The sequence below is a fragment of the Corythoichthys intestinalis genome, chromosome 13 (genome assembly GCF_030265065.1).
Source record: "Corythoichthys intestinalis isolate RoL2023-P3 chromosome 13, ASM3026506v1, whole genome shotgun sequence".
NCBI classification, from domain to species: Eukaryota; Metazoa; Chordata; class Actinopteri; order Syngnathiformes; family Syngnathidae; genus Corythoichthys; species Corythoichthys intestinalis.
This window is the reverse complement of record NC_080407.1, coordinates 7288783-7360871: the sequence shown is the minus strand read 5'-3', so window position 1 is coordinate 7360871 and position 72089 is coordinate 7288783. Positions and strand designations below refer to the sequence as shown.

Below are 72089 nucleotides of genomic sequence, written 5' to 3'. Positions count from 1 at the left end.
AAAGCCTCCCCGGGTACCTCCGCTTCCTGTTTTTCGGCATGCACGGCTTTGTGAATGAGGTGGTGTTCACCTCCGCGTTCAACTTAGTGGAGAATCAAAGCTTGACGGGTCACACGTCCCTTTGGTCTTTCCTCATATATGGCAGTTGCAGCTTCGTGGTGGAGAAGCTCTACCTGAACCTGCACTTTGAAAGACTCTGGGGGACCTGGCAAAGGCTCCCTATCTACATCTGCTTCATCTACACCTGGGAATTGTGCTGGGGTCTGGCCCTGAGGCAGTTCGACGCCTGCTCCTGGGACTACTCCCACTACCCGCACAACTTCATGGGACTCATCACTCTTATCTACCTGCCGGGCTGGGCCTGTCTGAGTCTCTATCAAGATGTGCTGTCCAACATCCTGTTCTGCATCAGATGCACCGCAGGGACTCGGCAATCGAGCGTGGACGGAGCAGAAGCCAATGGGCAGCCTCGGAAACAAATATTTTAAAATACTTGCTTTCATTGGGTTAGTTTGTTTTTCAGCATGGTTCAAACAGAAGAGTTGTCTCGTAAGAAATAGGATGAGCCCATAATTATTTGCATCCACTTTTCTGATGCTTAATGAAGGAATCACCTTTTAAGAGATGGTGTTCAAAGGTTAAGCCACATTTAATTAATAAGGCACTTTAAAGTTATATTGACCACCAAGGGCGTAGGTTTGGTCTCAACATTTGTAGGGACGATATTACTGTAATGTACATAAATGCAAATAATGATCCAAATAAGGGACGGCTAGCTTGACTTCATTGTCCCTTGTGGAGACTCGCCTGACCGCATTAGTTTTGCAGGTAAGCAAATTTGATGTTATGCTAGCTCTAATGCAGGTTGGACTTTCAGTAGTAAAATTAGTGGTGTTTCCCCCACCTCCACAACATTGACGTCTTTTTACTAGGGCTGTCAAACCATTAAAATTTTTAATCGAGTTAATCACAGCTTAAAAATGAATTAATCATAATTAATCGCAATTCAAACCATCTATAAAATATGCCATACTTTTCTGTAAATTATTGTTGGAATGGAAAGATAAGACACAAGACGAATATATATACATTTAACATACTGTACATAAGTACTGCATTTGTTTATTATAACAATAAATCAACAACATGGCATTAACATTAACATTCTGTTAAAGCGATCCATGGATAGAACGACTTGTAGTTCTTAAAAGATAAGTGTTAGTACAAGTTATAGAAATTTTATATTAAAACCCCTCTTAATGTTTTCGTTTTAATAAAATTTGTAAAATTTTCGCCATTGTTGATGTCAATAATTACACAATGCTCATGGTCCATAAAATCAGTCGCACCAAAGCGCCAGCAGAGGGAGACAAAAAACACAAGTAACAAGTGGACATGACACTGCTGTCTTTTTAATCTGTTTGAGCGGGGCATGTGCGTTAATTGCGTCAAATATTTTAACGTGATTAATTTTTTAAATTAATTACCGCCCGTTAACGCGATAATTTTGACAGCCCTACTTTTTACATGACCTACAGTGGCTGCTGCTGGCCGAAAAATAAAAAATATAAAAACACTCTGAAGGGGCTGTGTGAGTATCTGTGTGTGTCTTGTGGCGTGACGGGGGGCTTCAATTCATCAGCCAACCAAACGTTCGTTTAAGGGGGACATTCTGCATATTCAGCAAGTGAAAAGAGATACATGTAAGTTTGAACATAATGAAAATAATTGATTTAATAATGGTAGGGTCTATTCTATCCTTACAACATATGGGAAGACAATCTAAATGATCTATATAACTGAACTCTTTATTTAATGCAAATAAGGTTGCTTAAAAGTTGTTAGGGACAATTTGAGCATCCTGAAAGGTTAGTGGTGTTATGTCCCTACTATCCCTATGCAAACCTACGCCCTTGTTGACCACTCATCATCTTGTTCCAACTGTGCCGTGTTGCACGTTACAAAAGTAGCCACCAGAAAAATACAATATGCTCACATGAATCTATAGTCATCTTGAGTTGTATATTTAGTCATTCTAGTGAGTACATTTGTAAACCATACAAAAAAAAATAAAAGATACCATGCACTGTGATGATCAAAACAAATTTGATGTAAATCCTCTTTAACTGGTCAGTAAAGGTGTACACCATGAATTTGCCTCACATCTTTTCTCTGCTCACAACAACAAGTCCGAACACGAAAAACTTGTTTTTAAAGAGTTAGACTGGTTTTGGTGTGATAGCATCGAATTGCAGTGTGGCTTTGACTATACTAAAATATTTTTTTCTAGAAAAGGACAATAAAATGTTACATGGATTCCATTGTGTCTGATCTTGTATTTCTCCATTCAAACATTGTGCTCTATTGACAGAAAACACATTTTCACGTTTATTGTATTCAGCTTTTAGGGTAACCACATTTGCATTTAATCTTTAAAGTGTATTTAATTTCAAATACATTATTAGTTAATTAGAATATTCTTGTTTTCTGTATTTAACTGCAATTAAAAAATATATATTTTGTTACTACTGGTTAACTTCAGAAAATTATTTTAGCCAGGATTTTATTTAGAATAAGTACATTCGTAATTTCTTGATGTTAAAGGTTATTCGTTTTAATCAAACTTAGGATAATTATTGATAAAAGTGTGTCGTCCCCCCCCCCCCCCCCCCCAACTCCATTCATTCCATTCTGATCAAATACTGCACTCTTGTGGTCAACTGTGGAAACAAGAGTCATTTGGAATTTCCTGCGTTGGCGTAGTATGTTTCAGTTTTATTTACTAAAGTCTACCTGTATTCAACCTTTTTAAACCAGTTGCCTGTATTTATTATCTGGCATTTCCATTTTTTACACGTGGTTATTCTTATGGAAGACCCATCTTCCCATTGTTAGGCCCACTGGCGTCATTGGGACTATATTAGGGAGGCTTCAGCCCCCCTAAAAATATTGATAATAATAATATAATAATAATATTCATATGAAGAACACCCACATCACTAAATACCCAGTTCGCGTTTTCCCTGTGACTTGCTCGTACCAGCACTGTGTGCGTGTGTACTTCTGACGCCCAGAGTAGAGCGTGAACGTGAATAGATGGATGAAGGATGAACAGACGGATTTAAAGAACGTGAGTACTGTGTATCACAAAAGTGAGTACACCCCTCGCATTTCTGCATTTAAGTATATCTTTTAGGGCTGTCAAAATTATCGCGTTAACGGGTGGTAATTAATTTTTAAAATTAATCACGTTAAAATATTTGACGTATTTAACGCACATGCCCCGCTCAAACAGATTCAAATGACAGCACAGTGTCATGTCCACTTGTTACTTGTTTTTTTGCGTTTTGGCGCCCTCTGCTGGCGCTTAGGTGCGACTGAGTTTATGGGTTTCAGCACCACATGAGCATTGTGTAATTATTGACATCAACAATGGTGAGCTACTAGTTTATTTTTTGATTGAAAATTTTACAAATTTTACTAAAACGAAAACATTAAGAGGGGTTTTAATATAAAATTTATATAACTTGTACTAACATTTATCGTTTAAGAACTACAAGTCTTTCTATCCATGGAGCGCTTTAACAGAATGCTAATAATGTTAATGCCATCTTGTTGATTTATTGTTATAATAAATACAGTACTTATGTACCGTATGTTGAATGTATATACCCGTCTTGTGTCTTATCTTTCCATTCCAACAATAATTTACAGAAAAATATGGCATATTTTATAGATGGTTTGAATTTTGATCAATTACGATTAATTTATTTTTCAAGCTGTAATTAACTCAATTAAAAATTTTAATCGTTTGACAGTCCAAATATCTTCATGGGACAACACTGACAAAATGACACTTTGACACAATGAAAAGTAGTCCGTGTGCAGCTTACATAAGAGAGTTAATTTATTTTACCCTCAAAATACGTCAAAATGTAGCCATTAAGATCTAAACCCCTGGCAACAAAAGTGAGTACGCCCTTGAGAGACTACATCCCTAAATGTCCACATTGAGTACTGCTTGTCATATTCCCTCCAAAATGTCATGTGACTCGTTAGTGTTACTAGGTCCAGGTTTCATAGGGAGCAGGTGTGTTCAAATTTGTAGTGCAGCTCTCACACTCTCTCATACCGGTCACTGAAAGTTTCAACATGGCACCACATGGCAAAGAACTCTCAGAGGATCTTAAAAGACGTATTTTTGCCAACATGAAGATGGCCAAGGCTACAGGACGATTGCCAACACCCTGAAACTGAGCTGCAGCACAGTGGCTAAGATCATCCAGCATTTTAAAAGAGCAGGGTCCACTCAGAACAGGACTCGGGTTGGTCGTCCAAAGAAGCTGAGCGCACGTGCTGACGTCACATCCAAATGCTCAGCATTGCTGCAGAGACCGAAGAGGTGGGGGGGTCAGCCTGTTAGTGCTCAGACCATACGCCGCACTCTACATCAAATTAGTGTGCATGGCTATCACCCCAGGACGAAGCCTCTTCTGAAGACGGTACACAAGAAAGCCCACAAACAGTTTGCTGAAGACATGTCAACAAAGCACATGGATTACTGGAACCATGTCCTATGGTCTGATGAGACGAAGAATAATTTGTTTGGTTCCGATGGTCTCAAGCATGTGTGGCGGCGACCAGGTGAGGAGTACAAAGATAAGTGTGTCATGTCTACAGTCAAGCATGGTGGTAGAAATGTTGTGGTCCGCTGCAGGTGTTGGAGAGTTACATTCCATTGAGCGAAACATGAACTCCAACATGTACTGTGAAATACTGCAGCAGAGCATGATCCCCTCCCTCCAGAAACTGGGTCACAGGGCAGTGTTCCAGCATGACAATGACCCCAAACACACCTCCAAGATGACCACTGCTGTACTGAAGAGGTTGAGGGTAAAGGTGATAGACTGGCCAAGCATGTCCCCAGACTTGAACCCAATAGAACATCTTGGGGGATCCTCAAGCGGAAGGTGGAGGTGCGCAAAGTCTCAAATATCCGGCAGCTCTGCAACGTCGTCATGTAGGAGTTTGGAAGAGCATTCCAGTGGCAACCTGTGAAGCTCTGGTCAACTTCATTATACCCATTCACGACGCTAGATGGCGCCAGATATCACTGAAGCGATGTTCTGTCATGACAGCTACTCTCAAGTTTAACCAGATTGCATTTTATTGCAATGTTTTTCCTTATTCAGATTTGTTTCAAGACTACAGTTACAGTTAGACTTCACTTTGATGGTTAATGCAGTTATTGCAATTTTGTTGTTTTATCACAATAGATTGGTTTCTTTACATTTCAAAAACTAGAAGCCATTCATTTACGAATGTGATTGCACTTTAGTTTAGATATTTAAATGTTCAGATATTAAGATTTGAATGATGCAAAATAACTGGTTGGTGTTCAAAAAGTCTTTTTTTCAAACTTGAGTCTTGAAAAAGAGGGGGTCGTCTTATAATCAGGGCCGTCTTATATTCGGGTCAATACGGTATATAAGCTGCACACAGACTACTTATCATTGTGTCAAAGTGTCATTTTGTCAGTGTTGTCCCATGAAAAGATATGCTTAAATATCTGAAGAAATGCGAGGGGTGTACTCACTTTTGTGATACACTACATATATACATAAATAAAACGCTACGGTGACTTACATCCTGGTCATCTCCTGGAGGCTAAGCCCCCCTAATTCTTAAAAGCTAGTGACGCCCCTGATTAGGCCTACTGGCAAGCTGTATGAATGCCAAATTGATTAAATATGTATGTGAAGAAGGCCTGCAAGGCGCGTCTTCCCCCGCGATCCAAAATATAATATTCATGTTGTCCTCTGCCCTCCTTCTCTTGTTTTGTGGGTCAGGCTAATATTTCATGAGGGTGACCCCCTACGACACAAAAACACAACAGACACGCCTGCCTGTGTTTGTGATATTAGCTGAAGGGGCAGTTTACATGGCGACCCTTCGACACAAAGAGGCGATGACTGAGTAGCGGAATGGTCTCGCGTGCATATGGTGTCGGCGAAGATGAAAAATTCTGAATCCTGCCACCAAAGTGGAAGAATTCGATTGCGGGGGATTGAGGGGGGCTTGCTCCGCATGCATATCAAAGGCTCCCGCGGCGCGAGACCACGCCGATAACGTCAGCACTCGTACACGTTGCATTGGGTGTGCGCAGCAGTGCTACTAAACATTAAAAACAGTAAATATTAGAGGCGTGCGAAATTTCCGATTCTTAGATTATCCGCGATTCGGCCGTGGAAGATTCGAGAACAATTCACAAACATCCAAACTCCGATTATTGAATTATACCAGGTAAAGCGGAAATAAAACACAGTTAGCGCAGTCTTCAGGACGCAATGAGGAACTGACCGAGAGTAAATATTAAAGATGTCGATCGGGTCCGATCACGTCATTTTCAAAGTATCGGAATCGGCAAAAAAACATCGGATATGCCTTTTTTAAATTAAAAAAAATATATATATTTAAATCGTTTTCTAATTGTATTTAACGTTACAGACAAAATATCTTACACTCATCCAGATTAGTTATGGCTTAAAGTAGGGCTATCAAATTTATTGCGTTAACGGCGGTAATTAATTTTTTAATTTATTATGTTAAATAATTAACGCAAGCGCTGCACGACTCACTCACGCATTGTCACGTTCAATCTATAAAGGCACCGTTTTACCTGTATATAGAGCTAAAAGGCAGCATATAATGAGTAGAGAGAATTTTGACATCCTTTGAAGCCTTTATTTATTTGGCTAAAGCCTTACAATCCCTTTCTCAGCAATTAAAAATATCGCGGGAGGCAATGTGGGGAAGAAAGGTAGTAATTGATCATTTTCTTAACACCCTGAATTCCTTCCCAATGCAGAGAAGATATATCAATTGGTGCCCCTACGCACAGTCATGGTTGCACTTCCCATCATGCATTTGGGCAGAACAGTTAAATGGCTGCAGTATCATTTACTGAAAGCTCAACAAATACACTAGACGGCAATATTTAGTCACAATATACAAAGCCACATTTATCCTTTAAGAATTACAAGTCTTTCTAGCCGTGGATCCCTCGCACAGAAAGAATGTTAATAATGTAAATGCCATCTTGAGGATTTATTGTCATAATAAACAAATACAGTACGTATGTTGAATGTATATATTCGTCCGAGTTTTATTCATTTTTTTCTTAATGCATTGCCAAAATGTATATGATCGGGAAAAATTATCGGGAATGATTGGAATTGAATCGGGAGCACAAAAAAAAGCAATCAGATCGGGATATATCGGGATTGGCAGAGACTCACACTAAAACGATCGGGATCGGATCAGGAGCAAAAAAACATGATCGGAACAACCCTAGTAAATATCATGTTCAACTAATGCCGCTAGATTAAAAAAAAAACAATAATACCTGACTGTGACCGTCAGCCGCTACAAACAACGCCCAGTTGCTAGTTGCTACTAACATACGGCAACATACGGCTATTGTAGATATCACATATATCTAGAACTAGATGTGAAATGGCAAATGACGGCCGTGTTAGATCATACACCAAGAACTAGATGCGAATGACACTTTCCCGCGCTAGTAAACAGGCGCCATCTTAAAGCAGTAAGCTCTGTTGTAGCGAACCTAATTACTTTTTATCTCAAAAAAAAAAACCAAATCGGCAAAATCTTAACTTGAATCTATCTTTAAATGATGAAACAGTTTTAAAACTTTCACGTCAAAAGTAGACAGAAGGGAAATTATGGAATAACGAGAGCAATTTTAACAACTTTAACGATTGATTCACAACATTAAATTAATTGAATGTAGTTTAAAGCTGCTGATACAGAATGGGGACTTGAGTATTTTATTTACTGTTTTTAACGGTTAACTTGATACTGAAATAGTATGTTTAGCCTGAGAGGATTTTTGAACAATTTTGGAACTAGTGTACAAAAAATAATCAATTTATAATCGAATCGGAGCCTCTGAATCGTAATCGTAATCGAATCCTTAGGTGCCCAAAGAGTCCCAACCCTAGTAAATATGGCGTAATGTCGGCTTTAATTTACCGTTTTAATAATATTTTTTAAATTAAATATGTTGAATGTTTCCATTTTTGTGCCTTTTTGAACAAAAAAAAATGCCATTGCTTCTAGTGGGCAGGCATATTTTTTTCCCGGTTGAGGAGCTTGGTGGGGTCAAAGTGCATCATTCGCTGTCACCTTGTAAATCTGCACTGCCCCTAGAGCTTGGCATGAATACTACATCGTTTTCATGCGGAATTGTGACATTCTTCGAATGGAGACGAACAATAAATGCAAATGTTTCATTTTTCGTATTCTCGGAGAGTCACCATGTAAACAGCCCCTTGTGTCGTTTTCAATTTTGAATTGTTTTGCATCACACTGGCTACTTTTAATTGTTAATTTACCTCGAAGGTATTTGAAGATGAAAAGAGATGGTTGTTTCAGAACTCACTTCGACATGCCAAAAGGAAGTGAAGCCAATGGGTGTTTGTGTCATCGTGACTATCTAAAAATCAAACCAGGTGGAGCAAAGAAGCGTTTCCAGCATTTTTCCCTCTCCTCTCGTCAGTCAGGTTTTTCAAGCTGGCCGAGCAGTTAGTGCGGTGCAGAGAAAAATATTGTATGACCAAAGATGTCGTGTAAGCACACATTTGTTAAGAAGAATGTAGAAGTGACATTTAAATCAGTCCAACCTGTATAAATAAAACAGATCCACAACAGTTTTTTGTTTTCTTTCATTTTTAGAGTGCAAGTGGGAATACACACCTCGTGTAAAATGGTAGCACAAGTGTGCACACTCGCTACCAAATGGGGATTTGGTTGTGTTCAGAATGAACTGCATTCAAACTTACGGGAATCACGGCCATCTGAATTCAGTTCAGTTGATGTAGTTGGATTTTCCAGACACTTTTGTAGGCCGAAGAGAGCTTCCACCACTCTAGAACTTCATCCTTCAAGGGTCCTGCATGTGTAAGAGAAGACATACGGTCAATATCAAGTGGAAATGGCTCTAAAATTGATGAAAACATCAAATTAATTAGCAAGTGTAAATAGGCCGTAGTTTGTATAGTATACAGCTGAGTCAAAATATGACAAGATAATGAATTCATGCAGCCTGGAGGAGACTGTACTATAGACTTAAAAAAAATCTATTGACCTGACACTTCGTCATTCTTTGCGTCACACCTTATCAGAGGGGGCCGAGCTTCATTTAGTTATAGCCGAAGACGGCACACGCTCATGTCGGATTTAAGCTTGGATTTACTTACGATTGGATTTAACTACAAAAGCTGTACCACATTCAAACAGGAAGGATCATCTCCTGAGTGATTTGTTCGAGGATTCAAGGTAAGTATTACATTTTTTGTACCATGCATTAGTGATTACGGCATTTATTCGCTGGAATTTTCTTCGTTTAGACATGGAGGCGGCTAATTTTCGGAACTGACTAGCTTCATAGTTGGCAATATTTACGCAAAATAAGTGCTACCTGCACGGTTTCTTTTCTTTTAACCAAGAAACGAGACTGTTCTACGTCCATATCTATGAAGAATTCGGGGATTTAAGCGTTTATTCATAATAATTTTGGACAGAAAAGCTCCTTTTACGCGGCCGCTAGCCTCATTCGCTAACATAGTAGCATGGTACTTCTTCAATATACGTAAACACTAACTGTACACTTTCTTTGTTTTTAACCAAGAATCAAAACTGTTTTACGTTCATATCTATGAAGAATTGGGGGATTTAAGCATTTATTCACAAGAATTTTCGCAAGAAAAAGCTGTGTTTATACGCCAGGCGGCCACTAGCCTCATTCACTAACATAGTAGCATGGTACTTCGTCAATATACGTAAAATAAACGTTAACTGTACGGTTTCTTTGCTTTTAACCATGAATCAAAACTGTTTTACGTCCATAACTATGAAGAATTGGGGGATTTAAGCATTATTTCACAAGAAAAGCTCCTTTTTCACCAGGCGGCCTCTAGCCTCATTCGCTAACATCGTAGCATGGTACTTCGTCAATTTTTGTAAAATAAACACTAACTGTACAGTTTCTTTGCTTTTAACCAGGAATCGAGACTGTTTTATGTCCATATCTATGAAGAATTCAGGGATTTAATCATATATTCACAAGAATTTTTGCCAGAAAAGTTCCTTTTATGCCAGGCAGCCGCAAGCCTCATTCGCTAACAGTATATAGTGTATAATGATAAAAAAGGGATATTCTATTCTATAATAAATTGTGATTGTATATAGAACTTATTAATTATCTTTTTACATATTATTTATGATTGATTCTGCATGTTTCTCTCAAGTATTAAGTATCTGATGTTCAATTGAGTGATTTATTAGCTGTTGAAAAAAAAGTTGCTATTTTGGTCAAAAACTTATATGTTAAATATTGCTATTGATCCTGAAAATATAGGTGATTATCTCTGCATTTGGTGATTTTTGTGCATTTAGTGTAAAATCTGAGCCTTTTATCGCCATTTTAAATTGTGTTGTACTGATATAGAAAATAATTAATCTGGATTTTATAAGGGAACGACTTTGAACTTTTTGATGCCGCTGCTCTGAGACTCATATATGGCTAAGGTAGGTGCCTGTTTTGGTTTTAGGTTGGTAGCAGCTTTGGTTTTGTAAATATTTGAAGTTTTTGAAAATAGGCCCCCTACAAATCGGCCCCATTTCCCGTGTCATGTCAATAGGTTATTAAGTCTATGACTGTTCACTAAAATGTCATCAGATATGGAACACAGAACAATCATCAACCGCCTGAGGGTCCATGTTGGACAAGTAACAGAAAGCCACTGGGCTATGCATTTAACAGTACAAAAGCACAAACTTCTTACAAGTGTTATCAATAATGTGATTTTTTTTTTTTTTTTTTAATCACGTATGGATCGTCTTTTCTCCTTCCTTTTTCTCATTTCCACTACGCCGCGATTGTGCATAACCCCTGTTGATGAGCCTGACTGAGCATGTTGCGAAAATATCCTCAGGCATAGTGTTGAAATTAGGATGAGTCATACAAGCAAGGCTATATATTCCTATTTGACTATTGGGAAATATCATTTATGAGGACTGATGTACCTTCTATGAGAGGGGGAGATACAACCCATAGCAAAAAGTATGGAATCACCAGTCTCGGACGAGCACTCACTCAGACATTTAATCATGTAGAAATAACTCAGATGAAAAGGAAAAAATATGGAATCATGAGAAACAAAGAAATAACAATCGAAACACATCTGTAGTATTTAGTTGCACCACCTCTGGCTTTTATGACAGCTTACAGTCTCTGCGGCATGGACTTGATGAGTATTCTTCATTAATTTGGTACCAACTCTCCTTGATTGCAATTGCCAGATTGTCCTTGCAGGTCGGAGCCTTGCCGTGGACCATTTTGTTCAATTTCCCCCACAGGCTATCAATTGGGTTGAGATCTGGGCAATTTGCAGGCCATGACATTTACTGCATGAGTCTTTCTCCAAGGAATGCTTTAACAGTTTTAGCTCTGTGGCACGATGCATTGTCATCTTGAAAATGACATATTTTCAATTTAAGATATAAGAAAGCTGTCTAAAATTTCAATGTAAACTTAAGCATTTATTGAAGATTTAACCACAGCCATCTCCCCAGTGCCTTTGCCTGACATGCAGCCCCATATCATCAAGGACTGAGGAAATGTTGATGTTTTCTTCAGGTAGTCATCTTTGTAAATCTCACTGGAACAGCACCAAACAAAAGTTCCAGCTTCATCACCTTTATCCAGTCATTCCCAGTCCATGATTGCTTCTCCTTAGCCCACTGCAGTCTTGTTCTTTTCTGTTTAAGTGTCAATGATGGTTTCCTTTTAGCTTTCATGTATTAAAATCCTATTTCCTTTAGGTGAGGGGTCCCCAAACTACGGCCTGCGGGCCGGGTACGGCTCGCCTCTACATTTGGTCCGGCCCCATGAACAATGTTTTTTTTTTTTCAATAGTGTTGTTTATTTCCTGGCTTTTTTCTGTGAAGAAACCAGAGAGGGTTGTTTGGTTATTATCTATTTAATTTTTTACATTTACCCACTCCTGCAATCGTCACACCTTTTCTGTTACAAACTGACCCCGGCCCCTGATCAGAGAAGGGAAAAGTTATGTGGCCCTCACAGGAAAAAGTTTGGGGACCTCTGCTTTAGGTGATTATGCACAGTTCTGTCACATACCTTGACTCCAGCTTCCTCCCATTTCTTCTTCATACGTCTTGTTGTACATCTTCTGTTTTCAAGACATATGGCCTTTAGTTGTTTGTCATGACGTTTCGATGTCTTCCTCGGTCTACCAGTATGCTTAACTTTAAAAACCTTGCCATGGTGTTTGTACTTGGTCCAGATTTTTGATACAGCTCACTGTGAACAGCCCACATCTTTGGCAACCGTACGTGTAGCGTATTGATAATCCTCTCCTTGGTCTCAAGTGACATCTTTCTTGTTGGAGCCATGATTGCCTCTGCCTGACATGCAGCCCCATATCATCAAGGACTGAGGGAATTTTGATGTCTTCTTCAGGCAGTCATCTTTGTAAAACTCACTGGAACAGCACCAAACAAAAGTTCCAGCATCATCACCTTCTCCAATGCAGATTCTTGACTCTTGACATCTCTTTTAGTGTTTCTGAATGCTAAAGACTTTTTTATCCGAGTTTGTTCTACATGATAAAATGTCTGAGCGAGTGCTCGTCCGAGACTGGTGATTCCATACTTTTTGCTATGGGTTGTAGTTGTCAGTCGACATCTCACAAATGTTATGGAAATATTTTATCAAGGTTGAGAAGTTACCTAGTGTTGCTTTAAGACCTTTTGTTGTCTTCTTTAGGCAATCATCTTTGTAAATCTCACTGGAACAAACAAAAGTTCCAGCATCATCACCTTGTCAAGAGTCAAGAATCTGCATTGGCATTCATATTTTTTTCCTCAGAATGGAGTGATTCCAAATATATTTCCCTGCACTTGCTCTATAAAATTAACATTTACTGACCACCACAATGTTTTTTAATTCATTTCTTTTAGTGTTTCTGAATGCTAAAGACTTTTGAACTTATTCATTATTTTTTCAAGCTTCTTATCGGAGTTTCTTCTACATGATAAAATGTCTGAGTGAGTGCTCGTCTGAGACTGGTGATTCCATACTTATTGCTAGGGGTTGTAGTAGCATAAATGCAAAGGCGTCGGTTTGGTCTCAATATTGGTAGGGACGATACAACAGCATAACCTGCATGTACACTTCAAGACCAAAAAGATTTGGTGAATGGGGGTCAGGCCTACATTTGTCACGCATATGAACTTAATTAATTTATAGGCTAAATGATCAATGCGAAATAAATCTGTACTGACTTATAAATTTGCAGTCTGAAAGTTAGTATAACATCTTAATCTGGTAATTGTTCTTAAATCTAGTCGAATTATTTTCTCCATCTTGTTTTGAGTGTTCAAGACTAGTTAACAGATTAATGGGTCAGATTATGCCATTTACTTAAAGTAAATGTTACCATTTGTTCTTATTAAGCCCATACATCTAAAAGTTGGTAATTTGCCACCTAAATCAAGAAAAAAAATGATTTTCAAATGTTTTAAACAATAATAATTCTTGAATTAAGAACATTTCTGATTTTTTTTAGATGAAATATACTAACTTTTTGCTAAAATAAATGTGTTAAGATTATTTTCAGCTAGCCATTTTTCTTATTTCAAGAAATCTGAGTAAAATTTACTTGAAGCACTGGCAGATCATTTCAATTATTTCTAGTAGATTTACACTGAAAACAAGGCAATTTAACTAGTTTTAAGGTGGTGTGTTTTTGCAGTGCCTATATATTGATTCGGGTGATACACCTTTGCATTCAAACCTTTGTTTTAAAGAGCTTCCTACTCGAGTTCGAGAAATTCACAAAGATTAATGTTATGCTAACTCTGATGCAGGTCGGACTTTCAGTAGTAAAATTAGTGGTGTGTTCACCACCTCCACAACGTTGACGTCTTTTTACATTCCTTACAATGGCTGCTGCTAGCGGAAAAGAACTTCTAATATTCCTCGTGTTCGAAGGGGGCGGAGGAGGCTGCATGAAGGTTTTCTGTCACGTGTGTGTGCATGGGGGGACAAGTCATCAGCCAATCAAACGTGCGTTTGAGGGAAAAAATTGGACTGGCACATTCAGCAAGGGAAGAGGGGTCAGGGTAAGTCTGAACCTAAGGAATGTAATTCACTTTATAATGGTCGGGTCTAGAGTTGTTCAGATCATGTTTTTTTGCTCCCGATCCGATCCCGATCGTTTTAGTTTGAGTATCTGCCGATCCCGATATTTCCCGATCCGATTGCTTTTTTTTTGCTCCCGATTCAATTCCAATCATTTCCGATCATTTTTCCCGATCATATACATTTTGGCAATGCATTAAGAAAAACATGAATAAAACTCGGACGAATATATACATTCAACATACAGTACGTAAGTACTGTATTTGTTTATTATGACAATAAATCCTCAAGATGGCATTTACATTATTAACATTCTTTCTGTGAGAGGGATCCACGGATAGAAAGACTTGTAATTCTTAAAGGATAAATTTGACTTTGTATATTGTGACTAAATATTGCCATCTAGTGTATTTGTTGAGCTTTCAGTAAATGATACTGTAGCCATGCCCAAATGCATGATGGGAAGTGCAACCATGACTGTGCGTAGTGGTACCAAACGATATATCTTCTCTGCGTTGGGAAATAACATAGGGTGTTAGGAAAAAGATCAATTACTACCTTTCTTCCCATCATATTTCTAATTGTAGGGAGAGGGATTGTAAAGCTTTAGCCAATTAAAAAAAGGCTCCACAGGCTGCCAAAATTCATTCTACTCATTTTACGCTGCCTTATAGCTCTATATATAGGTAAAACGGTGCCATTACAGATTGAACGCGACAATGCGTGAGTGGGTCGTGCAGCGCATGCGTTAATTGCATTAAATATTTTAACGTGATAAATTTGAAAAAAAATTAATTACCGCCGTTAACGGGATAAATTTGATAACCCTAACTTAAGCCTGAACTAAAGACTCTGGATGAGTGTAACATATTATATCTGTAACATTAAATACAATTAGAAAACGATTTAATAAAAAAAAAAATATATATATATATATATATATATATATTTTTTTTTTTTTTTTTTTTTTTTTAAAAGGCACGTCCGATATTTTTTTGCCGATTCCAATACTTTGGAAATGTCGTGATCGGACATCTCTAGTAGGGTCAGTTCTATCCTTACAACATATACAATTTAAATGATTTGTTTAACTGAAGTCATTATACAATGGAAATGCTTAAAAGTTGGTGGGGACAATTTGAGCATCCTGAAAAGTTGGTAGTGTTATGTCCCTACCGTCCCTTGCATGAATTTAATATCTAATGTGTACGCGAGACATGGTACGCTTACCCTTGAGGGTGCTTACAGTAACTGGAGCAGTCTTAATTTTAACTCATTGTATTCTGGACTATATTTAGTGCAATGTGATGAATCATCCTAGCAGCATTAACCATCCAGGAAGCAAAGCAAGTCTAAACCCAGTGAGAATAAATCCCAATAGTGCTCAGATAACTGCAGACTAGCTGAAGTAAGAAGCACAATCTTATCTGATGAAGGGAATGAATATTTTAATTCTTCTCTTTTTAAATATGCTTTTGGATTTGCATTCATTTCAGCTCAAAGTCTCTCAAGTAGATGAGACTATTAGCAACATGCACCTTGTCTCTTACCTCCTCCCATTCTACACTGCTCACATTCCTGTCATAAAAGCCAGGGGCGGACAGGACTGTACCACACAAGAGAGATGTTATTTCATGTAAAATCAAAAAATCCACGCGGATTCAAGGGAGAAAATAGTCATTAACGTTTGTTGTATTGCGACGTTAGAGTGTGTTTATGTGTGTATTATTTCTTAAATCGTGGGATTCAACCGTAGGAAGTCGTGACTCCCCATTCCACAAGAATGGATTCGTCCTGACACTGCCATGTTGGATGGAACAGGCTGCGGGCGCTGAGGCAGCCGGACTTCCTAGGAAAGTTTTTGCCCTTTTCCGCTCTATTTTTGCCCTTATTTCGCACAGAAACCGGATCTGGCGTCTCTCTCCTCAACACTTTTGGCATCACGTCCGTGCAATCGTCGCGTGAAAGTGACTTCAGTCTGACTTAAAGGGAGATCGGACGCAGGAAGGCCACGGATGACCCGGGGATTGTTTATGGATCTTTCCGGACTCAGTTTACCTTCTTAAAGTCCGTATATAGGTTATTGTTTTGTTAAACAAAAATGAGTGGACTTCATAAGCAACAACGGCAAACAAATGTCGGTTCTATACTACTGACGCCTCAAGAGAATGAATACCTTTTCAACCACCTTGGCAGAAAATGCATCGTAAGTTTTCTCCCCTTTCCAGTTGTTTTATTTACGGTTTGCTCTGGATTTCCTGTTTCAAAGTCTTTGCTGCGTTTGAAGTTGGCTTAGTTTACCGTTTCTTTTCCTGTCGGAGCGTGGAAGGTTGGTTTGTTTTGACAGCCGAGACGACAGAGACGTCGAACCAACACCGAGTTCTAACCCAGTTCCCGGGCCTCGGCCCTCATCAAGTTGACGCTTGAGCACCTGAAGAGTGATTCAGGAAATGTTGCTAGCTGTCAAAGCACCGAAGCTACGTCTGACAAGCGGAGAGTCGCGTTAGCACCGAAGTCACTTTGCTGCTAAATCAATCAACGAGTTGATCCTTTAGGTCTTTTTTTTTTGTGTGTGTTTGTCTGTCGGTATTATATAAGGTTAGCCGAACCTGGGTAGTTTTCGGGAAGCGTGTCCACTGAAGGAATGTGCCGACAAGGCTTGGCAGGGGACAGCGCTGACTAGAGAAAACTCTTCGGGGATTTTTTTTCTTCTTCTCCCGCCTTCTTCAGACCCCCAAATTTAAGTCCTGTTCTACTATTCTAACTACAGCGGAAAGTCAACATTATAAATTAAAACAAAAGCAATTACGTTTTGTCTTTTTTGTGTGGGACAAATAACTACTATTCATTTAATTTACCTCTAAAATATAGGGTGTTAATATAGCCAACAAACCCCCCTAAAAAGGGTATTGGTGCGTCCGTAGTTAGTACTGTTTTGCCTATAGGCGCCACAGGACGGCGCTGTAGAACAACCACTCCAGCTACTGGAACTACTAGTAATATACATCGGGGCAAATAAGTATTTAGTCAACCACCAATTGTGCAAGTTCTCCTACTTGAAAAGATTAGAGAGGCCTGTAATTGTCAACATGGATAAATCTCAACCATGAGAGACAGAATGTGGGGGGAAAAAAACTGAAAATCACATTGTTTGATTTTTAAAGAATTTATTTCCAGATTAGAGTGGAAAATAAGTATTTGGTCACCTACAAACAAGCAAGATTTCTGCCTGTCAAAGAGGTCTCACTTCTAATGAGGTCAAAGAGGTCTCACTTCTAATGAGGCTCCACTCGTTACCTGTATTAATGGCACCTGTTTTAACTCATTATCGGTATAAAAGACACATGTCCACAATCTCAGTCAGTCATAGGTCTGGGCGGTATGGCCTTAAGTACTATCACGGTAAATTGAGCAGATTTACCTCGATAACGATAAATGACGATAAATTCGCCCAAGCGGACCGTTATATAATTTGAAAATTTGAATCAATGCATGGAATACAAATTAACCGTTTCTCATTAAATTTATTTACCAGCTTTCAATTTAACAGTTGCACATGCAGTCTAAACATTAAGTATAAAAAAAAAAAAAAATCTTGTAAACAATAAGAAATCTAGTGTGAACATTTATAACAGCTTGTTATAACTTGAAAAATGTACAACATTGTAAAAATCAATATGACGACTGTGCAAACATGTTGTAACACAAATGACTTGCAGCTTTAACAGTACACTTCACCTATTGGTAATGGCTGCTGTGACATAATTATTCAACACAAGTGTTTACGTCAAGGTTTCAGTTTTTTTTTTTTTTCCCAGAACATTTTTTAATACATGCACCCCCCACACAGATACAACCAGATTAAAGCTGTATTGCTCTGATGCCAATGAAACATTTAGGATTTTATGATGGCAGAATAAAGCAAACACATACAGAAAAATAGCTGTGGCCATTAAACTGTCATATTATATACAGTTTAGGCTTCACTGTTGGATTATACTTTATGCTAAGTGCTTTACCATCATGAAAGCTTTCAGAGAAATACACAGAGATGCCAAATAACGCGACATAATGATTGCTGCATGAAGTCCGTGCCCAGTCCACTCATTAATTTCAGCCGTTTCGACAAGGTTAGAGCCGCTATCCGACTCCATCACGTTCATTTGTACCGTTAGCCGCTAGCGTTAACCGCTAGCGATAGCATGTGGCTTGGCTCCCAGAAGAAAACACTGAAAGCATCCTCTCCTAAAATCATGAGAACCAGGGAGGACAGCGGGTGAAAGCCTGTCTGGAACCCGCCAAGAGTTTACTTAAATGTCGGGTGAAAGTTTGGCGAAGCTCCCTTAAGCCCGACTCCATCACGTTTGCTTGTAGCGTTAGCCACTAGCGTTAGCCTACCGGGCTTCTGTTTGTTTGGCTTCCTGAAAACCACGTGACTCCATACGTAAGCACACTGACTGCTTTCTTAAAGGAGAATGAACATAGCTGAACAACACAGAGTCAAAGCGGGATGAAAAGACTATATTTTCTTGTTTTATTAAATTACCGAATTTACCGACATGGTCAAAATTATGTCGGTCATCGTGAAGAATTTCGGTAAGAGAAAATTTTCGGTTTACCGCCCTGCTCTAGTCAGTCACACTCCAAACTCATCTATGGCCAAGACCAAAGAGCTGTCGAAGGACTCCATAGACAAAATTGTAGACCTGCACCAGGCTGGGAAGACTGAATCTGCAATAGGTAAAATGCTTGGTGTTAAAGAAATCAACTGTGGGAGCCATTATTAGAAAATGGAAGATATACAAGACCACTGATAATCTTCCTCGATCTGGGGCTCCATGAAAGATCTCACCCCGTGGTGTCAAAATGATAGCAAGAACGGTGAGCAAAAATCCCAGGACCACACGGGGGGACCTAGTGAATGACCTACAGAGAGCTGGGACCACAGTAACAAAGGCTACTATCAGTAACTTAATGCGCCGCCAGGGACTCAAATCCTGCACAGCCAGACGTGTGCCCCTGCTGAAGAAAGTACACGTCCAGGCCCGTCTGCGGTTCTCTAGAGAGCATTTGGATGATCCAGAAGAGGACTGGGAGAATGTGTTATGGTCAGATGAAACTAGGAGTGGGAACCTATCAGTACCTCACGATACGATACGATTTGCGATACAAAGCTCACGATAACGATGATCTGACGATATGGCGATACGACGATTATCGATGCATTGGTCAGAAAATCATTCTAGGATATTCTGCAAACTAATAAACAGAAAAACAAGCTTTTGCTGTGAATTGGTATGACTTTATCACTAGTAGACGTCCAATCCACTTGAACTGGGAGGGTGGCAGCAAATGAACATTCGTTCATTCGTAATTTGTTTAAAAGTTTAAAATATGCGAGAGAATAATTTTTTTAAGTCTTTTTTTTTTTTAAACAAAATAATTGACAGCAATTAATGATTCAAAGCTAAAAATGACAGACATTTTGAATAATATAATTAATTACCTTGGTTTTATGGCTGGGTTGAAACAAAGCAGTTGCGCGACGTCTGTAAACCGGGGTTTTCAGGGTAAAAGGGACAAATTAAAAAAGTTTGGTGGCTTAATGTGCCATGAATCTGCTATTGCAGCATATAGACATATTGTTCTATCAAACGCAACAGTTGTTTTGGCCTAAAATACAGCAGTTTCTTTTACAGAGGGGTGCAAGAGCAGAAACTGCTTTTTCAGTCTGGTCTGTGTTTCCCGCCATTGTATGTATATATTTTGGGGTTATTTTGCATGGCGCATGCTAACAGTGCTTGCTGGTTTACTGATATAACACTGACAAACCGGGACAATTGTTGGCAATATTCAGGATGTTTCGCTGAAAAAAATATCAAGCTGCTTATCAATGTGATTGGGGTCTAATGTCTTTAAGTGACGTCTTAATTGATTTGGCTTCCCGCTGTCCGCTACAAACATTTTTAGACACTGTGAACAGACTGGTCTTTCCTCGTCTCCTACTGTATAACAACCCCTAGCAAAAAGTATGGAATCACCAGTCTCGGACGAGCACTCACTCAGACATTTTATTATGTAGAACAAACTTTGATAGAAAGCTTGAAAAAATAATGAATTAGTTCAAAAGTGCAACTCTTTAGCATTCAGAAACACTAAAAGAAATCAATAAAAAACATTGTGGTCGTCAGTAAATGTTACTTTTATAGAGCAAGTGCAGGGAAATAAATATAGAATCACTCCATTCAGAGGAAAAATATGTGGAATTATGAGAAACAAACAAAGAAATAACAATCGAAACACATCTCTAGTATTTAGTTGCACCATCTCTGGTTTTTATGACAGCTTGCAGTCTCTGAGGCATGGACTTGATGAGTGACAAACAGTATTCTTCATCAATTTGGTGCCAACTCTCTTTGATTGCAGTTGGGAGCCTTGCAGTGGACCATTTTTTTTAATTTCCACCATAGGTTCTTAATAGGGTTGAGATCTGGGCTGTTTGCAGGCCATGGCATTGACTGGATGAGTCTTTCTCCAAGGAATGCTTTAACAGTTTTAGCTCTGTGGCATGATGCATTGTCATCTTGGAAAATGACATATTTTCAATTGAAGGGATAAGAAAGCTGTCTAAAATTTCATTGTAAACTGCATTTATTGACGATTTAACCACAGCCATCTCCCCAGTGCCTTTGCCTGACATGCAGCCCCATATCATCAAGGACTGAGGGAATTTTGATGTTTTCTTCAGGCAGTCATCTTTGTAAATCTCACTGGAACGGCACCAAACAAAAGTTCCAGCATCATCACCTTGTTCAATGCAGATTCTTGACTCATCACTAAAAATAACCTTTACCCAGTCATTCCCAGTCCATGTTTGCCTTTCCTTAGCCCATTGCAGTCTTGTTCTATTCTGCTTAAGTGTTAATGATGGTTTCCTTTTAGCTTTCCTGTATTAAAATCTCATTTCCTTTAGGCGATTTTGCACAGTTCTGTCACATACCTTGACTTCAGCTTCCTCCCATTTCTTCTTCATTTGTCTTGTTGTACATCTTCTGTTTTCAAGACTTATGGCCTTTAGTTGTTTGTCATGAGGTTTGGACGTCTTCCTCGGTCTACCTTAACTTAACGCTTAACTTTTACAACCTTGCCATGCTGTTTGTACTTGGTCCAGATTTTTGATACAGTTGACTGTGAACAGCCCACATCTTTGGCAACCATAATCTTTTTCTTGGTCTCAAGAAACATCTCTCTTGTTGGAGCCATGACTCTTTTGAATCGACTTTGCCCAGCAACCCTCCAAGGTCTGATAACGGCACTGTTTTTAACTGCTGACTCACGAGCAGATCTAATCTGAGGCAGGGGCCCAATTAAGGAGAGGAAATTGACTGGTTGTGTCTGTATTTTCTATCAAAAATGGAGTGATTCCATATATTTTTCTTCAGAATGGAGTGATTCTATATTTACTTCACTGCACTTGCTCTATAAAAGTACCGTTTACTGACCACCACAATGTTTTTTATCCTACTATCACTACTTTTACTTGAGTAATATTCTTTTGAAGTAACACTACTCTGATTTGGGTAAAATTTTTGGCTGCTCAACCGAGCTCAGTTAGCCACTATTGTTTTATACTTTACCGAGGTTCTTTATGACGGTTTGACGTCAAGTATTGTTACTACCTTTGCTGTATTTCCTGTCTGTTGACAAATGCCCGTGCTCTCTTTGTCTTCTTCTCTTTTGCGTAAACGCACAGGTTTTTTGGGGCGTGCTGTGGGTTGACGTAGGCACGCTCAGAAATGCAGAGACGACATTCCTCAAGCACTCTTTGGCGATTGTGTCACACTGCATGAGATGAGGGAATTGGGAGCCTTCCTCGCATTCGAGTTCTTTGCATGCGGCGAGTGTAGTGTGTCTCTGACATTGTGCATCTCCTCAACTATCTAATTAAAATACCCGTCACTGATTTATCAGTCTTATGTATGCACAGAATGTAGAGCTGAAACGAATACTATAGTAACTCGAAAACTGATCCGAGTAATTTTAATCACCTCGAAGAATCGTTTAATTTTGCCAGCTCTAAGCATCTCGTTTTGCCCGGACTACTTTTAATGCGGGACAACGCGCTGACGTGCGTAGAGGAAGAAGCAATTAAAAAAAAAAAAAAAAAAAACACTTACCGCAGCCAACAGCCGCTACAAACTACGCCAACATTGCTAAAAACTACGCCCGCGTGATGCTAGTTTGGTAGCAGGTAGTGTCCGATGCGTCTCATAGATATCGCATGCATTTAGGACTAGATGCGAAATGACAGACTCGGCCGCGTCTGGGCAGCGTTAGTAAACAGCCACCATCTTTAAGCAGTAGACTTCTCGTCGCTAATAAGTATAACGTTACTGTCACTCGCTCACGTAACGTTAGCCCAGACATGTCCAAAGTCTGGCCCGGGGGCCAAATGCGGCCCTTGGTCAAATTTCATCCGGCCCCCAGCCTCTGTCATAAAATCAATAACGTCTGGCCCGCACACAGACTTAATAAATTGGTCAGCAGTACTGCTACCAGCATATGAAGTAGCTTACACACTAAATGCTGCTCCTCATTTACCCACTAAAAGGCAGCAGCACTCTAAGCAACATTACCCCGTGTGACCCTTTATTCCCAATGTTCTAAAATGGCGACAATCAGCTCAAAAAAGAAAGTTGACTGCGATGGCCGACGCGTCGATAGGTGGAAATTCGACTACTTCTTTACTAAAATACGCAACAACCGTGTCTGCCTCATTTGCAAAGGGACAGTCGCTGTTTTTAAAGAGTTCAATGTGAGGCGATATTACCAAACAAGACACGCTGACATTTACGACAAGGTTACAGAGAAGATACGTAGCGAGAAATTCAAACAACTTGAAGCTAGTTTAATTTTACAGCAGCAGTATTTCACAAGAGCCCGAGAGTCGAAAAAGAACGTCACAAAGGCTAGTTGCGAGATTGTGGAAATTATTAATAAAAAGTAATAATAAAGCAAATGTGACACACGGAATGACTTGCTAAAATTTGCTTAAATATATTGTTCTACATAAAGGACATCAGCCAAGATCGGCCCCCCACATTTTTACAGTACCAAATCGTTAGCCCTTCGAAGGGCTAGGTTTCTATTGATTATGACCACTGTCGATGTGTGGCTAACGTGTCTTACATACAGGCTTTATTTAATCTGTAAAAACACAGAGTTGTAGAGTGATGAGGGTGTAAAATTAAAACATAATAAAGCTAACTCAATTTTAGCTTAGTAGTCATTTCTGAATGAAACACCAAGTAGCACTGGTGCCTAATGTTCTCCAATACAGCAGGTATCATACATTTATTTTGAGCACAGCAAAAGCTCAAAATCCTATCAGGACTTCGACTAACTTAGAACTTAACTAGAAGTTAAAAATAGCTTGACACAAATAGAAATTAAATTGAAACACGTGGGAAAAATACGTAGCTTTCAAGTGATGTGTGTTATCAAGCGTAATTGCATTTTTAGTTAAGAATTTTTTTATTTTTTTTTTAAATAAGATCTAGAAGTTTTTTGAGTGAAAGCAGTGGATTTTTTTTCTAGTCACATCTTAGATGCAATTGTTGGCTGTTTTCAACAATGTACATTGAAAATAAAGACATTGATTGACTGAAAATAGTTCAATATTGGATTAAATGTCTTTTTTTCTTATGTACATATATTTATATTGCTCTTTACCCAAAAAATATATATATATATTTTATCCGATTACTCAATTAATTGATAGAATTTTCAGTCGAGTACTCGATTACTAAAATATTAAAGTGGCGTTGTAATGGTTTGTTTTTGAACGTGTTTGCATTTAGTTTTATTGATTTGGGTGGATACACTGCCCTCTAGTCTTCCACATTTTACATGGCCAAATCCATCTGCTCCCTGTTAAGACCAACATAAGCTAGGTTTTTGTTTGAGCTAATGTTTTTTAATGCATTTGTAATTTAGTTTAAAGGTATATTTAGCCAATTTTTGTGGGAATATGTGTCGGAACTATTTGTTGAGAGCATTGTAAAAAAAAAAAAAAAAAGTTAGTATCCAGTGTTGGGAGTAACGTCGTTATAAATAACCCCGTTACGTAACGCCGTTATTTTTTTCAGTAACGGGGTAATCTAACTAATTGCTTTTTCCGCCGTTACAACGCCGTTACCGTTACTGACGGTCAAAAGCGGTGCGTTACTTACTCTGAATAAATTGAAGAAACTACCAGCCGTGTCGAGTCGACTCTCTGCTCTGTTGATTTGTCAACCAAGACTTGGGGTGCGTTCAGGTTCGAGAATAGCGCACGTACTTCTGACTCCAAGCTGTTTGTCCCTGCTCATTAAATTAGACAATGCTTTATAAAGTTTGGTAACGTTTCTCTGTTTGCTACACCTGATGCTAGCCTCGTTCCAATCCCCCACTGTCAGCCAGCAATAATTCTGCTTCCATCTTGAGGATGGCAGACGCTTTGAAGGTGACGTGAATTGTCGGGAAACGAGCCTACCTAAATGCAGCCCCTCGAGAGATGCGATGGAAGTGATTGTGATTGGCTGAGGGTTAGAGTCATATGGAGTTGTAAGCCAATCAGAGCCGGTGATTTCACAAGCAAACCGGAACAGCGCGTGCGGCAAACACACACACGCAAAACAGATGCACAGGGTCGGGATGGCAGACCATTCAGAAGAAAAATTGTCCTTTAAGAGGTTGAGATATAGACACTATTTCAAGTTTGTCGAAATTAAAGGAAAGAACCTGCATGTAATGTGTAATTTATGTCCCGGGGCAAAGCTTTTGTCGACATCTATGGTAAGCAATTCAAATCTGCTGAAGCACCTAACAAGTTAACTACCTGTCTGTTCTTCTCTATTCCACTGACTCGAATACTGCTAAAAAAATTTCAAATTCTTTGACATACAACATGTTTTTTTTAAAGTAACAGAAATAGTTACTTTCCTTGGTAACTAGTTACTTGTACTATAGAGAAATTCAGTTACTAACTCAGTTACTTTTTGGAAGAAGTAGTGAGTAATGTAACTAATTACTTTTTTAAAGTAACGTGCCCAACACTCTTAGTATCTTATAGCATTTAAGCTAGTGGACTTTTGCTATGTAAATTAGCCAATTGTTCTTTTGTTGTACATATGTAGATCCTTATTTATTTTTTTAATACCGTTTGAGGCCCAGCTCAGGTATTTTAATTTTTTCATGTTTATCCGAATACTCGATTATTCGAACTAACTAGTTTATTGATTAATCGACTACTAAAAAAAGCGATAGCTGCAGCCCTAGTGTGTTACCAAGTGTAATGAAAATTTGCGGTAAGAAATAAGATTTAAAAAAAATATTTTTTTTTTATTAAAAAATAAGATTTTGAAGTTTTGAGTGAAAACAGGAAAAAAAAATTTCTAGGAACTTCTGAGATGCAATTGTTGGCTGTTTTCAACTATGTACGTAAAAAATAAAGACATTGATTGACTGAAAATGGTTCAATATTAGATGAAATATATAATTGCTCCTTACCTTTTTAAAAAAAAAAAAAAAAAAAAAAATGTTTTATCCGATTACTCGATTAATCGATAGAATTTTCAGTCGAATACTCGATTACTAAAATATTCGATTGCTGCAGCCCTAAATTGAATAGTTGTGTTCTACATTCACATTCCCTGTTGACTGAAAAATGAGTCCAGTACAGTTTTATTGCTTAGTCAATGCAGTAAAGAAAAAAGAGGAACATGACTGGTTTGACTCACACACGTGCAAGGATGCTCGTTGGTATTCCCTCGCCTTTCACCATCAGAAGGACGAGGGAAAAAATGGCAGGGGTCCAATCCATGCTGTGTGTGTGTGCAGACTGCCTGATCAGCAAACCCTATCCCACAGGAAGTCCGGTGGTCAGACCCCCTGTGGTGATTTGCGATGGAGAAGTGGAACACGATTCCATTAAATATCACCCCATCTATCTCCTTCCTGCCACCATTTTTTTGTAGTCTAATTTTAACTGCACCTATTATCCATTTCCACCTCCTGCACAAATGAGGTCAAGGGACAGAAATGAAAATTGTCATGTAGGGTGAGAGCAAAAGAAGCAAGCAAGCGCACCAGAGCTTCACTTCTTGCCATCTTTGACCCTGTCAGGAACTATCAGCACTCCAAGGGCAGATGAAACCTCAGGCTCTTAAGTACTGACGTCATTGAAAATAGCCTACCGTTCTCTATGCAATGGATTTGTTGAAGAAATGACGTTTCTATGTTGCGTAAGCATGTATAAGCCCAAAAACAAAACAACTAAAGCAATGGTGTCCATTCAATTAACCACATTCAGTGTTTGTTATATGCTCACAAGGGTAATTCAGCATCGTAACGGGATGATTCACTAATGTGGACCGTGACGTAACGTCTGTGCTGCTTCAGCTTGAATCTCGTTTCTTGTGTATGCAAGCAGTACCGCGTAGAGGCCAGAATGCAATTTAGCTGTTTTCATGGCAATTGTTCAGAAATTCTATGAGCAGGACGTGTACTTTTGTCAATATTTGACTAGGAACAGGTACCCATGTTTACACTTTTCCCAGTCACAAGACGAAAGGACACCCGAGGGCTTCCATGGAAGAAAACATCTCGAGTCTTGACCTGTTATTTGCAAATTTGTGCATGAGACAAGATGCGAATTATGTTTACTTACATCTCCAATGCTTTCATCTAGCCTTTAATAGCTGGAACGCTGAAGCCCACATGCAAAAATGTCTGCAAGTGTACGTATATGCAAGTGTATCATAAAAGTGAGCACACCCCTCGCATTTCTGCAGATATTTAAGCAGATTTTTTCATGGGACAACACTTACAAAATGACACTTTGACACAATGAAAGGTAGTCTGTGTGCAGCTTATACTGTATAATAGAGTTCATTTATTTTCCCCTCAAAATAACTCATTATATAGCCATTAATATCTAAGTCCCTGGCAACAAAAGTACACCTCTTAGAAACTACATCCCTAAATGTCCAAATTGAGTACTTGTCATTTTCCCTCCAAATTATCATTTGACTCATTAGTGTTGCTAGTTCCAGGTGTGCATAAGGAGCAGGTGTGTTCAAATTTGAAGTGAAACTCTCACACTCTCTCATACTGGTCACAGAAAGTTCCAACATGGCACCATATGGCAAAGAACTCTCTGAGGATCTTAAAAGACGTATTGTTGCACTACATGAAGATGGCCGAGGCTACAAGAAGATTGCCAACACCCTGAAACTGAGCTGCAGCACAGTGGCTAAGATCATCCAGCGTTTTAAAAGAGCCGTGTCCACTCAGAACAGGCCTCTGGTTGGTCGTCCAAAGAAGCTGAGCGTACGTGCTGAGCATCACATCCAAATGCTTTCTTTAAAATATCGTCGCAGGAGTGCTGTCAGCATTGCTGCTGAGATTGAAGAGGTGGGGGGTCAGCCTGTTAGTGCTCAGACCATACGCCGCACTCTACATCAAATTGGTGTGCATGGCTGTCACCCCAGGAGGAAGCATCTTCTGAAGACGGTACACAAGAAAGCCCCCAAACCGTTTGCTGAAGACATGTCAACAAAGCACATGGATTACTGGAACCATGTCCTATGGTCTGATGAGACGAAGAATCATTTGTAGGGTTCCGATTGTCTCAAGCATGGTGGTGGGAAATTCATGGTCTGCATGAGTGCTGCTGGTGTTGGAGAATTACATTCCATTGAGGGAAACATGAACTCCAACATGTACTGTGAAATACTGCAGCAGAGCATGATCCCCTCCATCCAGAAACTGGGTCGCAGGGCAGTGTTCCAGCATGACAACGACCCCAAACACACCTCCAAGATGACCACTGCTTTACTGAAGAGGCTGTGGGTAAAGGTGATGGACTGGCCAAGCATGTCTCCAGACTTGAACCCAATAGAACATCTTTGGGGGATCCTCAAATGGAAGGTGGAGGTGCGCAAAGTCTCAAATATCCGGCAGCTGCGCAACGTCGTTATGGAGGAGTGGAAGAGCGTTCCAGTGGCAACCTGTGAAGCTCTCGTCAACTCCATGCCCAGGAGAGTAAATGCAGTTCTGGATGATAGTGGTGGCCACACAAAATATTGAAAGTTGACATGTTGTATGTTAATATTAGGGCTGTCAAACGATTAAAATTTTTAATCGAGTTAATTACAGCTTAAAAATTAATCGCAATTCAAACCATCTATAAAATATGCCATATTTTTCTGTAAATTATTGTTGGAATGGAAAGATAAGACAAGATGGATATATGCATTCAACATACGGTACATAAGTACTGTATTTGTTTATTGTAACAATAAATCAACAAGATGGCATTAACATTATTAACATTCTCTTAAAGCGATCCATGGATACAAAGACTTGTAGTTCTTGTAAGATAAATGTCAGTACAAGTTAAAGAAATTTTATATTAAAACCCCTCTTAATGTTTTCGTTTTATTAAAATTTTCAATCAAAAAATAAACTAGTAGCTCGCCACTGTTGATGTCAATAATTACACCATGCTCACTCATGGTGTAACACATGAATTCAGTTGGACCCAAGCGCCAGCAGAGGACGCCAAAAAACAAGTAACAAGCTGACCTTACACTGTGCTGTCATTTTAATCTGTTTGAGTGGGGCATGTGCGTTAATTGCGTCAAATATTTTAACGTGATTAATTTAAAAAATTAATTACCGCCCGTTAACGCGATAATTTTGACAGCCCTAGTTAATATTGACAACTTTCACGAAGGGGTGTACTCTTGTTGTATCTTCATGTCGCGCAACACTATGTTTTTTAAGATCCTCAGAGAGTTCTTTGCCATGTGGTGCCATGTTGTTACTTTCAGTGACCAATATGAGAGAGTGTGAGAGCTGTACTACAAATTTGAACACACCTGCTCCCTACGCACACCTGGACCTAGCAATACTAATGAGTCACAGGATATTTTGGAGGGAAAATGACAAGCAGTACTCAATTTGGACTTTTAGGGATGTAGTTTCTAAAGGGTGTACTCACTTTTTTTTGCCAGGGGTTTAGATATTAATGGCTATATTTTGAGTTATTTTGAAGGGAAAATAAATTAACTCTATTATATAAGCTGCACACAGAATACTTTTTATTGTGTCAAAGTGTCATTTTGTAAGCGTTGTCCCATGAAAAGATATGCTATGATATCTGCAGAATTGTGAGGGGTGTACTCACTTTTGTGATACACTGTATGCTATCTGTGGATTATTCAACTTGTCAGAGTCTCACTTTTATTAATGCGTTTTATCACTTTAAAGCAGCTTCCTGTTCTTAACATTAGAGTGTCAAGTTAATCTAATCCAAGCATGAGTGCAGTGTTCCAATAAAATCTTAAAATTAAAGCACTGCTTCTCAAATTTTTTCCCATAATATTACTATAATCCACAATTAAAATGTATTGACCTCCCATTCTAGACGTTGTCGTCAGCAGTGGTCCAGGTTTTCACCGCGGACAGAAACGCCACCTGGACCAAGAGATGTTGCGGCGTGGCCTGTCTGATCAAGGACAACCCGCAGCGGTCCTACTTCATCCGAGTATTTGACATTAAGGTATGAGCATCTCCTACACTTGGACCACACATCAGAAATCGTCTTTTACCTCTTGATTTATTTTGTAACAGGACGGTAAGATGCAGTTCGAACAGGAGTTATACAACAACTTCAACATAAATCCGTGCAGAGCGTTCTTCATCACGTTTGCTGGAGACGTGAGTTGAATTCAATTCTTTTTTTTAATGATTTTTTGGGGGAGGCACAGAGAAAAATTGCAAAACTATTTTGTCTGTGCTGGCGCAGTGTTAGTGGGCTCAGCAGACCATGAGGTATGTGGCACAAAACATTGCGGTGATAAGAGATTCATCGCTGTGTACACATCATCAAAATCAGTTTTGCGCAATAAATCCACTCTTTGTACAGTGTGTGAGTTGAAATGAAACGGAATGCCCTTGTTTTGTTTCTTTGCTCATTCTGTTCTTGTTCCCTCAACCTCCAGACATGCCAAGTGGGCCTGAACTTTGCTAGTGAGGAGGAGGCCAAGCGTTTCCGTGGTCAACTGTCAGAACTTTTGAGCAAAAGGCAAAGGAAAACTGGTACTGACCTTCTTTCATCTGCTTTAGTGGACAAATCAGTCATGAAATCACCATCTTCAATTGGCTACTATCCAAACTTTTGATATGTTCAATAAAGCCGGTCAGGCAAATGTAATGTGCTTTGTGTCCTTATGATGGCACTGTAGACTTACGGAGAGCTGCCAGGAATTGAAAATGGTGATTCAAGCTTCCTCTTTTAAACCCCACTGGCATTAACAAGTGTATCTTTACCAAAAAATCTTAACTTCCCGCTTCTTCTAAACTTTCTATTGGATCCTTCACTTCTCTCTTCAAGCTTTCTGTTTTGGGTACAACAGAATCTTTTCATGGAGTCATCTTCTCTTGGACTTTATCCACGCTTTCCACTGAATGTATGGCTGTGATTCTAACTGCGTGTGGTAAAACGTAACTAACTTCAAACTTGGCCAAACCTTTCTTTTTTTCCACCACTCCTTTTCTTTGTCCGTCGACCGTCACGTCTCGCAAGTCTACGGAGCCCCTAAAGACACATCGAGACCAAAATAAAATAAATTTAAATCATCTGGTGGGCACCGTGCACACAGGATTGTATGTGGTGCGCATAGTTTTGGATGTATAGCAGATAGTATGTGGTGCTCACTTAAAAAACTATCTGGTGCGCACCAGATAGTATGTGGTGTGCAAAAGATAGTTTCTAGTTCTCACCACATACTATCTAGTGCGCACCAGATAGTTTCTAGTGCGCACAACATACTATCTGGTGCACACCACATACTATCTGGTGCCCACCAGATACTTTCTAGTGCGCACCACATACACTCTGGTACCCACCAGATAGTTTCGAGTGTGCGCAGCATACAATCTGGTACCCACCAAAAAGTTTTTAGTGTACGCCGCGTACAATCTGGTGCCCACCAGATAGTTTCTAGTGTGCACAGTGTACAATCTGGTGCCCACCAGATAGTTTCTAGTGCGCGCCACACACTATCTGGTGGTGCCCACTAGACAGTTTCCAGTGCGCGCCACACACGATCTGGTGGTGCCCACCAGACAGCTTCCAGCGCGCGCCACACACTATCTGGTGGGTGCCCACCAGATAGTTTCCAGGGCGCGCCACACACTATCTGGTGGGCACCCACCAGATAGTCCAGATAGTTTCCAGCGCGCGCCACCCCCTATCTGGTGGGTGCCCACCAGATAGTTTCCGGCGCGCGCCACACGCTATCTGGTGGGTGCCCACCAGATAGTTTCCGGCGCGCGCCACGCGCTATCTGGTGGGTGCCCACCAGATAGTTTCCGGGGCGCGCCACGCGCTATCTGGTGGGTGCCCACCAGATAGTTTCCGGGGCGCGCCACGCGCTATCTGGTGAGTGCCCACCAGATAGTTTCCGGGGCGCGCCACTCGCTATCTGGTGGGTGCCCACCAGATAGATTCCGGGGCGCGCCACGCGCTATCTGGTGGGTGCCCACCAGATAGTTTCCGGGGCGCGCCACGCGCTATCTGGTGAGTGCCACACACTATCTGGTGAGCGCCACACGCTTTCTGGTGAGTGCCACACACTATCTGGTGCGCACCACATTCAACCTGGTCCCCACCAGATAGTTTTTAGTGTGCACCACATACTACCTGGTGCACACCACATTTAACCTGGTGCGCACCAGATAGTTTCGAGTGCAAACCACATACTATCTGGTGCACACCAGATTGTTTGTGGTGCACACTAGAAACTATCTGGTGGGCACCAGATTGTATGTGGTGAGCGCTCACTATTTTTATCAGAAACTGTCTGGTAAAATTAGCATTATATAGCATTTAAGATAACAGACTTTTGCTATGCAAGTTAGCCAGTTGCTCTTTTATGGTACTCCTCATGTATTTTTTTATGTCGTTCAGGGCTAACATCAGGTGCTAGTTGAGTCCAAGATTGAAGTAAAGCTCATTTAAATTCTGTACTGTATTATCCTTTTTAGCACGCCGAAACTGCTGTTGTCCGATGTGCGCCTGATTTTCGCCTCAAACGATATAGAAAAATAAATAAGGATCTTACAAAAGAAGAATCGGCTAACTTGCATAGCAAAAGTCCGCTATCTTAAATGCTATATAATGCTAATGTTTACAAGAATGTTTCTGATGCACGCTAGAAACTATCTGATGCGCACCACACAGTATAGTTGAAATTTATTTTATTTCTTTCGATATCCCTTTAGGGGCTCCGTACCAATCCGCAACAATGTAACCATTTCGTATGTCTGTTTTCACAGAGAAGAGACGAGAGCCTCCGAATGGTACGTTGTCCACCGTTTTGTACGTTCTCCCGACCTTCACTGTGTTTTCATAAGGTTTAATCTGGGATTAGGCATGCATGAAGAGTTACATAAAATCGAGTGCTAAATCCTCGAATAATATGGCGGGATTAGAGCCCCCAGTGTGTGCGGTTTGACGGCAAAGGGAGGAGAAACAAGTGAAAGTGGGTGGAGAAATGACAGCGGCGAGCCAATCCAAGCGTGATCATCTTAACGGGGCACCCTGCTGCGATGGAAAGTCGGTCGGAAAAGACGTCCCGATTTGTGTAAATGGACAAAAACAGCAGGGAGTTGAGCTGCTCTGATGGAGGGCTTGTCCAAACAAGTGTTGGCAGGATACGAGTCCCCTCAGCTCAGACAGCACACCAGTCCACTCTTCCAGATGTCTGATGAGGGTATTACAGGCCAAGTTGACTTCCCATGTGGATGTGCTTTGGCTGTCTTTTGGAAACCTTTTTAGACCAGGCTGAACCTTCGTCTTGTCTCGACAAAGCGGATTTCCTTTCCAGAGGCGATTCTCGCGTGGATACGATGCGTCCACCAGAAAGCTTTTGTGTCAAGAGTAAATAGATCTTCCTCTCAGACATGATGTTCTGCACAACCTTCTTGTCGGCTCCCTCGGAGGACATCGGTTGCGAAAACTGTGCTGGCGAAGGAGGACCTAGCGGCGGAGGCTTGGGCCCAGCGAGCTGCTTGTCCACCTTGCACTGCTTGGTTCTCCCTCAAGACGAACTTTACCCGAACCGCTCGGATGCCTCGCAAGTGCGAGCTCGCAGCTTCACAGGCGACATGCTGGTAGACGCCAGGGCCGACACGTGCCGAGATAGCAGGGGTATTTGGGATCGGGTGAGGAGGCGCAGTCGCTCCGTTTCACCTTTACCCAGCAAAACGACAAAAAGTCCTTGTCATAAAACGGTGAAAGGTATGTCGTTGTCTCTTGGACAACTTTGGGAATATACAGAAGAGATAAACAAATAGGAAGATTGTTAATCTGCTGCTTAGTTGCAGTGTTCAAAGTGGAAATATGCCAAAGTTACTGTCTGGTCAATGTAAAAATTAGGGCTGTCAAACGATTACAATTTTCAATCGAATTAATTACAGCTTAAAAATTAATCGTAATTAATCACAATTCAAACCATCTATAAAATATACCATATTTTTCTGTAAACTATTGTTTGAATGGAAAGATAAGACAAGACTAATATATACATTCAACATTTATTATAACAATAAATCAACAAAATGGCATTAACATTATTAACATTCTGTTAAAGCGATACATGGATAGAAAGACTTGTAGTTCTTAAAAGATAAATGTTAGTACAAGTTATAGAAATGTTATATTAAAACTAGGGCTGTCAAACGATTAAAAATTGTAATCAAGTTAATTACAGTTAAAAAATTAATCGCAATTAATCGCATTTCAAACCATCTATAGAATATGCCATATTTTTCTGTAAATTATTGTTGGAATGGAAAGCTAAGACACAAGATGGATATATACATTCAACATACGGTACATAAGGACTGTATTTGTTTATTATAATAAATCAACAAGATGGCATTAACATTATTAACATTCTGTTGAAGCGATCCATGGATAGAAAGACTTGTAGTTCTTAAAAGATAAATGTTAGTACAAGTTATAGAAATTTTATATTACAACCCCTCTTAATGTTTTCGTTTTAATAAAATTTGTAAAATCTTCAATCAAAAAATAAACTAGTAGCCCGCCATTGTTGATGTCAATAATTACTTACACAATGCTCATGGTTGCTGAAGCCTATAAAATCAGTCGCACTCAAGCGCCAGCAGAGGGCGGCAAAACTCCATAAAACACAATTAACAAGTGGGCATTTCACTCTCCTGTCATTTAAATCTGTCTGAGCGGGGCTTGTGCGTTAATTGCGTCAAATATTTCATTCATTCATTCATTTTCCATGCCGCTTATTCCTCACGAGGGTCGCGGAGGTGCTGGAGCCTATCCCAGCTAACTTCGGGCAGTAGGCAGGGGACACCCTGAATTGGTTGCCAGCCAATCGCAGGGCACAAGGAGACACACAACCATTCACGCACACACTCACACCTACGGACAATTTAGAGTGTTCAATCAGCCTACCATGCATGTTTTTGGGATGTGGGAGGAAACCAGAGTTCCCGGAGGAAACCCACGCAGGCACGGGGAGAACATGCAAACTCCACACAGGAAGGCCGAAGCCCGGGATTGAACCCTTGATCTCAGAACTGTGAGGCAGACGTGCTAACCGCTAAGCCACCGTGCCGCCTTCAAATATTTCAATGTGATTAATTTAAAAAATTAATTACCGCCCATTAACGCGATAATTTTGACAGCCCTAATTAAAGCCCCTTTTAATATTTTTGTTTTATTAAAATTTGTAAAATTTTCAATCGAAAAATAAACTAGTAGCTCGCCATTGTTGTCAATAATTACACCATGCTCACTCATAGTGTAACACATAAAATCAGTTGGACCCAAGCGCCAGCAGAGGGCGCCAAACACTAAAAAACAAGTAAACAAGCAAACATAACACTGTGCTGACATTTTAATCTGTTTGAGCGGGGCATGTGCGTTAATTGCGTCAAATATTTTAATGTGATTAATTTAAAAAATTCATTATTGCCCGTTAACGCGATAATTTTGACAGCCTTAGTAAAAATAGTTCATTATCTGGGTGTTTGAAAAAAGACCCAGATAGTATTACCGTATTGGCCCGAATATAAGACGGCCCTGATTATAAGACGACCCCCTCTTTTTCCGAGACAAGTTTGAAAAAAGACTTTTTGAACACCAAATTAATTTTTATACAGAAAATACAGTACATCTGAAACAAATGATAACAATATATTTGAGAGAAAAAGCATGTTATTTTGCCTCATTCAAATCAAAACTAAAGTGCAATCACATTCATAAATGAATGGCTTCTGGTTTTTGAAATGTAAATAAACCAATCTATTGTGATAAAACAGCAAAATTGCAATAACTACCATCAAAGTGAAGTCTAACTGTAACTGTAGTTTTGAAATAAATCTGAATAAGGAAAAACATTGCAATAAAATAATGCAAACTGGTTAAACTTGAGAGTAGCTGAGATCTGTCATGACAGAACATGACTCAAGTTCAGCATTCGCTTCAATGATATCTGGCGCCATCTAGCGTTGTGAATGGGTATAATGTCTAGACCCGAATATTAGAAGACTCCCACTTTTTCAGTCTTATGTCAATGCAAAAAACAAGAGTCTCATATTCGTGCCAATACGGTATTCTGTTGTTTTTTTTTTTTTTTTTAATGGGATTTCTTCAGCGTGCCGCACAGCTCGAACCGTTTGACCGATCGGCCCCATTCGAATGTCGAAACAACCGGAATTTTCACGCAAGGCAGGGAATTTTTCGAACGACCCCGAAAATTTTTCCATTCGCCCGTAAACACAGATTTTTCGGGGAAAAAAAACATTCTCAAAATGTATCAAGTCCTATAATTTTTGACCAAATCACATCATTTGGACATCAAAAATTCCAGGACGGTGAGGGGCATAAAAGTTATATACAGAATTTGGGGAAAAAAATAACAGTTCTCAGGAAATTTGCCCAAAAGTTTCCCATTCATTTTTAATGGGATGCAATGTTCAAATTCCCCATTCGCTTCCAACAGAATTTACATTGCATTAATGCCATTGACAGCCATGTATTTCAAATCTCTTGATACCAACGTACTTGGATTCCATTGACGCATATTTAAGTTGATGCCATCGACAGCCATGGATGTCCAAATTTCCTATTCATTTTTAATGGCAAAAAACAGATGTCCCCAAATCAACTGGAAATGAACAGATATCAATAGGACGTGTCCCCCAAATGTCTCTTATTCCATTGACGCATATGTAAGTTGATGCCATCGACGGCCGTGGATGTCCAAATTTCCCTAATCATTTTTAATGGCAAAAAAACAGATGTCCCCAAATCAACTGGAAATAAACAGATATCAATAGGACGTGTCCCCCAAATGCCCCTTATTCCGCTGACGCTTATGGAAGTTGATGCCATTGACACCCATGGACGTCCAAATTTCCCCATTCATTTTCAATGGCATTTACTTTGTTTAATGCCAACGACGGCCATGTTTGTTGATTCTATTGATGCCAATGTACTCTGATTCCATTAAGGCATATGTAAGTCGATGCCAGTGACGGCCACGGACGTCCAAATTTCCCCATTCACTCCCAATGGCATCGACATTAAATTAAGGCCAATTCAGTCAGATGCCATTGATGGCCATGTATATCAATTCTATTGATGCCAATGTACTTGGAATCCATTGACGCAAATGTAAGTTGATGCCTTTGACAACCATAGACGTCAAAATTTTCCATTCATTTTCAACGGCATTTACTTTGTTTAATGGCATTTACTTTGTTTAATGCCAATGACGGCCATGTTTGTTGATTCTATTGAGGCCAATGTACTTGGATTCCATTGACGCAAATGTAAGTCGATGCCATTGACGGCCATGGACGTCCAAATTTCCAATTCATTTTCAACGACAAAAAAACAAATGTCCCCAAATCAACAGGAAATGACCAGATATTAATTAGACGTGTCCCCCTAACGTCCCCAAATGACCTGATATGACAGGACTCGCTCCCCAAATGTCCCTAAATAACCTGATATGACCAGGACACGTCCCCAAATGACCTGATATGACCTGGACAGGTCCCCGAAATGTCCCTCAACCAACCTGGGCAGGGCTACGATCTGTATCTCCACACAGCAAAGTAATTTCTCCAGAAATTGCAGTTTCTAGTTTTAAGAGTAGATCTGGTTTTTGGCCTGTATACACGTAGAACAATATTGCCATTTCTCTAAAGAGAACAGAGATTCAGAAATTTAGCATGGATAGTGGACACCGCCTTGAGAGTTCATTGTCATCTTCCCAGGCCCCGCATTGCCCATGGCCACCGTGGACATTAAAAACCCCGAAATCAGCACGGGGCACCGCTTCCATAGCAACTCTCAGATGAACAACATCATGCACTCCACCTTCACCAAGAGGGAGAAGAAGGGCAAAGGCAAGAAGAAGAGACTAACCAAGGCTGACATCGGCACACCCAGCAACTTCCAGTGAGTCGCCAAGTCTTCATTTGTTCATTGAGTTTTACAAGATTAATGTTAAACCTTCTGTTTCGTTGACTTGCAATTTTCTACTTTGCCACAGGCACATCGGGCACGTAGGATGGGATCCAAACACAGGCTTTGACGTGAGTAAAGGCTTAAAAAATTTTAAAACGATGTCACTTTACCATGCGTGAATCAACATGATGAGCGCGTGTCATTCAAACAAGGCAGTTTTATCTCCGTGTCAATCAGACTTACAGATCTTTAAAATGAACCGTCGACTACAAAATATTAATCTTGGCTGCACGACCGTGTCGTCAGCACGGTTACACAAGGAGATTTTTCAGAGACGAGGCAACCTGTGTTTGCATAATCCTTGGACTTGTTCCCAAAATCATCCACCATCCCTAGTACGAGATTACGCAGCTGCGCATTCAGATGCTTTCATTTTACAAGTTAATGCTTTCAAGGCCTTAAAAATGATTGGAATGGATGATGTCATTCAAAGAAATTGTTGCCATTTTTTTAACTCCCTGGATGCCATCAATGATAACTGGAATTGTCTTGCCGCCAATTTTAGTTCTCAGAAAATTCATTTTTGTCTTTTGAAACCACAGTTAAACAATTTAGACCCAGAGCTGAAGAACCTCTTCGACATGTGCGGCATCTCTGAGGCTCAGCTCAAGGACAAAGAGACTTCCAAGGTCATCTACGACTTCATTGAGAAGAAGGGAGGGGTGGAAGCAGTCAAAAATGAGCTGCGTAGGCAAGGTAGGTCTTAAAAGAGCACGTGATGTGTCATCGATGAAAATAACTGACGTCACCGGTTCACTTTTAAGACACGGACTGCACCGGTTTGGTGGTTTTGACCTCAGGGCCTCCAAGGTGCATTGGTATGTTTCCATGCATGGTGTGGTGTGACACACCGCACGTGTTGGTTAATAACAGGCACCGGACTGGTTATAAAAAGCTTTAGATGATAAAATTAGACTGAAATAAAAAGTACGTTTGCTTACACACTGAAAAGCAATGCCGTCATTGCAACCACAAACATGTAGCCCAACCCAGATCTATTGTTTTTTCACTCTGGGTATTTTTGCGGTTATTTGAAGAACGAAGTCATTTCCTTCAGCCTTAAAAAAACGCATAACATGATAGTCAAGCATTAAGAAGGATAATATGGGGTTACAGCCATTTAGTGGTGTGACATTGTAACTGCATGGTGCCTTTTATGCAAAAAAAAAAGATTGCAGTGAGTGTAAACAGGTGATGGCAGTGAACGACTTAAGAACAAAAAAATGATTTTTTAAATCTCTTTCCAGCTCCTCCTCCCCCTCCCTCCAGAGGTGGCCCTCCTCCCCCTCCCCCTCACCACGGCTCAGCCCCACCGCCCCCACCTCCTGCCCGCGGGCGAGGCGCACCGCCACCCCCTCCGCCCTCAAGAGCCCCCGTATCGGCACCGCCGCCCCCGCCTCCGTCCCGGCCGGGCATGACGGCACCTCCTCCTCCGCCGCCGCCCAGCCGAGGCTCCCTGCCTCCGCCCCCGCCGCCGGCCCACGCCTCCGCGCCTGGGCCACCACCTCCGCCTCCACCACCAACATCCTCGATCCCGTCATTCACCGGAGTGGCGGCCCCTCCGCCACCCCCGCCCCCTCCGCCGCCGATGTCCTTTGATTCTAATGGAGTGGACAGCCCCCAGCCCCTTAGCGGGGGCAAGTCGGCCTTGCTGAGTCAGATCCGAGAAGGCACCCAACTTAAGAAGGTGGAGCAAAAAGAGCGACCGGCGTCCAACACGGGGCGAGACGCGCTCCTGGACCAAATCCGACAAGGAATCCAACTCAAACCTGTGAGTGTACAGTAAACACGACAGCAGGGGTCATGAATTAAAAATCCTCTGGGTCCGAAATTTAAAAATTACAACTATCTCGGGTCCGGAAATATTTTTAATGCTTCCTTTTTTCCCAAAAATGCAAACAGATCTTTACGTGGCCATGCTGATAATTGCAACATTCAAAAATGTAAATAAAATATAAAAAAATAAATGTATAGTAAGTAATAAATACTACTTAATAATAATTAATTAGTAATAATTAAGCAATCATATTGTGCCCTTAATTCCGCTATTTTTTGAGAATGGATGGCAGAGTTCATAGAAAAACTTTGCGAAAAAGCTGCGTATTTCGTCTCATAGTGCGTTTTCAAATTGCTGCTTTTTACAAGCTCTTCCGTTGTTCGGCCATTCCTTACTACGCGGCGAAACGTCTACACAACGTCCACACGCATGCGCACATCGGTTAGAAGCGGCAAGGACTCACTATTTTTGTTTGTATTTAGTTTTTTAGAACCTTTTCATTGCCTCAAACATACTTTTTGCATGTATTACCCTCTCATACTTTTAACCATTGTGGTTTTTTGCGTTAGCTTTGAAGCAGTTGACCACATTAGTCACGTAGCGTATTTAAACCCTCCTTATTTGGTATAAATTCATTTAAGTATTTTCTTAAGGCATTTTTTAGTACATTCTGCCTGTATGCATCCAAACAAAACAAGTTAAGCACGCAGGCTAGTACTTTGGGTGTCAAATTCGACTAATGTAGGACGTTTCGCTGATGTACCAGATTTTGGCAGAACACCGTCCCTGAACAGATGAGGCATAGCGGTCTTGTGCTGCCGTCAGGTAAAATGAACAAAAATGTGTTGGTCTACACCTCCTTAAACACTCTGTTTTCTGCATCAATCTTGCGTACCTTTGCCGTACCTTTTCGCCTCTTCCTCCAACTTCATTCGGCTCAGTTTTTGGCTGTCACTCCGCGGAGTCTGGAAAGCGAGTGTGAGACATGCTGTTCTAAAAATAACTTTCAAATACTTCACTTCCATTGGCTGGCTTACGCGCGTCACCGCTATGGTTTTTGTTTGTTGCCCACCTCCGCTCTGCAAACCCAGAGAAAAAAATGATTTTTGTTATTGCAATGTGTATTAGTCCGGACAGCATGAGATCCGGTCCAGACGGCTTGGGGGTCCGGAAACGGACAGAGGTCCACGGTTCTGTGACCTGCACTACAGGGTTCCTGCGGGTCCTTAAAAAGTCTGAAAATGTCTTAAATTTAAAATCGGATAATCAAGGTCTTAAAGTAACAATAGGTAACTTTTCAACCTTTTATAAAATATTTCCATAACATTTGGGATATGTTGACTGACAACTACAACACCAAGCAAAAAGTATGGAATCACCAGTCTCGGACGAGCAGAGATTTTAATCATGTAGAAGAAACTCAGATAAAAAGCTTGAAAAAATAGGGAATTTGTTCAAAAGTGCAACTCTTCAGCATTCAGAAACACTAAAAGAAATTAATAAAAAACATTGTGGTGGTCAGTAAATGTTGATTTTATAGAGCAAGTTCAGGGAAATATCTATGGAATCACTGCATTCTGAGGAAAAAAAAATATGGAATCATTGGAAACAAACAAAGAAATAACTCTAGTATTTCGTAGCACCACCTCTGGCTTTTATGACATCTTGCAGTCTCTGAGGCATGGACTTGATGAGTATTCTTCATCAATTTGGTGCCAACTCTCTTTGATTGCAGTTGCCAGATAATCTTTGTAGGTCGGAGCCTTGCTGTGGACCATTTTTTTCAATTTCCACCACAGGTATAGGGTTGAGATCTGGGCTATTTGCAGGTCGTGACATTGGCTGGATGAGTCTTTCTCCAAGGAATGCTTTAACAGTTTTAACTGTGGTATGAGGAATTGTCATCTTGGAAAATGACATATTTTCAATTGAAGGGATAAGAACGCTGTCTAAAATTTCCATGTAAAGTTGTGCATTTATTGAAGATTTAACCACAGCCATCTCCCCAGTGCCTTTGCCTGACATGCAGCCCCATATCATCAAGGACTGGGGGAATTTTGATGTCTTCTTCAGGTAGTCATCTTTGTAAATCTCACTGGAACAGCACCAAACAAAAGTCCCAGCATCATCACCTTGTCAAGAGTCAAGAATCTGCATTGGCATCCATATTTTTTTCCTTAGAATGGAGTGATTCCATATATATTGTTGGCTACATGGTTTGGGCTTCAAAGTTTTAAGGTCTTAAAAATCGTAAATTTTTTTTAGGGTGTAAGAAGCCTGCACGAGCCTACCTTCACCTCACGCTGATCTTTAACCCCTATTTTTCTACTTCCTCCTTTCTCAGAGGGACGAAACCAATGACTCACCTCCTTCCTCCCTGGCCCCCTCGGCCGGCATCGTGGGGGCTCTCATGGAGGTCATGCAGAAAAGGAGCAAGGCTATTCATTCTTCAGGTACATTTTCATTCAAGAATTGAAGTGCCTGTGACAGCATAAAAAAGGTCTTAAATAGCATTATTATGTGAATTAGAAGCATATTTTGAGACGAGTCGACTATATACAACAAGTTGGCAATGCGCAGATGATGAGAAATTAGTCTTTTAATCTGCCGTTTAGCCCCACCCGTCATTATAGCGCTCTAGCGTCTCCAGCTGGATGATGACATCGGCAGGGTCACGATTTCATCTGATTTAAAATTCAGCCCATCGAGGGGGAATTATTCAGAACGAGGAAAATGCGACGAAGAGAGCCGCAAAATGTCATTGTTTCAATCTTTCTACTCCAATATTTTTACAGTGTATTCTTTTTATCTAAGTATTTTTTGAATGATATGCTCATGACAAATAAGTCTTATGCTAAATGGAATATGAAATAATACAAATGCATTAATTCAGTACGACATGGCAAAATTACTCCATAATGGTCAAAACTGTCAACTTCTTGCACTTTTATGCCACTGGAGTTAGTCCGGCTTTTGTCATTTCCCTGCCTTGGCTTCGGAGAGCGTAAACAAACCAGGAGGTGTGACAGCTAGCTGACATGCTAACCCGAACCGAGCTGCGTTTTCGAGCCTTATTCTCGGCTTTTGAAGCGAAAAATCACACAAAACTACCCCGGGTCATTTCACACAGCGGCAGGGTTGTCTATTGTCTTCACCATCGGTAGCGTCGTTCCCCTGCTGCGGGCAGGAGTTATCGTTGCAGGGGAAGCAGCTGGAGAATGACCGCCCGAGCCCAACCCGAGGATAGTGGTTTATTGCCGGGCACGCGAAGAGGACCGAGAGGGGTGTGTGACAAGACGTCGGCCGAGTGGCCTTCTCAGTGGACAAGGAGCATTGTCTGCCGCAAAATGCGAGCCATCTCCTCATTCAAACGTGTGCCCAGTATTTGACATGATACAAAACACAATGTTTACTCACTTCCTCGTAAGTCAAATGGTCCCGCAGTTGTCGTACTTGTTTTGGCCAATCTCCGCGGTGAATGGGAACATTTTTGAAACCCAAAAAGGCTCACACACCTCTCCCTGGTGCAGCAACAAAACCCTGCAACACGTTTGGGTGGTGTAATGCGAAAAACAAACAAATTACCGTAATTTTCGGATATAAATTGCTAATTTTGAATCCTCCGGCTTATAGTCCAGCGCGGCTTGTTTGTAGATTTATTTGGGTTAATAGGCAGCTCACCCTTCCTAGCATCCATTGCAGTACTACAGATGTAAATAACAATCAAAATTCAAGTTTTGTGCTAATTATTTATTCAGTTACTGTTCCAGTTGTTTTATTAATTGTTTGTTTTGGTATTTGGTAACACTTTATTTGACAGCGGCGTCATAAGACTGTCATGAGACCTTCATAAATATGATATGACACTATCATGGGCATTATTGAATGCTTATGACTAGGGTTGGGCATCGATCATCAATGGGAACCGGTTCTATCACTCCGATGCTCCCGAAATCGTTCGAATTTTTAAATTTCGATTCCATCTTTCGCCGAGCGGAAAAAAATTGCTCAAGTTCAAAGACTGATATTTACATACGAGTTAAAATTAGCCCTGTGAGAAGTTCATATAATTTTTGTTAAAAATCATTGAGAAGTTAAGACTTTTAATACAAACCATGCAGTTTTTTTTACCCTGCCTCTTAAAAGAATCGGAATCGAGAATCGTTCGGAACCGGAATCGAAAACTGGAATCGTAATCAGAACCGTTCAATTTCAAACGATGCTCGTTTGAATTACGTTTAATTTTAGGGCTGTCAAACGATTAAAATTTTTTATCGAGTTAATCAAAGCTTAAAAATTAATTAATCGTAATTAATCGCAATTCAAACCATCTATAAAATATGCCATATTTTTCTGTAAATTATTGTTGGAATGGAAAGATAAGACACAAGACGGATATATACATTCAACATACTGTACATAAATACTGTATTTGTTTACTATAACAATAAATCAACAAGATGGCATTAACATTTTTAACATTCTGTTAAAGCGATCCATGGATAGAAATACTTTTTAAAGATAAATGTTAGTACAAGTTATAGAAATTTTATATTAAAAGTAAAAACCCCTCTTAATGTTTTCGTTTTCATAAAATTTGTAAAATTTTCAAACAAAAAATAAACTAGTAGCCATTGTTTATTTAATTACACAATGCTCAGGGTGCTGAAAAACCCATAAAATCAGTCGCACCCAAGCGCCAGCAGAGGGCGACAATAAACACAAGTAACAAATAGACATGACATTATGGTCATTTTAATCTGAGCGGGGCATGTGCGTTAAATGCGTCAAATATTTTAATGTGATTAATTTAAAAAATTAATTAACGCCTGTTAACGCGATAATTTTGACAGCCCTAATTTTTAAGCTGTGATTAACCCGATTAAAAATTTTAATCGTTTGACAGCCCTACTATAAATCAATCGCTTCCACACTCATCCATGCGGTCCATTTCATTCAGGAGCATAAAATACCGCGTGAAATATGAAATAAACATGCATTTTGCTGTCATTGGCACTTTAATTCATGGATTGCTATTGAAGACAATTCATTTGAATTGGAAGCCTGTCCAACTATGAATTTGTTATTTTAACGATTTTCTGCAGATGAGGACGACGACGACGAAGATGATGAGGACTTTGAAGATGAAGATGAATGGGATGACTAGATTTTTTTGTTTGTTTTTTGGCCCCTCCCACACTTTCGGATGATTGACGCAAACATGTTTTCGCTAATTTCAAATCACAAAAATGTACATTTTCTTTCAATTTGCTGTATATTTTTGTTGCCTTTATGCTTTTTTTTTATTCATCTGTGCAATACCTCATCTAAGCTGTCGGACATTCTCATATCTGTCGTTTTTGTCTCTCTTTTTAAGCGTTTTCCGCTTCTTTTCACCTTTCGCCAGCTGTCACTCTTGGTTCGTCATCGCACATTCCCTGCATCCCGTCACTCTCGCCGCCCTCGTCTTCCCAAAATAACGTGCAATTTTGACATCAATCTGTCATCCATCAGTTATCTGAGGCGAGAGTTGCCGCAAATCCTTCTTTTTGTCGTCGGCGAAAGCAAAAGAAATATTTTCTTACCCTAATCGTGGTATATTTTTGCTTACTCTGATGATCCTAGTTTAGCACTCATATTTTCTTAGAGGGAAAAAAAAAATTGGGACTATGCTGCTGTCCTCTATAAATGCGCCCCAGATGTGAGTCTGTATATATATTTTTTTATTTTTATTATTTTTTTTTTTTTTGCACAGAAAGAAGAGACTCGCTGCATGAGAACGAAACATGCTCAGGTCTGGATCATACGTGCGCTTTTTTCTTTTTTTAATGAACAGGTTATCGTGCCGTGTACATTTGCTTCAAACGCGGTGTCCATTCCCACGGCATAAAATGACACTTAAAGTAAAATTTTCTTTTAATAAGCGAAATATTTTTGACAGTACCGCCAAGAATATTTCATATCATTCATCCCAGACATTGTTTTTTTCTTTAACTATTAACGTATGACACTACATACACTACAAGTGGAGTTGATAGTCGCTGCAGAACCTTTACGATTTGTACTTTCCAATATCGAGTATTGACAATATTTGTTGGATTTTGGGTCATGTAAAACTTGAGGAATAAAGACGATTTTAGTTTTAAACCTTTTGATGCTTTACATTTACTAGAACCCGAACATTTGTTGTTTTAGACGACCGTTATTTTGGATTTGAATGCATCTTATATCAAGACCTGAAGGAATCTGACCTTCTAGCCAGAACGCCGGAATTGCACCTGCACTGGCACAGCTGCAACGGCCCGGGCCGGCAGGACTCCGGCGAGAAGGCCAAACTCCGTGCGATCACCTTAGTCTTAACCCTTTGTACTGACTCCATTTTGAAAGGTTTAAAGAAGGTTCACCGAGAACAAGTTGACAATTTATTCGGATCGACAGAGATCCAACAGAAAAGCGAAACAGACTCAGGCGAGGAGGCAAACTTGTTCCAAGGTCACCATATCAGAAGTCCACAAAAGGTTCCCGAAAAAAAATGACAACGCTTAGTTAAACATTGTCTTTCGGGGGGCGGGCCATGGGCAGGAAGAAGGGTGTGTTTGGGATTATTGTCTATTTGTGGATTGGACAGGAGGATTCGGGAGTTACTGTTGTCCAGGCAACGAGGTTTGTGGATTTTGCCACCTCAGCGTCAAAGGGACTCTTGGAGTCGTGTTATCAATTGGATATCGGGTAGGGTTGTTCCGATCACGTCTTTTTGCTCCCGATCTGATCTCGATTGTTTTAGTTTGAGTATCTGCCGATCCCGATATTTCCCGATCCGATTGCTTTTTTTTGCTCCCGATTCAATTCCAATCATTCCCGATCATATACATTTTGGCAATGCATTAAGAAAAAAATGAATAAAACTCGGATTAATATATACATTCAACATACAGTACATAAGTACTGTATTTGTTTATTATGACAATAAATCCTCAAGATGGCATTTACATTATTATTTCTGTGAGAGGAATCCACGGATAGAAAGACTTGTAATTCTTAAAGCACAAATGTGACTTTGTATATTGTGACTAAATATTGCCATCTAGTGTTTTTGTTGAGCTTTCAGCAAATGATACTGTAGCCATTTAACTGTTCTGCCCAAATGCATGATGGGAAGTGCAACCATGACCGTGCTTAATGCTACCAATTCATATATCTTCTCTGCGATGGGATATAATTCCAGGTGTTAAGAAAAAGATCAGTTGCTACCTTGCTTCCCCACATTGCATCCCATGATATATATATAATCGTTGGGAGAGGGATTGTAATATTTAGCCAATTAAAATGCGGTTCCAAAGGCTGCCAAAATTCTCTCTACTTCATCGACGCTGCCTTTTAGTTCTCTATATTGGCAAAACGGCGCCACTACAGATGGAGCGCGTCAATGCGTGAGTGGGTCGTGCAGCGTACGCATTAAGTGCGTTAAATATTTTAACGTGATACATTATTAAAGAAATTAATGACCGCCGTTATTGGGATAAATTTGATCACCCTACCTTAAACCTAAACGAAAGACTCTGGATAAGTGTAACATGTCTGTAACGTTAAATACAATTAGAAAACGATTTAATTAAAAAATATATATATATATATATATTAAAAAAAGGCATGGCCGATATTTTTTTGCCGATTCCGATACTTTGAAAATGACGTGATCGGACCCGACCGATCGGGCGTTCTCCGGTGCTCCTTGTGTTGGGAAAGACCTTACCGCCATTTGTTCTGGACTGTCCGGGAGAACTGATTTGCAAGAGTTGGTGCGTCAATCCTGCTCATGACGCACATGTTGGGCTTCCGTGATAAGAAGGAGTTGTGTATCTTTTATGCCCTATATTCTGCTTGTTTTCCTTAAACTATGGTATAAGTGCTATTTTGAACTGGGTATGTTAGAGTAATACAAACAGTTAGACGGTGCCTACAAGAAAATATTGTGGGATCATCGTTATCGTGAGCCTTGTATCGCACTTTGACTGCATATCAACAGGAAATTGTTGCTACATGGTTTGGACTTCAATAATAGTTTTAAGGTCTTAAGAATCGTTAAATTTGACTTGTAAAAGGGTGCAAGAACCCTGCACAAGCCTACCCTAACCTCACGCTGATCTTTAACCCCTATTTTTCTGCTTGCTCCTCCTCCGAGGGACGAAACCAATGACTCCCCTTCCTCTATGGCCCCCTCGGCCGGCATCGAGGGGGCTCTCATGGAGGTTTCCATTCACATTCACAGCAGAAGCTTGTTTTTTCCATTTATTAGTTTTGTAGAATATCCTAGAATAAATTTCCTGACCCATGTTTCGATAATTGTTGTATCATCTGAATCGCGCCAGCCGATCCGCGGGAATCCGCACTGGCGCAACTCCCAACGACCCCAGCCGGCGGTCCCCGGCAATCCGGCCAGAAGGCCAAACTCCGTGCGATCACCTTAGTCTTAACCCTTTGTACTGACTCCATTTTGAAAGGTTTAAAGAAGGCTCACCAAGAACAAGTTGACAATTTATTCGGATCGACAGAGATCCAACAGAAAAGCGAAACAGACTCAGGCGAGGAGGCAAACTTGTTCCAAGGTCACCATATCAGAAGTCCACAAAAGGTTCCCGAAAAAAAAGACAACGCTTAGTTAAACATTGTCTTTTGAAGTCTCTCGCGGGGCGGGCCATGGGCAGGAAGAAGGGTGTGTTTGGGATTATTGTCTATTTGTGGATTGGACAGGAGGATTCGGGAGTTACTGTTATCCAGGCAACGAGGTTTGTGGATTTTGCCACCTCAGCGTCAAAGGGACTCTTGGAGTCGTGTTATCAATTGGATATCGGGTAGGGTTGTTCCGATCACGTCTTTTTGCTCCCGATCTGATCTCGATTGTTTTAGTTTGAGTATCTGCCGATCCCGATATTTCCCGATCCGATTGCTTTTTTTTGCTCCCGATTCAATTCCAATCATTCCCGATCATATACATTTTGGCAATGCATTAAGAAAAAAATGAATAAAACTCGGATTAATATATACATTCAACATACAGTACATAAGTACTGTATTTGTTTATTATGACAATAAATCCTCAAGATGGCATTTACATTATTATTCTTTCTGTGAGAGGAATCCACGGCTAGAAAGACTTGTAATTCTTAAAGCACAAATGTGACTTTGTATATTGTGACTAAATATTGCCATCTAGTGTTTTTGTTGAGCTTTCAGTAAATGATACTGTAGCCATTTAACTGTTCTGCCCAAATGCATGATGGGAAGTGCAACCATGACCGTGCTTAATGCTACCAATTCATATATCTTCTCTGCGATGGGATATAATTCCAGGTGTTAAGAAAAAGATCAGTTGCTACCTTGCTTCCCCACATTGCATCCCATGATATATATATAATCGTTGGGAGAGGGATTGTAATATTTAGCCAATTAAAATGCGGTTCCAAAGGCTGCCAAAATTCTCTCTACTTCATCGACGCTGCCTTTTAGTTCTCTATATTGGCAAAACGGCGCCACTACAGATGGAGCGCGTCAATGCGTGAGTGGGTCGTGCAGCGTACGCATTAAGTGCGTTAAATATTTTAACGTGATACATTATTAAAGAAATTAATGACCGCCGTTATTGGGATAAATTTGATCACCCTACCTTAAACCTAAACGAAAGACTCTGGATAAGTGTAACATGTCTGTAACGTTAAATACAATTAGAAAACGATTTAATTAAAAAAAATATATATATATATATATTAAAAAAAGGCATGGCCGATATTTTTTTGCCGATTCCGATACTTTGAAAATGACGTGATCGGACCCGACCGATCGGGCGTTCTCCGGTGCTCCTTGTGTTGGGAAAGACCTTACCGCCATTTGTTCTGGACTGTCCGGGAGAACTGATTTGCAAGAGTTGGTGCGTCAATCCTGCTCATGACGCACATGTTGGGCTTCCGTGATAAGAAGGAGTTGTGTATCTTTTATGCCCTATATTCTGCTTGTTTTCCTTAAACTATGGTATAAGTGCTATTTTGAACTGGGTATGTTAGAGTAATACAAACAGTTAGACGGTGCCTACAAGAAAATATTGTGGGATCATCGTTATCGTGAGCCTTGTATCGCACTTTGACTGCATATCAACAGGAAATTGTTGCTACATGGTTTGGACTTCAATAATAGTTTTAAGGTCTTAAGAATCGTTAAATTTGACTTGTAAAAGGGTGCAAGAACCCTGCACAAGCCTACCCTAACCTCACGCTGATCTTTAACCCCTATTTTTCTGCTTGCTCCTCCTCCGAGGGACGAAACCAATGACTCCCCTTCCTCTATGGCCCCCTCGGCCGGCATCGAGGGGGCTCTCATGGAGGTTTCCATTCACATTCACAGCAGAAGCTTGTTTTTTCCATTTATTAGTTTTGTAGAATATCCTAGAATAAATTTCCTGACCCATGTTTCGATAATTGTTGTATCATCTGAATCGCGCCAGCCGATCCGCGGGAATCCGCACTGGCGCAACTCCCAACGACCCCAGCCGGCGGTCCCCGGCAATCCGGCCAGAAGGCCAAACTCCGTCTGATCACCTTAGTCTTAACCCTTTGTACTGACTCCATTTTGAAAGGTTTATAGAAGGCTCACCAAGAACAAGTTGACAATTTATTCGGATCGACAGAGCTCAAACAGAAAAGCAAAACAGACTCAGGCGAGGAGGCAAACTCGTTCCAAGGTCACCATATCAGAAGTCAACAAAAGGTTCCCGAGAAAAAAATGACAACACTTAGTTAAACATTGTCTTTTGAAGGCTCTCGCGGGGCGGGCCATGGGCAGGAAGAAGGGTATGTTTGGGATTATTGTCTATTTGTGGATTGGACAGGAGGATTCGGGAGTTACTGTTGTCCGGGCAACGAGGGTTATGGATTTTGCCACCCCAGCGTCAAAGGGGCCCTTGGAGTCTTGTCAGTCGTGTTATCAGTTGGATATCGGGTGTTCTCCGGTGCTCCTTGTGTTGGGAAAGACCGTCCCGCTATTTGTTCTGGACCATCCGGGAGAACTGATTGCGAGAGTTGGTGCGTCAATCTTGCTCATGACGCACATGTTGGGCTTCGTGATTATAAGGCGTCATGTATTCTGCTTGTTTTCCTTAAACTATGGTATAAGTGCTATTTATTTTTTATTGGGTGTGTTTGAGTAATACAAACAGTCATACAGTAAAGACTAGAAACGATACTATTCCCTGATTGATTATATTAAGTGTGTTAGCGTAATCCAAACAGTTAGTACCTTTTTTCATAGGCACCGTCTATCTCTTCAGACCTAAAGCCAGTGGTAAGTTTTTTCAACTTGAGATTGAGTAGGCATCGGCTTTGTTTTAAATACAAAATATTGTAAGTATTCTATTGATAATTAAAATGTGGGTAATGTTTAGATTAGTGCTGCAACGATTAATCGATTAACTCAAGTATTCGATTAGAAAACAATATTCAAATTAAACTTTGTTGCCTCGAGTATTCGTTTAATTAAAGTGGCGTTGTAATGGTTTATTTTGAAAGTGTTTGCATTTAGTTTTATTGATTAGGGTGGATACATTGCCCTCTGGTTTGCCTCTTTTCACATGGCTGAATCCAACTGCTCCCTGTTAAGACCAACGTAAGCTCTTTTTTTTTTTTTTATAGCTAATGTTTTTTTAATGCATTCATAATTTAGTTTATAGGTATAAAACCTTTTTCTAAAAGAGGAAAGAAGTTAAGGAAGAACTTTTTATTCTTTAAGCTTGTAATCAAGTATCAAAACTCACAAAAGTCAAATAAAGCAAACTGTAGTAAACAAAATAGAATATAAATTAAACAATCGCCAGAGTGCCCCCCTATGTGGGCCCCCTAATGGTCAGGAGCCCTAAGCAGCTGCATAGTCTGCGTATAGGCTGGGCCGGCCCTGGATAGATTGATTGGTAATGTTTTTTTTTTTTTTATCTCGATCTATAGCAGGGATTTGTGTTTGTTTTTTTAGGACTGCTAAAGTTTACAAACAAGGGCAAACAATTTGAAATATTTGTTGCATAAGTACCATAATTCATCACTTCAAGTAATTCTAAGCAACATTGAATGTAGCAATAAATCAGCATTGAGGCTTAAATCTATGGTTGACATCTGATATGCTTTCAAAAGAATACTTCTATAATTTATATGTACTTGTTTATATTTTTACGAATTTTATGTACAGTTGAATACAACTTAGTGTAACTCTATGCAGGTTCTTGTACATTGCAAACTCCAATAAAGAGACTAAATGACATTTTCATGTTGATATGCCTGTTTTAAATCAGATAAGACGTTTTTTACAATATGAGCCACAGGCTTACCAGAGACCATTGTCCGTGTTTACGGGTTTGCCATTGTTTACTCAAGCGCGTCAATAACAACAGCATAAATTCTATGTGCCAGTTTATTTTTAGCACACGCCTCCTGTATCACATCTCAGCTGTGGACTTTAGGAAAGGGATTAGACCAAGGTATGTCACTTTCCGCTCACTCTGTGTACCCATCGTGATATGCATGCATGCAAAATGTGGTTGTCCACATAGAGAGATTGCACCATTAACCCTTACAGTGGTACGAAAAAGTATCTGAGCCTTTTGGAATTTCTCACATTTCTGCATAAAATCATTAAATGTGATATTTGTTAAAATCACACAGATGAAAAAATTGCTTTAACTAAAAACATTTATAGGTTTTCATATTTTAATGAGGATAGTATGCAAATAATGATAGAAAGGGAAAAAATAAGTAAGCGAAGCAGCACATTTAATAGTTTGTGCCCCCCCCCCCCCGCCCCCCTTGCCAAAAATAACTTGTAGCTGCAGATCAGTCTGGCACATTGATTAGGGCTAATTTTGGCCCATTCTTCTTTACAAAACTGCTATAGTTCAGTCAGATTCCTGGGATGCCTGGCATGAATCGCTGTCTTCAGGTCATGCCACAGCATCTCAATGGGGTTCAAGTCTGGATTTTGACTTGGCCACTCCAGAATATGTATCTTGTTCTTCTGAAGCTGATTTACTTACTATAGAAGTATCATCTTCAATCTCGACCTCAAATTGAATTTTATTCCTTTTATTTTTTTCTGGAATTTAATTTTTGAAAATTTCACTGTTTTTGTCTAGAAAAAAATGTTTTTGCTTCATTGTAACGCCTCCTCTGTCAACTGTTCACTTTTCCGTTACACTACCTGCTTATTCAACGTGACCCGGTAGCAAGCAAGGTGTCAGGTGGTGACCATGTTATTAACAAACAAAAATGTTTTCAACATACAAGTGGTATGAAAAAGTACCTGAACTTTTTGGAATTTCTCACATTTCCTAATAAATTCACCATCAATTATGATCTAATCTTTGTCAAAATCACACAGATGAAAAAACAGTGTCTGCTTGAACCAAAACCACCCAAACATTTATAGGTTTCCATATTTCAATGAGGATATTATGCAAACGATGACAGAAGGGGGTAAAATTAGTAAGTGAACCATCAAATTTAATATTTTGTGAAGCTATTTTTCTTAGAATTTTTTTTGATTGTAGTAACTTTTTTGATTGAAGTAATGTTGATTTGTGTTCGAGCCACATTTCGGCTAGGACGTTTTTGTCTTTATTATTCATTCAAAAAATATATATTTTCAAAAAGAAAAATCACTTCAATCAAAAAATGAAACATTTGAATCGTATAAAACGTTTTTGAATGCGAAAAAATATTTGAGATGGAAAAATTGGCATTTTGACACTAAATTTTTCATTTGAAAAAAGTTTTCTTTGACTGAAGAAATCCTTTTTGTGTTTGGGCTATATTATGGGTAGGACATTTGTGTCGAAATCATTCATTCCCAAAAAATGTTGCTTCAATCAAAAAAATAAAAAAAAATTTCAATCAAAGAAAAAAATCATTAGAAAAATAAAATTACCCTGCCCTAATTTCTTTTTTTTTTTTTTTTGAAAATTAAATGACCGTCTAAAGTGCTAGTCACATGATATGTTCGAAAAATAATTTTGAACCATTATAAACATTTATTTTTTTGTTGCAGTTTTATTGCTTTACAATTTTTATATATTATAGGAAAGTCAATTTCATGCAATGACACTTTTCGGCCACCAGGGGCGGCCTTGTCCCCCCCTGTCCCCCCCTTAAAATCCGCTTATGGCCAAGATTAGTCTTGATTGATGTGCCAGACTGATCTGCAGCTACAGGAATCGTCTGGTTGAAGTCATTGCTGCCAGAGTGGGGGGGCTCAAAATATTAAATGTGCTAGTTTATTTACTTATCCCCCCCCCCTTTGTCATTGTTTGCATGCTATCCTCATTCAAATATGAAAACCTATGAATGTTTGGGTGGTTTGAGTTAAAGCCGACACTGTTTTTTCATCTGTGTGATTTTGACAAAGATCAGATCACATTTGATGGTGATTTTATGCAGAAATGTGAAAAATTCCGAAAGGTTCAGATACTTTTTCATACCACTGTAAACATGTCTGCGTACATTAGTTTTCATTTGTCTGTATATATTTATTTTATGCAAAGTAAATGACATTCTAAGGTGCTAGTCACATGATATGTTTGAAAAATAATTTTGAACCATTATAAAAATTTATTTTTTTGTTCATTTTTGTTGCAGTTTCATTGCTTTACAACTTTTATATATCATAGGAAAGTCAATTTCATGCAATGACACTTTTCGGCCACCAGAGGGGGGCCAGGGCCCCCCCTTAAAATCTGCTTATGGCCAAGATTAGTCCTGGTTGATGTACCAGACTGATCTGCAGCTACATGAAGTGTCTAGTTGAAGTTATTGCTGCCAAAAGAGGGGGGGGGGGCACAAAATATTAAATGGTTTACTTACTGATTTTTCCCCCCTTCTGTCATTGTTTGCTTGCTATCCTCATTAAAATATGAAAACCTATAAATGTTTGGGTGGTTTTAGTTAAAGCCGACAGTTTTTTCATCTGTGTGATTTTGACAAAGATCAGATCACATTTGATGGTGATTTTATGCAAAAATGCAAGTAATTCCAAAAGGTTCAGATACTTTTTTCATACCACTGTAGCTTTGAGGTGGGGTGGGCCTACCGGCTTATATTACAAACATGTCTCTGAATTTTACATGAGGGGTGAGTGACCACATTTACAAGCAGGAAGTCTCCGCATTTTACTGCCGATCTGACTGAAAGGGTTCCCCTCATTGGCAATCGAATTTCCTGCGAGGGAGTTTTATTCTTAGGAACACTTGGGTCGTGGAATGTACACACGCTGAGACGAAGGCTATCGAGTACACGTGTTGCCGCAAGTCCTGAAAGTGGGAAATAAAAGGTGCCAAGTGAATTCGCCGGGACTGAAAATAGAAGTCAAAAAAGCTATTTTTGAACAGCTTTCAAGGCATTTCCTGTTCTAAAGATATCTCATGATAACATCCTTTCCCTTGTGTCACTCATGGAAGTGGGAGATTGTTATTATCGACTGTCACTCGTCATGCATTGTGAGCTTTAACCCCAGCGGGGCGATGTGAGAATTTGCTTCACAATCAACTGACTCACAGCTATTAAAAAATTGAGAAGAGAAAAAAAATGCAAACGTGATATGGTTCTCAAATGTAATTTGATTCCCCGTCCCCCAGAAAAATGTATTTAGAACACATGAACACATCAAACAAGAGCAAATCTTATTTACAAGTTTACAAGAAAACCACAATTTGCAGTGAACAAGTTTTAAAATTAAATTACAAAAAAAAATCATGTCTTAGCAGTGCAAAAAAAAATCTTCTTTCATACCACTGTTGCTCTTACAGTGTCCCAGCCTGTTACCATGGCAATTTCTTCACTTCTATATTATCGCAGGTGCAATGGGAGTTCAACCTGGAAGGGAAAAAACATATATTTCTTCATAACTTTTGCTTTTAAGCATCAACAGACAGTGTTTGTGTTGTTGCTACGTCTGCCTTTATCAAACCTCCGCTGAACACTTGCTATGAATAGCAGCATTAAGTGGCAGGAATTTCGCGGCTGGTGGCAGAGCGGACTGTTTTTCCACTGTAACAAGCCGCGAGGTACCAAAATGAGGGCTGTCAAACGATTACAATTTTTAATCGAGTTAATCACAGCTTAAAAATTAATTAATCGTAATTAATCGCAATTCAAACTATCTCTAAAATATGCCATATTTTTCTGTAACTTATTGTTGGAATGGAAAGATAAGACACAAGACGGATATATACATAAAACATACTGTACATAAGTACTGTATTTGTTTATTATAAAAATAAATCCACAAATGGCATTATTAACATTCTTTCTGTTAAAGGGATCCACAGATAGAAAGACTTGTAGTTCTTAAAAGATAAATGTTATAGTTACAAGTTATATTAATTTTATATTAAAACTAGGGCTCTCAAACGATTAAAATTTGTAATCGAGTTAATCACAGTTTAAAAATTAATCGTAATTAATCGCAATTCAAACCATCTATAATATATGCCATATTTTTCTGTAAATTATTGTTGGAATGGAAAGATAAGACACAAGATGGATATATGCATTCAACATACGGTACATAAGTACTGTATTTGTTTATTGTAACAATAAATCAACAAGATGGCATTAACATTATTAACATTCTGCTAAAGCGATCCATGGATGGAAAGACTTGTAGTTCTTAAAAGATAAATGATAGTACAAGTTATAGACATTTTATATTAAAACCCCTTTTAATGTTTTCGTTTTAATCAAATTTGTAAAAATTTCAATCAAAAAATAAACTAGTAGCCCGCCATTGTTGATGTCAATAATTACACAATGCTCATGGGTGCTTAAACCCATAAAATCAGTCGCACCCAAGCGCCAGCAGATAGCGACAAAACTCCAAAAAACACAAGGAACAAGTTGGCATTGCATTGTGCTGTTATTTTAATCTGTTTGAGCGGGGCATGTGCATTAATTGCGTCAAATATTTTAACGTGATTAATTTCAAAAATTAATTACCGCCCATTAACGCAATAATTTTGACGGCCCTAAAAATGACATCTTTTCAATTGAAGGGATAAGAACGCTGTCTAAAATTTCAATGTAAACTTTATTTATTGAAGATTTAACCACAGCCATCGCCCCAGGGCCTTTGCTTGACATGCAGCCCATATCATCAAAGGACTGAGACAAGACAGATATATACATTCAACATACTGTACATAAGTACTGTATTTGTTTATTATAACAATAAATCAACAAGATGGCCTTAAAATTATTAACATTCTGTTAAAGCGATCTATGGATAGAAAGACTTGTAGTTCTTCAAAGATAAATGTTAGTACTAGAGATGTCCCGATCGACCGGGATGCCAATCGATCGGGTCCGATCACATCATTTTTAAAGTATCGGAATCGGCAAAAAAATATCGGACATGCCTTTTTTTGATATATATATACATATATATGTATATTAGTTTTTTTTTTTTTTTTTTTTTTAATTAAATCGTTTTCTAATTGTATTTAACGTTACAGACATAATGGGTTACATTCTTCCAGAGTCTTTAGTTTAAGGTAGGGTTACTAAATTTATTGCGTTAATGGCGAGAATTAATATTTTTACATTTATCACGTTACAATATGTAACGCAATTAACGCATGCGCTGCACGACCCACTCACGCATTGTCGCGTTCAATCTATAATGGCGCCGTTTTACCTATATATAGAGCTAACAGGCAGCATAAAATGAGTAGAGAGAATTTTGGCAGTCTTTGGAGCCTCTTTTTAATTGGCTAAAGCCTTAAAAGCCCTCTCTCAACAATTAAAAATATCGTGGGGAGCAATGTAGGGAAGAACGTTTTCCTTAACACCCTATGTTACGTCCTAACGCAGAGAAGATATATCAATTGGTGCCACTACCCACGGTCATGGTTGCACTTCCCATCATGCATTTGGGCAGAACAATTAAATGGCTACAGTATCATTGACTGAAAGCTCAACAAATACACTAGATGGCAATATTTAGTCACAATATACAAAGTCACATTTATCCTTTAAGAATTACATGTCTTTCTATCCGTGGATCCCTCTCACACAAAGAATGTTAATAATGTAAATGCCATCTTGAGGATTTATTGTCATAATAAACAAATACAGTACTTATGAACTGTATGTTGAATGTATATATTCGTCCGAGTTTTATTCATTTTTTTTAATGCATTGCCAAATCGTATATGATCGGGAAAAAATATTGGGAATGATTGGAATTGAATCGGGAGCAAAAAAAAAAAAAAGCAATCGGATCGGGAAATATTGGTATCGGCAGATACTCAAACTAAAACGATCGGGATCGGATCGGGAGCAAAAAAAACATGATCCCACGGCACTGTGTCTAACCTCCCTAAATGTGGACGAAGAAGAAAATTGACGAGAGATTTCAACAAAAGATTGCGCGGATGGTGGATAAAGAACCTCGACTAACATCCAAACAAGTTCAAGCTCTCCCGTAGTCCGAAGGTACAACAGTGTCAACCTGTACTATCCGTCGGCGTCTGAATGAAAAGGGACTCTGTGGTAGGATACCCAGGAAAAAAGATGAGGCCTTCTAAGAAAAGAACACGGTCCCCAGTCAAACATAGCGGAGGTTCCCTGATGTTTTGGGGTTGCTTTGCTGCCTCTGGCACTGGACTGCTTGACTGTGTGCATGGCATTAAGAAGTCTGAAGACTGCCAACAATTTTGCAGCATAACGTAGGGCCCCGTGTGAGAAAGCTGGGTCTCCCTCAGAGGTCATGGGTCTTCCAGCAGGACAATGACCTAAAACACACTTTAAAAAGCAATAGGTGTGGCCCGCAATGAGTCCACACCTGAATCCCATAGAACACCTGTGGAGAGATCTGAAAATGGCAGTTTGGAGAAGGCACCCTTTAAATCTCAGAGACTTGAAGCAGTTGTTCAAAGAAAAATGGTCTAAAATTCCAGCAGAGCGTTGTAAGAAACTCATTGATGGATACTGGAAGCGGTTGTTCACAGTTATTTTGTCTAAAGGTTGTTCTACCAAGTATTAGGCTGAGGCCGCCAATTTTTGGAGTTTTGTGTAAAATGATAATGATTTCATTATCTGACATTATCTGACAGAATTGCACGGTTGCCAATACTAATGGCCTGCAGTGTACCGCTGTCAAAAACAGAACAACTAAGTTTTAATGACATGATTGTTTTGCTTACCTTCCTCAAGTTCCGTATGCTGCTATTACGGATGGAGTCCATCAGCTGGTCATGAGCCGATCTCATGGGCGTGGACGGCCTGCTGCCCTCGTCCCCCCGCCTCTCAGCCGCCACAGGCCTCAACGCGTTCTTCAGCTCCTTGAGGATGCAAGTGGTCTCGTCCTTGGCCTTATCCTTCTTGCCCTTCTTCCCTTTAGCTTTGGCCTTTTTGCTGCTGGCCTCGTGGGATTTGATCACCTCCGCTATGGTCCTGGTGGGCTTCTTCTCCTGGCGAGAGGAGGGTAGAAGCGGCGGAGGAGGGGGAGGCGGGGGAGGAGGTGGCGGCGGAGGTGGTGGCGGCGGCGGCGCTGGGGGTGTCTGTTTCTTCGCCAGGTTGCTCCGAGGGACTTTGGGAGAAGACCAAGGAGAGGATCGAGGTGAACTGCAGGGTGTTACTCTCTAGAAGGAAGAATCGTTTTGAGAAATTGTTGTGATACCAAGACGGTTGTCTGACATGTTACCAGCGCAGTGGTCCGGGGATTGGCGACTCCATCAGGCAGCCCCAGCTGCTGCTGTTGCTTCTGCTCCTGCAGTCGTTTCTGCCTTTGACGGTCCTGGTTCCTGGTAAGAATGCCTGTCATGCTCATCCTGGGACCAGGCAGGTTGAATTGGTAGCCCAGCTTGATCAGGGTGTGGTTTTCCCGAAGTATCTTTACCATTTCCATCTCTACCTAGTTTTTTTTTAAAAAAGCAAGATGCGGTTTCATGATAGAAAAAGACATTGGGTGAAGAAGCAAGGCTTTACACTTACTTGTCCTCCACAGATGTGCCTCTGGTTGTGGAACCGGAGCTCAGTCAGGGTGTTGTTGCTGGGAAGAGCTTGAACCAGCGCCAGGACGCCCTTCCCGCTCACGTAGTTGGACTCGATGTTGAGGCTGACGATAGATGAATTCTCACGCAGCATCTTGGCGATGGCCAGCGCGACCGGGTCGTCCGCGTGGGTGTTGGCGAGGCTGAAGACGCGAACGTGTGTGTTGGACCTCAGGGCTTCGGCAAATCGGATAAGGGTGTCCTAGGCGAGGGGAAAAAACTTATTAGATTTGGAAAAGTAGTTGTCGGAATGATTCATTTCACTTCATACTTGTGAGATGTCGTCAATGTTATTCAAGTTGACGTCGGTGAGCTCGGGGTCATCGGCGAGCGCGCGCTGCAGGGCCTCGTCAACGATGGTGGGGTTCCCACTATCCGCGGGTGGAAGGGGAGGAGTCAACCTCATAGGCTCTACCCTCTGTGGCTTCAGTTGTTGCGGGGCGGGCAACACAGTCGGTGGTGGTTCTGCTGCAACGTATTGGTCTTCGTCATCGTCGTCTTCTGTTTCAACTTCTTCCTCCTCCTCCTCCTCTTCGCTTTCCTCTTCTTCGTCTTCCTCTTCTTCATCCTCTAGATGCTTTTCCTGTTCTTTTTCGCTCTCGTCGTCTTTTTCGTCCTCTGATTCGCTGTTTCCGTCTGTCACCTCCCCATCTTCCTCACCCTACATTAAAACAGGTTTAATATGTTGTTGCTGCCATTGTTGGCGATAGGCCGCTCTCCCCCCGTCAGTGGCAGTGAATGGGTTAAAAGGACTTTTTTTTTTTTTTAGGTCACTCACATTTATATTTTGAGTCTTCAAGGGTTTAGGATCAGGGGTTAGGCTTTATGGTTAGGGTTTAGGTTAGGGACCAAAGGCTACCCTCCAAAGGAGGAAGAGGTTAGGGTTAGGGTTTGGGTTTAGGGTTCGGTCCTCAAGAGCCCCTAACCAGCTTCTTTTCCATGTCTCCCTCCTTGAACACACCTGAATCAAATGATCAGCTCATCAGCAAGCTCTGCAGGAGCCTGATAATGATCCTGATTATTTGATAGGGGCACTCGAGCACTGGACTTGAGCACCCCTGGGTTAGGGTTTGGTTTAGGGTTAGGGTTTGGTTAGGGTTAGGTTTGGAAACACTATCTCGATTGTGCCCCCCGGTTCATCCGTCGACTAGCCGGTTGAGGGACATGAAAGGCAAGGCACAAATCCTCGCTCGTCCTGCTCCAGGACCGTCTAAATTAGGGTTTGGTTAGGGTTAGGCGAATGGCCAAAGGGGCACGTTCCGAGATTGAAATGGCAAATTCCAAACACTCACACGACTGACCATTTGAGCACTGGCTCCGGCGATTTCATTCTCCAGAATTTTCTGAGTCTCTGCTTCCCAATATTTCATGAGGGCTTCCCTGCTGAAGGTCCCAGTCGGAGTCTTGTCGGTCTGGTCCCTCTGTCGTAGCCCGATGGGCACGTTGGCGTCCGGGTCGATGTCGACCAACTCCTTCTCCAGCTCGGCCAGCTCTTCGGGGCTGAGCGACGCCAGGAGCTCATCTTCATCCACGTCTTCGTACTTGCTCAGCTCCCGGCGATATCCAAAACAACTCATAGTCAAGGCGGGATTGGACCTCAACCGTCAAATTAAAGAACATAGACTTTCTAGTTAAAGTTTTGGAATCCTGAATCCAGTGAAAAAGGGTCCACGGTCCGAAGCAAATCTCTGTTCTCTGTGTTCAGATCTTCTGTTCTCTATTCTAATCTCCCCCAGCTGCCGCTCCGGCCTTATGAGAGGGATCAGTGTAGCAAAAGCGGCGGCCCCTATGATGCGCCGTCTTTTTTTGGGAGGCCGGCGCTCTAAATGGGACAGAGCCACAAAAAGCATGTGAGTTCACAGGCTGCGGCCTGTCATCGTCATGGCGTGACACCGATGCCTGAGTGGCTTTGTTCATAGCCAAGAACAGAACACGCCAGCAACACAAATGGCGACATCAGTAAAGTTGCTCCGGCATGTCACTCAACAAGCTATAGCCTTTTCGAAACGCAGCCACTAGTGGGCGTCCTTTCATGTTATTTGAAGCCATATGCTTGAATGTATTTTTTCTCTTTTGGAAATTCCGCCTGGCGACAGTTTTGAAGTATGTCCGCGCAGTGAATTAAAAATATGATTCAATGTTTAATTCACCATATCTAAATTATTCACATTATTATTTGTATTATCTAGTATTTTAAGATCACTTTTTAAAATATTATTGATGACCTTACTTGAGGGACCAACATCATGAACAGTGAGTAAATCCATTGCGACCAAGCTTAACGAACAAATGCAACTCATTGATTTAATAATATGCAAGGGACTGGAAAAAAAATGTCTGGAAGCCACACAAAGAACAGCTTTTAAAAACAATACTGCAATGACTTAGAAATAATGAAAAACATGTTCGTGAACAAAACAAAAGCGATTGATGTATGCAATGGCCTGAAAAATCCCGACCACTCAAGGAAAATAATGCTAGCTTTTATTGAACACTGTGAACATACAGTGTATCGCAAAAGTGAGTACACCCTTTGTTCTTCTGCAGATATTTAAGTATATCTTTTCATGGGACAAACCTGACAAGATGACACTTTGACACCATGAAAAGTAGTCTATGTGCAGCTTATACAATGGGGTAAATAAGTATCTAGTCAACCACCAATTGTGCAAGTTCTCCTACTTGAAAAGATTAGCGTGGCCTGTAATTGTCAACGTGGGTAAACCTCAACCATGAGAGACAGAAAGTGGAGGGGAAAAAAAACAGATAATCACATTGTTTGATTTTTAAAGAATTTATTTCCAAATTAGAGCGAAAAATAAGTATTCGGTCACCAACAAACAAGCAAGATTTCTGGCTGTCAAAGAGGTCTAACTTCTTCTAATGAGGCTCCACTCGTTACCTGTATCAATGGCACCTGTTTTAGCTCATTATCGGTATAGAAGACAGCTGTCTACAACCTCAGTCAGTCACACTCGAAACTCAACTATGGCCAAGACCAAAGAGCTGTCGAAGGACACCAGAGACAAAATTGTAGAACTGCACCAGGCTGGGAAGACTGAATCTACAATAGGTAAAACGCTTGGTGTAAAGAAATCAACTGTGGGAGCAATTATTAGAAAATGGAAGACATACAAGACCACTGAAAATCTCCCTCGATCTGGGACTCCAAGAACGGTGAACAAACATCCCAAAACCACACGGGGGGACCTAGTGAATGACCTACAGAGAGCTGGGACCACTGTAACAAAGGCTACTATCAGTAACACAATGCGCCGCCAGGGACTTAAATCCTGCACTGCCAGACGTCTCCCCCTGCTGAAGAAAGTACACGTCCAGGCCCGTCTGCGGTTCGCGAGTGAGCATTTGGATGATCGAGAAGAGGACTGGGAGAATGTGTTATGATAAGATGAAACGAAAATATAACTTTTTGATAGAAACACAGGTTCTCGTTTTTGGAGGAGAAAGAATTGCTGAATTGCATCCGAAGAACACCATGCGTCTTACAGCATGACAATGATCCCAAACACACAGCCAGAGCAACAAAGGAGTGGCTTCGTAGGAAGCATTATAATCTCAACCCCATAGAAAATCTTTGGAGGGACTTGAAAGTCTGTGTTGCCCGACGACAGCTCCAAAACATCACTGCTCTAGAGGAGATCTGCATGGAGGAATGGGCCAAAATACCAGCAACAGTGTGTGAAAAGCTTGTGAAGGGTTACAGTTTGGCCTCCGTTATTGCCACCAAAGGGTACATAACAAAGTATTGAGATGAACTTTTGGTATTGACCAAATACTTATTTTCCCCCATGATTAGCAAATAAATTCTTTAAAGATCAAACAATGTGATTTTTTGTTTTTTCCCCACATTCTGTCTCATGGTTGAGGTTTACCCATGTTGACAATTACAGGCCTCTTTAATATTTTCAAGTGGGAGAACTTGCACAATTAGTGTTTGACTAAATACTTATTTGCCCCACTGTCTAATAGAGTTAATTTATTTTCCCCTCAAAATAACTCAAAATATCGGCATTAATATCTGAACCCCTGGCAACAAAAGTGAGTAAACCCCTTAGAAACTACATCCCTAAATGTCCAAACTGAGTACTGCTTGTCATTTTCCGCCCGTCTCATCAGACCATAGAACATGGTTCCAGTAATCCATGTTCTTTGTTGACATGTCTTCAACAAACTGTTTGCGGGCTTTCTTGTGTACCGTCTTCAGAAGAGGCTTCCTCCTGGGGTGACAGCCATGCACACCAATTTGATGTAGAGTGCGGCGTATGGTCTGAGTACTAACAGGCTGAACACCCCCCCCCCCCACCACCACCACCTCTTCAATCTCTACAGCAATGCTGAAGCACTCCTGTAACAAGTCACATGACATTTTGGAGTGAAAATGACAAGCAGTACTCAATTTGGACATTTAGGCATGTACGTAGTTTCTAAGGAGTGTACTCACTTTTGTTGCCAGGGGTTTAGATTAGGGCTGTCAAAATTATCACGTTAATGGGTGGTAATTAATTTTTTTAATTAATCACGTTAAAATATTTGACACAATTAACGCAAATGCCCCGCTCAAACAGATTAAAATGACAGCACAGTGCAATGTGCACTTGTTCCTTGTGTTTTTTGGAGTTTTGTCGCCCTCTGCTGGCGCTTGGATGCGACTGATTTTATGGGCTTCAGCACCCATGAGCATTGTGTAATTATTGACATCAACAATGCCGGGCTACTAGTTTATTTTTTGATTGAAATTGATGACCTTGCGCATGGTAGATACAGGAACATTCAGGTCTTTGGAGATGGACTTCTCGTCTTGAGATGCCCATGCTTCCTCACAATTTTGCTTCTAAAGTCTTCAGACAGTTCTTTGGTCTTCTTTTTTTCCTCCATGCGCAATGTGGTACACACAAGGACACAGGTTGAGTTAACTTTAATCCATTTTCACTAGCTGCAAGTGTGATTAACTATTGCCACAACCTGTTATCTGCCACAGATAAGTAACAGGTGCTGATAATTACACACATTAGAGAAGCATCACATGATTTTTCAAAGGGTGCCAATACTTTTGTCCAACCCACTTTTGGAGTGTTGTGTAAAATGATAAGAGAATGGGGGAAAATAATTAAATCCTTTTGTGTTTTTTCATTGCTAGATAAATCAATCAAGATATTACAAATGGATCGGATGTCTATCCCCGTCAATGGCGGCCAACGTTAAATGGAAGAAAGCATTCTGGTTAGGGCTGTCAAAATTATCGCGTTAACGGGCGGGAATTAATTTTTTTAAATTAATCGCGTCAAAATAGTTGACGCAATTAACGCACATGCCCCGCTCAAACAGATTAAAATGACAGTGTCATGTCCATTTGTTACTTGTGTTTTTTAATGTTTTGTCGACCTCTGCTGGCGCTTAGGTGCCACTGATTTTATGGCACCATCCATGAGCATTGTGTAATTATTGACATCCACAATGGAGAGCTACTAGTTTATTTTTTGTTTCAAAACGAAAACATTAAGAGGGGTTTTAATATAAAATTTATATAACTTGTACTAACATTTATCTTTTAAGAACTACAAGTCTTTCTATCCATGGATCGCTTTAACAGAATGTTAATAATGTCAATGCCATCTTGTTGATTTATTGTTATAATAAACAAATACAGTACTTACGTACCGTATGTTGAATGTATACATCCATCTTGTGTCTTATCTTTCCATTCCAACAATAATTTACGGAAAAATATGGCATATTTTATTGATTGTTTGAATTGCGATTAATTAATTTTTAAGCTGTAATTAACTCGATTAAAAATTTTAATCGTTTGACAGCCCTAGTTTAGATATTAATGGCTATATTTTGAGTTATTTTGAGGGGGAAATAAATTAACTCTACTATATAAGCTGCACACAGACTACTTTTCATTGTGTCAAAGTGTCATTTTGTCAGTGTTGTCCCATGAAAAGATATACTTAAATATCTGCAGGGGTGTACTCACTTTTGTGATACGCTGTTATAATTTGTTTATCCGATATGTTAAGTAGTAGAGCCTGGTTGCATATCAAAGCATTCCTCCAAACTGCCTTCATTTCCATTCAAAAAGAGCATCTCTCGGGGATATCCGTGCGGAATACACCCCTCCCCGAGCGCCCACGCTCCAGCGATGAGCCGATCGATCCGTGGGAGACGTCTCAGACACGGTCAGCGTGTGACTCGGTGACTCAGCCTGTAGGCGGCCTCTTCAGTCCTTCAAAAAGCCTCCGCCGGGCTGCGTGGAGGCAGGCAGACGGCCGGCCCATCCTCAAGTTTCACTGCTTGGACATTACGCACGCTCACAAGCTCACAGTTATCTCCAGCTTTGGATTATAAAGGCTCACTTTCATGCAGCGGATCGAGAAACCTTGCAATTGTGCTCCATATGAGGGAGAAAGTAAGTCTGCTTTTTATATTAATATGATTTAACTCATTCTGCATGTCTTTTCACTGTATATAATGCCATCTGTCTTAAACGAAGAGGGAATTTGATGTTTTTTTCTGAATTGTGTTCCAACTTGAACATTTGTTTTAACTTCTCATGTTGACAAAGGCAGATGAGCTTGTGGTAAGCCTGCAGTGAGACAATATTGACCTTCCGTATTATTTCCTATTGCATTTTAGTCACTCATAGTGCCAGGTTACTAGAGTGGGCATTATTTAGAGGTGTGCATCGGCACTGCCCTCACGATTCGATTCGATTCGATTCAGAGGGTCACGATTCGATTCGGCAATGCAACGCAATGCATTAAAGCCTGGGATGCATTAAAATTCTAAAGCAAAGCATATTTTCCGTGAATCACGAGACAACACAAGCGGTCAGACATTAAACAACTTTTTATTGGCTCTTGTGTCACTCCTGGTTGAAGTCAAATGAAAATACTTTCAGACATATATTAGGGTAGTCAAACGATTAAAATTTTTAATCGAGTTAATTACAGCTTGGAGGAATGCTTTGATATGCAACCAGGCTCTCCTACTTAACATATAGCATAAACAAATTATTACAGCGTATCACAAAAGTGAGTACACCCCTCGCATTTCTGCTGATATTTCATGGGACAACACTGACAAAATGACACTTTGACACAGTGAAAAGTAGTCTGTGTGCAGCTTATATAGTATAGTTAATTTATTTCCCCCTCAAAATAACTTAAAATATAGCCATTAATATCTAAACTAGGGCTGTCAAACGATTAAAATTTTTAATCGAGTTAATTACAGCTTAAAAATTAATTAATCGCAATTCAAATATCGATAAAATATGCCATATTTTTCTGTAAATTATTGTTGGAATGGAAAGATAAGACATAAGATGGATATATACATTAAACATACGGTACATAAGTACTGTATTTGTTTATTATAACAATAAATCAACAAGATGGCATTACCATTATTAACATTCTGTTAAAGCAATCCATTGATAGAAAGATTTGTAGTTCTTAAAAGATAAATGTTAGTACAAGTTATAGAAATTTTATATTGAAACCCGTCTTAATGTTTTCGTTTGAATAAAATTTGTAAAATTTTCAATAAAAAAATAGACTAGTAGCCCGCCTTTGTTGATGTCAATAATTACTTACACCATGCTCATGGGTGCTGAAGCCTATAAAATCAGTCACACCCAAGCACCAGCAGAGGGCAATAAAACTCCGAAAAACACAACAAGTACACATTTCACTTTGCTGTCATTTTAATCTGTTTGAGCGGGGCATTTGTGCGATAATTGCGTCAAATATTTTAACGTGATTAATTTTTAAAAATTAATTACCGCCCGTTAACGCGATAATTTTGACAGCCCTAATATATATATATATATTTTTTTTTTAATTAAAAAAAAAAACAGATCACAGAATTTAATTAGTGCTTTGAATGAGACCAGGGCTTTCTCTTTTTTTACACACAGTAGCAGCCTTTCACACAGTGCAACATCTGAACTACTGTGCAAAATCAGTAATAACAGTCATTGTATTTTAGTCACAACGAGCCATCAATAAAAATATTCAAGTAAATATTAAAGAAAACGACAAAGAAAATATTGTAGTGCAGCAGTATCTTTATCGCAATATCAATCCAGGGATCAATTCAGTTGCAAACACAACATCAACTAAATTGCAATGTAGAACAAAAGTAAAATGTAGGCCTAGCCCACTATGTATGTGCAATAAAGGTTAGATCGGGCCTAAAAAAATCCAGCCTGACCCGACACGGCCCGCTGGTATTGAAGCCCGACCCGGTCAATTAACTAGATTTGCAGGCCCAGCCCGAAAAACCCGATTTTTTTTTTTTTTTTTTTTGGAGTGACGCGGGGAAAAAAACGCAGCAGAAGCAATTTATTTTCATTTCTTCGAGTTGGCAGAAAAAAACGCAAGTTTTCTTAATGTTTAAATAGTCTACATATTTTTATGATCATTATAAAAGCATTTACAAAACCAAATAACGCCGGGAAAGTTTAATATTAAAAAAAAAAAAAAAAAATGCGGTTTTGCAGACACACAGAGGAGAAGATTCAAAAGGAACACATTTCTGTTGCCTTTGTGTGCATAAATAAACGTGTCCTTCATAACGAATTCTCAGTTGGCAGAAAAAAAACACAAGTTTTCTTAATGTTTAAATAGTCGACATATTTTTATGATCCCTATAAAAGCATTTACACATCGAAATAACGCTGGGAAAGTTTAATATAAAAAAAAAAACATGTGGGACACGGCGTTCATGTGCATGCACAAGCAAAGGCACAATACAGAGAGCCTGCTCTCGGTTTATGAATCGTCCATGCCCCGCATCGGGATGCATCGCCGCATCGATTATTGTTGACACCACTAGCATTATTAGTTAATATTAGCAGCTTTTCTTGCAGATCTTTAAGGCACCTTGTGTCCTCTTGAGTCTTTTCACAAGTTTGAATGTGTGCTGTGGAAAATTTGGAACCCTGATAACTGATGATGTGAGCAAGCTGTCGCTACTGGTGAGCATTTTCCCACATGCACTCTTGTTTTGTTCCATGAGATCAACTCATTCAATTGTCATCTCCCCTTTCTAGAAGCACAACATCCCTTCCGATTATGAGATTCCTGTTCATTACATTCCCAGAGAAGTGGTAAGAATGCAAAAAATAATTCATAAAATTTATAGATCAGGGGTCGGGAACCTTTTTGTTTGAGAGAGCAATGAACACCACATATTTTTAAAAGTAATTCTGTGAGAGCCATACATTTAAAACTAAAAATACAAGTAATATGTGCATTTTATATGATTTCAACACTTTTAATGTACAATAACTCTCTGAATTCTTTTTAATAACTTATATAAATAATAATTTAATTAATAAATAATAATTAAATAATTAGGGCTGTCGAACGATTAAAATTTTTAATCGAGTTAATTACAGCTTAAAAACTAATTAATCGTAATTAATCGCAATTAATCGCAATTCAAACCATCTATAAAATATGCCATAATTTTCTGTAAATTATTGTTGAAATGGAAAGATAAGACACAAGATGGATATATATATTCAACATGCGGTACATAAGGACTTTATTTGTTTATTAGAACAATAAATCAACAAGATGGCATTAACATTATTAACATTCTGTTAAAGCGATCCATGGATAGAAAGACTTGTAGTTCTTAAAAGATAAATGTTAGTACAAGTTATAGAAATTTTATATTAAAACCCCTCTGAATGTTTTCATTTTAATAAAATTTGTAAATTTTTCAATCAAAAAATAAACTAGTAGCCCGCCATTGTTGATGTCAATAATTACTTACACAATGCTCATGGGTGCTTAAGCCTATCAAATCAGTCGCACCCAAGCGCCAGCAGAGGGCGGCAAAACTCCACAAAACACAATTAACAAGTGGGCATTTCACTGTTCTGTCATTTAAATCTGTCTAAGCGGGGCATGTGCGTTAATTGCGCCAAATATTTTAACGTGATTAATTTAAAAAATAATTACCGCCCGTTAACGCGATAGTTTTGACAGCACTAATTTTAACGTGATACATTTTTTTAAAAAATAATTACCGCCATTATCGGGATAAATTTGATAACACTACCTTAAGCCTAAAATAAAGACTCTAGATGCATGTAACATATTATGTTTGTAACGTTAACTACAATTAGAAAACGATTTAATTTAAAATATATATATATATATTAAAAAAAGGCATGGCCGATAATTTTTTGCCGATTCCGATACTTTGAAAATGACGTGATTGGACGGGACATCATCAGGCTTTTGCGTTCTCCACTGCCGCACCTGTCCCGAATGTGGCCTGATCACTGGCTTGCCAAAGGAAAAAATGTGAGCGCCCCTTACTGGTTGCTCTTTTTAACGCTCCCCGTGTGGCCCTTACGCCTTCCAAGTTTTCCCCGAGGTCCTAGCGCCCTTCCCATTGCATAACAAACTTTTTTTTTTTTTAAATAATTGGAGATTTGTCTGCGAACCAGATGCAGCCGTCAAAAGAGCCATATCTGGCTCGCGAGCCATAAGTTCCCGACCCCTGTTATAGATGAATAATAGCTGTTATTATTATTGTTCATCGATGTTTTTGAACTAGGCAGGTGCCTGCTGGGTGGTGTTAAACATTTACCCATTGGAGCAAAGTCTTCGCAACCTGGCCAACATGTTTGGAACTGTATCCTCCAACAAGGAAAACATCCTGGTCTTTATCTCCATGCTGAAGACCTTGCGCTTCACATTTGACCACCAGGATCTGGTAAGTCGCCTCCGCCGTTCTCACTTCAGACTTCACAAACTGGAAATCAAGTCGTGGTTTTCACGCAGGAAACGGCAATGCAAGACTTCCAGTGTCACTACCTGCAGGAGAGTTTGAAAAACGAGCAGTATTTCGACTATATTGAGGAAATCCTTCACGTTGCGAGTCGTGGTGTGTCCAACTTCTCCTGCGAGCCGCCGCCATGCCCCAACATGACGAATACACTGGGTAAACACATATTTGAAGCAAATGATTCCAAAGAATTGCCCTTGAATGGAGGCAACATTTCTCTTGTAGTACAAACCCTAACAAAAAGTATTGAATCACCAGTCTCGGACGAGCACTCATTCAGACATTTTATCATGAGAACAAACTCAGATGAAAAGCTTGAAAAAATAATGAATTACCCTAATTTTCGGACTATAAGCCGCTACTTTTTTCCCTCATTTTGAATCCTGCGGCTTATAGTCCAGTGCTGCTTATTTGATGATTTATTTGGGTTAAAAGGTAAAACTTTATTTGACAGCGGCATCATAAGACTGTCATAAGAACGTCATAATTATGACATGACACTATCATGGGCATTACTGAATGCTTATGACAGATGTCAATATGTGTCATGTGGCATATTATGTCACTAACTCCATTTATGTCCAGCTCAGATCTTTTACGTCCATTCAAAAGTGAGATCATTTGCTGGATGACACTAACCAACATCTATTATAAGCATTCAATAATGCTTATGACAGTGTCATGCAATAATTATGACAGTATTATGGCACCACTATCCAAGAAAATGTTACCAAATACAATAGCTAGCAATTAATGAAACAACCGGAACAGTAACTGAAGAAATAATTAGCACAGAACATGAATTTTGATTGTTATTTACATCAGTAGTGCCGCAATGCATGCTAGGAGGAATGTTGGATGACAGCAGTGTTGACAGCAGGTGGCAGCAGAGGTTGACTGTCTCCCCCAAGGGAGTAGTGATGGCCATATGAAGATTTTTGAAACAATAAGGTTTTGCAGCCAATTGTTTCAAAGCTTCATGGTGGTTCATTTGGTTTCATGACAGTCTTATAATACCTTTGTCAAATGAAGTGTTACCAGTTAATATCTTTTGGTGTAAATATCCCATAATACAATGAGGACAACTGCGGCTTATAGTCCAGTGCGGCTTATCTATGAACAAATGCTGTTTTCATGCCAAATTTGGTGGATGGCAGCTTATAGTCAGGTGCGCCTTATAGTCCAGAAATTATGGTAGTTCAAAAGCGCAACTCTTTAGCATTCAGAAACACTAAAAGAAAAGAATTTTAAAAATTGTGGTGGTCTGTAAATGTTACTTCTATAGAGCAAGTGCAGGGACATATATATGGAATCAATGCATTCTGAGGAAAAAAATATGGAATCATTAGAAACAAACAAAGAAATAACAATCAAAACACATCTCTAGCATAGGTGGGGTTTGACTTTTGGGGCTGAGGGGGCACAACATGTTGATGAACCCGAAACGCAGTGTCAACAATAAAATTAACTTACAAGAATATTTAAAGTAAAAAGTTGACAATTAACGTTTTTTGTTTCC

At 39.8% G+C, this 72089-nt stretch overlaps 4 protein-coding genes across 6 annotated transcripts in view; 3 read left to right on the top strand and 1 right to left on the bottom strand.

Moving 5' to 3' along the window:
- Positions 1–2590, top strand: part of tmem229a (transmembrane protein 229A) — a 3187-nt gene extending 597 nt beyond the window's left edge. Inside the window, exon 1 of the mRNA XM_057855155.1 lies at positions 1–2590. This exon is cut by the window's left edge and continues 597 nt beyond it. Coding sequence (XP_057711138.1) covers positions 1–488 — 488 coding nt within the window. The 3' untranslated portion in view covers positions 489–2590.
- Positions 2591–15861: 13271 nt separating this feature from the next.
- Positions 15862–51946, top strand: waslb (WASP like actin nucleation promoting factor b). 3 transcript variants are annotated; one of them, XM_057855152.1, is made up of 11 exons: positions 15864–16454; positions 29721–29855; positions 29927–30013; positions 30298–30394; positions 32636–32659; positions 37631–37814; positions 37909–37951; positions 38426–38579; positions 39131–39654; positions 42005–42113; positions 44766–51940. In XM_057855152.1, the coding sequence occupies exons 1-11, from the start codon at positions 16350–16352 to the stop codon at positions 44825–44827; spliced, it is 1524 nt and encodes a 507-aa protein (XP_057711135.1). In that variant the 5' UTR covers positions 15864–16349; the 3' UTR covers positions 44828–51940. The 3 variants fall into 3 exon arrangements, with proteins under 3 accessions (XP_057711136.1, XP_057711135.1, XP_057711137.1); XM_057855153.1 differs by lacking the exon at positions 32636–32659 and having other exon boundaries at positions 15862–16454; positions 44766–51942; XM_057855154.1 differs by lacking the exons at positions 15864–16454; positions 29721–29855; positions 29927–30013; positions 30298–30394; positions 32636–32659 and adding an exon at positions 32672–33599 and having other exon boundaries at positions 44766–51946.
- Positions 51947–53882: 1936 nt separating this feature from the next.
- lmod2b (leiomodin 2 (cardiac) b) lies at positions 53883–61560 on the bottom strand. The gene is made up of 6 exons (XM_057853728.1): positions 61036–61560; positions 60006–60395; positions 59676–59936; positions 59386–59595; positions 58886–59323; positions 53883–55556 (listed from the first exon to the last, which is right to left on the bottom strand). The coding sequence occupies exons 1-6, from the start codon at positions 61309–61311 to the stop codon at positions 55530–55532; spliced, it is 1602 nt and encodes a 533-aa protein (XP_057709711.1). The 5' UTR covers positions 61312–61560; the 3' UTR covers positions 53883–55529.
- Positions 61561–66027: 4467 nt separating this feature from the next.
- The window catches only part of LOC130927751 (kit ligand-like), an 18002-nt gene continuing 11940 nt past the window's right edge, over positions 66028–72089 (top strand). The window contains exons 1-5 of the mRNA XM_057853745.1: positions 66028–66167; positions 68634–68741; positions 68817–68873; positions 70340–70498; positions 70567–70726. Of these exons, the coding sequence (XP_057709728.1) occupies positions 66156–66167; positions 68634–68741; positions 68817–68873; positions 70340–70498; positions 70567–70726 (496 nt within the window). The 5' untranslated portion in view covers positions 66028–66155. The remainder of the gene's footprint in view (positions 66168–68633; positions 68742–68816; positions 68874–70339; positions 70499–70566; positions 70727–72089) is intronic.

Bases quoted from the DNA above. Each gene is read 5' to 3' on its own strand.
- waslb (XM_057855152.1), top strand. From the start codon at position 16,350: ATGAGTGGACTTCATAAGCAACAACGGCAAACAAATGTCGGTTCTATA. The intron at 37,815-37,908 runs GTGAGTCGCCAA...ACTTTGCCACAG, and splicing joins GGCACACCCAGCAACTTCCA to GCACATCGGGCACGTAGGAT. The intron at 37,952-38,425 runs GTGAGTAAAGGC...TTGAAACCACAG, and splicing joins ATCCAAACACAGGCTTTGAC to TTAAACAATTTAGACCCAGA.
- lmod2b (XM_057853728.1), bottom strand. From the start codon at position 61,311: ATGAGTTGTTTTGGATATCGCCGGGAGCTGAGCAAGTACGAAGACGTG. The intron at 60,396-61,035 runs GTCAGTCGTGTG...GTTTTAATGTAG, and splicing joins CCGGAGCCAGTGCTCAAATG to GGTGAGGAAGATGGGGAGGT. The intron at 59,324-59,385 runs GTAACATGTCAG...TCTTCCTTCTAG, and splicing joins ATCCCCGGACCACTGCGCTG to AGAGTAACACCCTGCAGTTC.